The sequence below is a fragment of the Apium graveolens genome, chromosome 5, assembly GCF_009905375.1.
Source record: "Apium graveolens cultivar Ventura chromosome 5, ASM990537v1, whole genome shotgun sequence".
Classification (NCBI taxonomy): Eukaryota; Viridiplantae; Streptophyta; class Magnoliopsida; order Apiales; family Apiaceae; genus Apium; species Apium graveolens.
This window is the reverse complement of record NC_133651.1, coordinates 58,198,502-58,270,590: the sequence shown is the minus strand read 5'-3', so window position 1 is coordinate 58,270,590 and position 72,089 is coordinate 58,198,502. Positions and strand designations below refer to the sequence as shown.

At 38.8% G+C, this 72,089-nt stretch overlaps 1 protein-coding gene and 1 non-coding gene across 2 annotated transcripts; one reads left to right on the top strand and one right to left on the bottom strand.

Moving 5' to 3' along the window:
* Positions 1-37,853: 37,853 nt before the first annotated feature.
* On the top strand, positions 37,854-38,600 carry LOC141660101 (uncharacterized). The gene is made up of 2 exons (XM_074467063.1): positions 37,854-38,097; positions 38,200-38,600. The coding sequence occupies exons 1-2, from the start codon at positions 37,854-37,856 to the stop codon at positions 38,598-38,600; spliced, it is 645 nt and encodes a 214-aa protein (XP_074323164.1).
* A 3,369-nt stretch (positions 38,601-41,969) lies between these two features.
* On the bottom strand, positions 41,970-42,076 carry LOC141662519 (small nucleolar RNA R71). Its single transcript, XR_012550631.1, has one exon. It is a non-coding gene; the product is annotated as a small nucleolar RNA R71 (small nucleolar RNA).
* Positions 42,077-72,089: the final 30,013 nt, after the last annotated feature.

Sequence of the window (72,089 nt, the reverse complement as noted above, 5' to 3'; positions counted from 1 at the left end):
TAGGGAGCGGTTAGTGAAGAAACAAGGTTGATTTATAAAGGTGAGGACGCGCCCAGAGTCGTAGGACGCGTCCTGTATTTGGTCAATACACTTTTGATGGTGACTTCAGGGCAAAGCTTGCATGGAGAGGAGTATTGGAGGTTATTTTTACAAACGAATTTGTTGCAGATACTCTTCGAAGAATTCCCTCCTTGAGACGGTCAAGGAGGGGGATGTCCGTGAAAAGCTTGAAGGCCTCCAGGGGTATGCCTGATGATTGAAGGCCTCTTCCTGTATTCAACGAGTGTCCTCGTTGGGGATGCGGGGTTAACTTTGGTGTGTGCTTTAGGAACTCTGTTCTTGTATTCAACGGGTGTCCTCGTTGGAGAACTTTGGAGTCATCCTGCACTTTGCACCCAAGAGTTTGGGATCACCTGTCCTGTTATCTGGTGGGTTATCCTCATTCGGGGGACAGGGATGCGTCCGGCACTTGGGGTGAACCGTGGCTATACCTGCGTCCGTAAATCAAGGGAGATAGCGGTAGCAGAGTGTTATCCTTGCGCAGGGAGATGCATTATCCGTGAAGTCCTGCGATTACGGACGAGCCTTGGGCCTTCGCGGTTGGGCCTCATAGTTGGACATTTCTAAAGCTAGCGGAAGACGGACTTCAGATGGGCTTCTATTGTACCTAGGATTAAGAAGTCTAAGCCCATTAGATTTCTTGTTCCACAAGAACTACGTCAGGCTTGATCCTTATATAAAGGGTATGTAGGCACATTGAGAGGGTAAGAAGTTGAGAGCTGATAAGAGAACCACCACTTACTCTGATCAATCTCAGCCTAAAACAACCACAAACCACCACACACCGCTTAATTTTCCGGTGAAGAACCACCATCACAGATCTTAGTTCCGGCGAGAAACCTCAATCTTTGTTGTTACCAGATTCCTCCGTCAACAAATTGGCGCTAGAAGGAGTAGGGGTGCTAATTAAGGTTGTAATCTTAGGAGGAAAAGATGTCTTATAATCGTGATGGAAGTTCTTATGATGGAAGTGACAGCAGATCTGAAGGAGAAGGCGGGGGAGGCTACACTCTCCATGAACCCTACGTTTCCAGAAACATGGCGGATCCACCAAGAGCTCCGGATGTGGGGGGACACCTCCGGTTCTCATCAGTAACGCTGATATCTTGGAGCAGTTGTATCGCATGGGGGACACTCTTAATAGTTTTCACTCAAGACTGAATACGGTGGCGCGTCGGAGAACGAGGAAAGGTCGTCGTTTTCCCCGTCACGACCATGCCGTAGGGAAAATACCAGTAGTTGAAGGAGATACCCAGGGCAGCGGAGAAAACCCACGAATCACTCCGCGGCGCTTGGAATATTCTGATGATGTAGAGTCTATTGTGGAGCTTGTCGATGAGGACACTGATGGTAGGGAAAGGCCTCACCATGGTAACCAGGTGGTGCCACACCCACATAGGTTTGGGCGTACGATGGACGAACGTCGTTGTGCGGAGAACACTCAGAATCAAGATGAAGAAGGAAGGGATCTTTCAACCTTGAAAAGAAGGCTTGACATAAGGTTGGAAGATGACGATTTGAGGATGTTGCTGGTAGAATGGCAAAAGGAAGGAAACGCTGGAGAAGCGAGGCCCCGTGACACAACGCATGTGCCCCCTGCATTCCAAAGGGATGACAGGGCACGACACCGCGAGCACGAGCGTACCCCTCTACGAGGAAGCCCCGGGAATTACTACCGGGGATATCAGAGGAATGGACGAGGAAGGATGGGATACCAATATGGAAGAACACCCTATAATGGTAGGAGAGATGGAGCACCCTCCGCGGAAGAAGCCCCTACCGTCATCCTTGTAGTTTCCCACAGTGCTACGAGTAATGGCTCCAAGGCGCGTCCTCACAACCAGGACGGTGGTCGAATTCAAGTAAGAATGCAAAATAATGATGAAATCCCGCGACAAGGTCAAGAGGAACCTCGCGTAAGGGAAAACGTTCAAAACCAAGATGGTAACATGCCACAGCCGCAGCCTCAGGGCGAGGGGCGGCGAGATCCACCGCTACACCCGGGGGTGATCAAGGGGAACTACAACAAGTCGCAGAGCAACCCCAACATCGTAATGTTCAAACCATTCCTGGAGTAGGGACATTTAATGTGAACGATTTCAAGAGGTTGCTCAACCATCTTGAGGGAGGAAGAGTAACGACGACTGCGCAAGCTCCTTCTCCTTTTGCTGCTGTTGTGAGGGAGGCGCAATTGCCTACAGGCTACAGGAACACAACCAATGACTTGCGTTTACATGGGAACTCTGATCCTGTGGAATTCCTGGGGCACTTTAACATTGAAATGGATGTATATCAAGTGCCTGATTTGGCTCGATGCCGTCTCCTGGCGGCCACTTTTAGAGAAGGCGCTCAGTAGTGGTTCCAAAAACTTGGTCCAGGTGTAATCACATCCTGGGAACAGATGAAAACTTTGTTTTTGACTCAATTTTAAGCTGTCGTGAAGTACACACCACCAGTTACCACACTGGCTAATGTGAAACAGAAGGAAGGAGAAAGTTTAACCTCATACTTCAAAAGGTTCAATGTAGAATCCACGTTGGTAAGGGGTGCAACTGATGAAACGCTGAAAATACTTCTTATAGCTGGACTGCGTGCGGGGACAGATTTCTGGAAGCACCTGCAAGGGAAGGACCCGGTGTCGTTAGCAGATGTGCTTGTGCAGGCGGAATCATTTAAGGCGATTGAGCAGTCGCTTACGGAAACAAAAAAGAATGAAAACACCCATAACTTCAAGGGGCGATCCAAGAGAAGAGATAGATCCTTGAGCCCAGATTATCGGCGGAATGCCAGAAGCCCCATTAGGGTGAACACCGTGAGCACGCGGAGAGAATGGAGCCCGCCATCGAACTATGAGAGAAGGGTTAGGAATTATACACCACTGGCAGCATCCATTGATCATATCTTTGAGGTAAATAAGGATAGAGGAATCTTCAAGAAACCTGACCGTCTAACTTCATGGCAGAGCAGAGACAAAAAAAAGTATTGTGATTACCATGAGTCTACCGGCCATGACACCCACGAGTGTCATCACCTAAAGGATGAAATTGAGGAATTGATCAAGGCTGGGTACCTGGGAGAATGGATTGACAAAGTGAAATGACGTAGGGGAAACGATGACAAGGGTAAGGATGAAAGACAGCCCCCACGGGCGGAAGATGTTGAAAAAACCGCAGAAGTTAAGTTTCAGAGGGCCGGCAGTATCAGGGCGATTTTTGGAGGACACCCTTTTGTTGGTGATAGTAATCGAGCATTGGAAAGAAACACGAGGGAGGCGCAACATCCGCCGCTCACCAACATTCACAGCTTGGAAGACAGACCTCCGAAGATCTTTAAGGGAGAGTCCGCTAACATTACATTCAAGGAAAAAGAATCAAGGTGGGTGCATCATCCCCACAACGATGCGCTTGTGATTACCATGCTTATTGGGGCAATGAATGTACATCGAGTCTTCTTGAATAATGGGAGTTCTGCGAACATCTCATACTACAGCACGTACAAAAAATTGGGTTTCCCGGATAGTGACATGTATTTTGAAGATGCATACGTCTATGGCTTTACTGGAGAAGCAGTGAGAGTTATGGGTTCGGTTAGGCTTCCCGTCACACTCGGGGAAGGAGCTTTATCGGTCACTCAAATGATAGACTTCAAAGTGTTGGATCAAGGTTCCGCGTACAATGTTTTGGTCGGTAGACCTTGGTTACGAGCGTTCAGGGTGATAACCTCGATACATCACTTGATGATAAAGTTCCCAAAACCAAACGGGGTAGGCAGTCTGAGAGGGTCGCAATATGAGTCACGCGACTGCTATCACAAGGCTGTTAAAGAATTCTGCAGAAGAAGGTACGAGGGAAAGGGTCTACCGTTTGAGGGTACAGAGGACATTCATACAAAACCAAGTGGAGAGGTTCATGCCCACTATTTCGTAGAAGGCCCCGAAGAAGAAAAAACCTATATCACTGGGAACTCTGTTTGTACGCTGGGGAATGTTTCGAGGATCCGTAGCGTGGAAGAAGTAGTAGTGAACAATGTAGAGGAGATCATGCAGAAGGAGGTTAATGGGGAAAAATTGGAAGGAAAAAGTGAGATTTTGCAAGGTCTCGTAAATAACTTCAAGGTGGATGCTCCTCAAAAGGAGGACGCGCCCTTGAAGAATAAAAATGGAATTGAGGTTGATGCTCCTCCAAATGAGGACGCGCCCTATTCACCTGCGTTGCACAAAACTATGTCTTGTGTTGAGGTAGATGCTCCCACTCATGGGAACGCGCCCTCAGATACAAAAGTGGAAGTCGAGGACCCCCGAGACTTTGATTTCGATTTGGATCCCAGGATCCCTATGCTCGCCGAAAAGACGGGATTGGCCGAAGACACAATATCTGTTCCGGTTGATAAAGATGACCCGAACAAGGTTTTGAAAGTGAGATCCCAGTTAGATGATGAAACGAGGGGAAGTGTTACCCGCTTCTTAATTACAAATCTTGATGTCTGCGCATGGAGTCATTCAGACATGGTAGGAATCGACCCCAAGGTAATGTGTCACCGGTTGAATATCTTCCCGAATTGTACGGGTATACGTAAAAAACGCCGCCCGGTGAGTGGGGAAAGGGCGATAACATTAAAAGAAGAAGTAGACTGGTTGTTGGAGGTGGGACAAATTAAAGAATCGTTCTACCCCGAATGGCTTGCAAATCCAGTGCTTGTGAAAAAGCCGAACGGGAAGTGGAGGACATGTGTGGATTTCACAGATCTCAATAAGGCCTATCCAAAGGATAACTTCCCGCTCCCAAGAATTGATCAGTTGGTTGACGCGACAGCAGGGCATACATTGTTGAGTTTTATGGATGCATACTCCGGTTACAATCAAATTCCGATGTATGGCCCTAATCAAGAACATACATCATTCATCACTGATAGGGGTTATACTGTTATATAGGAATGTCGTTTGGTTTGATCAATGCTGGCACAACCTACCAGCGGTTGGTAAACATGATGTTCAAAAACCAAATTGGGAGAACCATGGAGGTGTACGTGGATGATATGCTGGTAAAGTCCAAGATATCGAATGATCATATCAAACACTTGATGGACATATTTAATATTCTAAGGAAGTTTCGCATGAAGCTGAATCCACAAAAGTGTGTGTTCGGCGTAGAGTCGGGCAAGTTTCTCGGGTTCATCGCCAACCATAGGGGAATTGAGGCCAACCCTGCAAAGATCAAGGCACTGTTAGATATGAAATCGCCCACCAATGTGAGGCAAGTGCAAAGTTTAACTGGAAGAATTACCGTGCTAAATCGGTTTGTTTCCAAATCTTCTGACAGATGCAAAGAGTTTCTCAAGGTGATTAAGTTAGCAGGGAAAGACTTTGTATGGACATCAGAATGCGAAGAGGCTTTCAAAAGAATCAAGGAGCAACTGGGAAACCCTCCCATGCTGTCAAAACCATTAGATGGAGAATCTCTAGTACTGTACCTCGCAGTGTCTGAATATTCAATCAGCGCAGTTCTGGTAAGATAGGAAGATGGGCAGCAGTCACCAGTGTACTACGTGAGCAAGCGGTTGCACGACGCTGAAACTCGCTATACAAGCATGGAGAAGTTGGTTTATGCCCTGATTCTTGAATCAAGAAAATTGCGGCCATATTTCCAAGCCCATAGAATTGAAGTCCATACGGCATACCCGCTACGACAGGTCCTTCAAAAACCAGAGTCATCAGGAAGAATGCTGAAGTGGGATGTGGAGTTGGGACTGTTTAATTTGGAATATGTGCCCCGGACAGCGATTAAAGGGCAAACCTTAGCTGATTTCTTGTTGGAATTTGATTCTGAAGTTGATGGCAAAGCTTTGGTGACGCTACATCCTCCTCATGTTGAGGAGTCTTTGGAGGAATTTCCACATCCCTGGTGGATCTTGCATGTGGATGGGGCAGTTAACAATGGAGGAGCATGTGCAGGTATAGTACTTGTGCCTCCAGAAGGCCACCATCTGATGAGCGCAATTCATTTCAAGTTTTATGCAACAAATAATGATGCGGAGTATGAAGCATTGATTAATGGCCTAAAGATCGCTTTGGAAATGGGGGTGCGAAACCTAATTGTAAGGAGTGACTCAGAGCTGGTGGTGAATCAGGTGAACGGGGGATTTCAAGCGCGATGCCCACGAACAGAATTATACTTGAGATGCACACAGCGCCTGATTGGAATGTTCAAAGAAGTTAGGTTGGAATGTGTTCCACGGGAGAAGAACAGTAACGCGGATGCTCTAGCAAAAATGGGGTCGCAACAAGAGGCTGTGTTGTTAGGATCCATCCCCCTTGAAATCCAGGAGATTCCTAGTATCCCAGAGATAGAAATTATTCAAGTGGATGAAGCTCCCAAGGAAACATGGATGACGCCTATTCTGGCCTACATTCACAAAGGAGCACTCCCTGAGGATAAGTTTAAGGCTCGTCGACTCCGCTATCAGGCTACAAGGTATGTGATATATGACGAACTTCTGTACAAGAGAGGGTTCAATCAGCCGCTGCTTAGATGTGTTGACGAAGAAGAAGGAAATTACATCTTAAGGGAAGTACATGAAGGAATCTGTGGCAATCACTCGGGGGGTAGCTCGTTGGCGATGAAAGTTTTGCGCCAAGGGTATTATTGACCTACAATGAAAGAGGATGCTACAAATTTTTTCAGGGCATGCGATCACTGCCAGCGCTTTGCAAACTACTCGTCTATGCCGGCGACGCTTTTGACGCCTATGGTAAGCCCATGGCCGTTCGCCATGTGGGGAATCGATCTTATCGGAGAATTACCTAAAGCTAAAGGGGACGTCAAGTATGCAGTGGTTGCGGTCGATTACTTTACTAAATGGGTGGAGGCTATGCCATTGGCTACTATCACTGCAAAGAAAATCAGAGATTTTGTTTTCAACTCCATCATGTGCAGGTTTGGAATCCCTTACAAGCTTGTCTCTGACAACGGAAAGCAATTTGATAGCAAGGAGTTGCGACAACTATGTGAGGAGTTGAAAATTAAGAAGGAGTTTGCAGCAGTCTATCATCCTCAAAGCAATGGGCAGACATAAGCTGTTAATAAAATAATAAACCATACCCTCAAAGCCAAACTGGAAGAACGCAAAGGGAATTGGCCTGAAGAACTCCCGAAGGTGATGTGGTCATACAACACTACACCATGATGTACTACGGGAGAAACTCCGTTCATGCTGACTTACAGTTATGAAGCTATGGTCCCCGTGGAGGTTGGGTCGGGATCGCTTCGCAGAGACCGTTACACAGAGGAAGATGCTGAGAGTAATCAAAGGCTTCATTTGGAACTCTTGGAGGAGACAAGGGAAAATTCTCAGCTAAGGCTCGCAGCGTATCAGCAACGTGCCGCAAGGTATTATAACAAGAAGGTAAAGGGACAATTGCTGAAGGTGGGAGATTTAGTACTTAGGAAAGTGATGCCCAACACGAAGAACCCCCAACATGGAGTGTTTGGAGCTAATTGGGAAGCACCATACAGAATAAAGGCCATCCTGTGGAAAGGGACTTTTCACCTTGAAGATATGGAAGGGAAGCTGGTTCCGCGAGCGTGGAACGCGGAACATCTCCGAAAGTATTACCAGTAAGGCGCGGCTTTGGCCCCTTACGTACCTCTTTTATTATATATTTAGGGCTATGCCCGGATTATAGGCTAGAATTAAATAAATTCCTCCTAGCCTAGGGAGGTAGTGCATGTACTACTTACCTTAGAACTAGTTGAAGGGTCATTCTTTCGAATAATTTCCCCACAGAGCATAGTAGCCGTGGGACTGGTACAGTTTTGACCCCAGAGCGCATTATTATGAAAACTTTGAAACTTTCCAAAAAATATATATATTTGCTTGATAATTTGCTTGGTTTCATGACGCGTCCAAGATACAGGGCGCGTCCTAGTTAATAGTTTTATGCAGATTTTAAAGGAACAAAAAAGTTCAAGTAAGATTGGAATTTAGACGCGTATTACTTCCAAGGACGCGCCCAAGTTGTTTTGGTTGATGCTCCGACAGTTTTATGTTCCTTTAAATTTTATAAAAATAACTAAAGGAAGACGCGTCTATACTCAGAACGCGCCCCACATGCTCTGTCTTATCTAAGTGCACAAGCACAGCATGATGTTATGCTGCTTAAAAATGCACTTTCCAAACAACCCTACACATACGCGTTCAAGTAAAAAGGACGCACCCAATAATAACACATGTTTAATATATGAGTAGAAAGTACAACAATGTTCCTATGGGGACGCGTCCTTGGTACAGGACGCGCCCATATTTGTGTCTGAGTAAAGTTTATAAAGAAAAAGATATGCAGAGGCAAATTAAGGCAAATGAAAGAAAGCATGCGAGTAAAAGGAGTTCAAAAGTAATCAGTACAACTTGCAAGGCTTCAAGGGGGCCCGCACCCTTAAATAGTTCAAGTAAAAATCCATAAAAAATAACATAGGACGCGTCCTAGGCAGGAGGCGCGTCCTAAGGTTTGTCTTGGTTGTCTACAGGAGGAGGTTGAGTCTGAAGCGGAGTAGGAGCAGGGGACGCGTCCTCTTCTTCCAAACCCAGAAAAATTCTTTTACTTTTTATGGAATCCGCGGCTCTGACTCTGAAATCATTGACCCATATCTGGGTGTCTGCATCGAACTTTGAAAAGGTATACTCTGGGTCATTCGCAATAAACCCAGAGCACCACTCTTTAAACCCAGCTGCGAAGCCATTTTGGTAATCCAGTTTTTTCTCCTCTGTCCATCCATGCAGCCTGTCATCGTTCAGGGTGTCAAGCTCCAGCTGCATAGTGGAATTCAGTGTGATAAAACTTTCCATCATTTTCTCCAAAGAGGAGACATTACCTTCTAACACAGCCTTTTCTGTCTCAAGACGCGCCCTCTCCCCCTCCAGGCGTTTGATCTCAGCATCCTTTTCTTGGACAAGCAAGTCGACGTATTTTTCCAGAGATTTTACCTTATCTTCAGCTTGGCTCTTTGCAGTGTTAGTGGAAACAAGACGCGCCTTGAGCCTTGCGGACATGTTAGCACTTTGCCTGGCATGTAAGTGAAGCTCAGCCGCAGCCCTAACCATAGCCTCCTCTGTTTGTTGCTCAGTCCTGAAAGTCCAACCCCTGAATTCATCCTCGGAAAAGTCACCAACCGAGGACGCGCCTAGATATCTGAGAACGAAAGACTGGTCGTCAGGAACAGTTTTTTGACGCTTTAGGGGCGCGTCCTCCTTCTCAGGGATGTCTAGTACTGCGGTGTCGATGATTTTTGGCAGAGGGGAAGGTGTCACAGCAGGAGTAGGATCCTTAGCTTTGGGATCAGGTTTCACATGAGTCTGCTTTTTGGCTCTTAATTTTTTGGAAGCTCCAATTGCGAAATATTTGGGAAGAGAGGCCATATCTGTGATATAAACATGGAAATGTGTCAGTTGAATAAAGAAGACGCGTCGAGATAAGAGGACGTGCCCATATTATAATATTATAATTTTATAGGCATACAGTTAAAGGCGTGAGTGCATGAAAAGATGTCAAGTAAAACATATGTAAAAACATGTAAATGCATGAAGATATGTCAGGGAAAGTATATGAGACATGAATAATGCGTGTATGTGTCGAGTAAGAAAAGGATGACGCATCCTAAATATATTACGCGCCCTACCTAAGGACATAATGGCTATAACGACTTATGGGAAAAGCATGAGTCATGGGAATATAGTGCAAGTCCCAAAACAAAGATGTGTGTGCAGGAAACACCCGTAAAACTTTTTAAGTCATGGGTACAAAAAGAAAGAAAAATGTTAATATGACGCGTCAAAGGGTCATGACACGCCCTATAAATTTAGGTAAATTGATATTTTTTGAATGAGGAGCTAATTTTGTAGCTTTGGACGCGTCCAAGACTTATGACGTGTCCTCTCTCATTTAAACTTACCTTGTTCTAAGTCGAATTGCTTACTAATGTCAATCTCTACCACCTCTGCGGCGCTGAGGCCCCTGGCTTTTTCTAAGGCTGTGAGAATAGGTTTGCCGTTATGAAATTCACGGAACTCGCAGATAGAGCCAACCCGGGCAGATAACGCGCCCACCAGCTTGAGGTTGTCTTCCGTGATCATATCCTTGAGGTTAAAGTGCTTCTCTGCATACTGAAGAACTTTATCTGCTCTCTTTTTTCTTTTCCCTGATAATTCCTTCTGAACTCTTTTTTCTAGAGATACAAGATAGTAATAATTTGTTAAAGGAAAAGGAAAAAGTTTGTTAAAAAAGAAGGACGCGCCCCCTCTAGAAAACGCGTCCAGTGTATGAGGGCATGTTTTGGGAATCACTTACTTGGTTCTAGGTTGAAACGAACTCGGGATCTCTTGACGGCATAGATATATAAGAAAGGTTCCTTCCAATCCCTCTCATGGCTGATCTTGCCTTCATTAAATCCTTTGTTATTCAACCACTTGTTGACTACAAAGAAATGATAACCAGGAATTGATTTTCTTATGCTGTAAAAAAAGCTGAATTCCTTCATGGAGGGCGCGCCCAGTCTGAGGTTGTGGTACATCATGTACAAAGCCCAAGCTAGTTTGTATGAGTTTGGAGACAATTGGATCGGGGCAACGTCATACCACTTCAAGATCTTTTTGATGTATGGGTGCAAGGGTGCGCCCACGCCTAGAGAAATCAATTTTGGTGTAAACACCATTCTAGGGATCCATTGGTTCCCAATGTTGAAGATGTGTGGCCTCATGGTCCGAAGAGGGCGCACCCAGATGCCCTCCATGTCATAATATTTCATGTGCCACTGGATCTCCAAGTTTGTTGCGGTGGAGTCGAGGGAAACACAGGATAGCTTGCCTTCTTTCTTCCTCCTGGCATTTTTCTTTGCCTCAGTTAAAGCATCAAGCTTAGTCCAGTCAAAATCCACTTCGACATCCGAGGGTTCCCAGTGTTCGAGGGGTGAGTCGGATTTTTGAGGTGACACAGGATACTTTTCAGGGTCGGGACTTCTCTTTTCAAATTCGCTTATGCTGAGAGGAGATGCGTCCTGAGAAGGAGCCGCATCTTGAGAAGCTGACGCGTCCTGAGATGGGGACGCGTCATCGCTCGAAACAGTCATGCGTTGGCTTTTGGTGGGTATAATTTCGTCATCCATCCAATCTTCGATGGCGGCCCTAGCATGTAGAATTGGAGTTCTTTGCCTTTTGATTCCTTTCTTTTTCATTCTTGAGCTTATGGGGACGTGATCCATGGAATCGGAGCTAGAGTCGGACATGATGGAAGTTTTTGAGTTGAGAGATTCAAAGACGCGTCTTTCTTTTTTAAGGAAGGAGCTCGTCCTATGGGATTCAGGAAAGTCGGGTTTGAAGGAGATCAGGTGCGAGGAATAAATCCCAAGGTGTTTGTTGAGAACTTTGAATGGGTGGAAAGGTGACGAAGAAGACGCGTCCTCCAGCTGCAAAAGAAGGAACACAAACTCGAGGACGTGTCCACAAAAAAAAAAGAGAAAAGAAAAGAGAGGAAAAAAAGAGGGAAGATACTGAAAACATGCGAGGACGCGTCCTAAGAATCTACCGTATGGGAGGTATTACGGTGACGCGTCCTAGTAAAGTATTGTCCTTATGTGACCTCTAGTTAAAATGACTTAAATATACGCCTTAAACAAAGGAAAATAAGACGCGCCTTGACGGGTAGACGCGTCCTACGTGGTTACAATGCGGTGGAATTTTAACCGACTGTTAGCAATTTGGGGAAAAATGTGATAAAACCCTAAAAACATGTAATTCAAGGATCAAAATAGCAGAATATGGAGATTTGGTTTATATACACATATATATACATGATGAAAATGAAGAACAGTGCATGAAAACATGAAGCATATGAACGGTTTTTTGCTCATTAAAATCGATTTACTCAATCAAATAAGGAAGTAAAAGAAGATCTGCGTACCTTGTGAGTTGACGGGTGGATTGAGCTAAAGAAATCAGGAAATGGCCGGCTGAATCGTCGGGGTTTTGAACTTGAAGTTTAGAGGCGACGGTGATGGTGTTTTTCTGAGAGGGAGAAAGATGAAAATTGTAACACCCCCAGATCCGGGGTCGGGGATCCGGGTCGTCACGGTCTTTCTTTCCACTATATCACTTTACTTAATTAATAATAATTAACCTTATGCTGTGACCCCACACTAACACACACCACAACCCGTTATAGTCTCAGAGATGAAATTGAAATAAGTACAAGTCTTTGAATCCACAATTTAAAAGTTATTACAACCCAAAATGATTACTTAATAAGTTTACAATTAATTTCCATTATCTGCCACAAGTTATAATTATACATAATTGATTCTCAAAAGTAGATGGTCTGATCTACAGATAGATCTACCTCTGCAACTATAGCAGCGATGATCTCAACGGGAAGGTGCGGGGCACTTCCCACACTCTTGCACTGGGTCTGCTTGAGTCTGGCCATCCTTCCTAACTGTTGTTGTGTGATGAAGAAATAAAGCAAGAGTGAGCATTACAGCTCGCAAGATAATATATAGTGTAAACAATAACGCAAGCATCTAAATGGATAACTTGCTGGAAACCTTTATCAGGTGAAAGATAATTACTTACTGGATATAAGCAAAAACAAGGGATGAAGTTACCAATTACTTCACTATACTTATATCATTTATAAAGCTACTTGAACTACCACTGTTCAAAGAATTATAGGTTTCAAAAGGGTCATCCCATAGATGAGACCACAAGTTAAGGCTTGAATAGATTCAATCTTTAAAATATTATTGAATGAAATAAAGTTACGAGATACTTTATTTAGTCCCGATATATATATGCACATATATATCTCTTAAACATTTCCTGGAACCTCTGTTATGTAAAGTATGAACAAAGTTTGAAACATCCAATGAATTTTGGAAAGGAAAAGAATTTTGGCATAAACTCGATATCTTGCTGATCAGGCAAAGATACCAATAAGTAACCTTTTCTACTAGTAGATGGATGAATCCCCCACCGGTCATCACCCTGGCCACATAAGGATCTTGTGCTGGACTGCCACCCGGCCTCTTACGCGTTGATGGACTGCCACCCAGCCACTTACACTGTGATAGACCGTACCCCGGCCTGTCGCTTATGCCGACTCAATTAGATGGGCTTACTTCCCGGACGTTGGGTAAGTAATCAATTCACTTGTTTTCTCAAAACAGCAACCACGTTGCGAATGTAAAATACACCACAGAGCTGGATCCCCCAGGTTTTGAGCGAGTATTTAAATCACCTTTGAAAGGAAGATCTTAAATATAAAAATGAGTTTTGGGGTCCACTCTAACTTTAAAAGTCATTTTGAAGACTCGAAGACATTTTTAAGAATATTTGGAGTACTGCTGATTTATTAAAATAAATCAGTCCCGATATATTAGAAATATCTGAATATTATTATTTAAATAATATTCTCATAAAGATAATCCTTATTAAAATATTAGAAGTAGAAGTTTTAAAACTCATACTTGAAAAAGATATACTTATACGAAAGTACTATCTTTATTTGAATAATCGAAAATAAGTTTGATTATCGAAACCTTATTCTTTAATAAAATAAAGAATATTATTAAATAATAAGCGAAGTCATAATACCTCAAATGAATATTATAAATAATATTCATTAAATAAAATAAAGTGAGTCATACATCCTCAAATGAATATTCAATTAATAATCATTAAATATAATAAACAGAGTCATAAGTCCTCGAATGAATATTCAAATAATATTTATTAATTAATATAAAGTTATCGAATAAACCTTATTCGATTAATAGTTTTTAAAACTATTCATATATATATATATATATATATATTATACTCGGGAGCCTCGCCTCCCGGTTTTAGAAAAAGTTCACCTTTTGATCCCCTATACTAAGGGTAAACTCAAATACCGCTTATCTCTAGCATAGGTATTTTGCAACTATAAGCATTGAACCAACAGATATATAAACCAAGAATATGAAACAGGCATGCATATATACCATATCACATGCTACAATATATCGCAAGAATTTGCTAATAACAAATATGCATTTATCGCAAGATCATGCATATACTAATATACATCACAACAACAGTTATACGGGTAGAAAACTTGCCTGAGCGACTGGGGGTTACAAATGGCTCGGGATGAGTCTGGTAACCTATAAACAACATGTGAGTTGGAATTAAACCAAAGTCACTTGTAAATCTATACTTTAACCAAATTAGACTCTAACGCTCGCTTTGCGCTTACTGATTCTCTTAAGTCACTCGAGTACCCTCGGCTCCACCATTTTTAATAATTTAACCATTACGAGTTTTAAGGCGATTTTTTCGCGAGAGTCTTACCAACTGCCTAACACACTCTACATAAATGTTTCATACTCCAATTAGCCCTTTTAGGTCATTAACATATGTTTCAAAGTAAGGCGAGGGGTAATGGTTCGTTCGCGAAACGTCGTTACTTAAAACGGCCGTTTCTCCTAAACCGTACATCGGAATCAAACGAAACACATATCAAAACAAAGCTTGTAACATGAACTATCTAAACATGGCAATGGTAAAAACCTAGCAGGGAGTTCTCGGGTCCTAATGTTATGAACAAAAGCAGTCTAAAGTAAATCGGACATTACGACGGCTATGTTTACGCGATTTCCCAATTTTATATCATTCCAATTCAATCACCAATCAATCCCAATTCATTCATACAACCAACATCCATCCACAATACATCATAACAGCCCCAATCAACTCAATATTAACAATTATACTTATTCTTAAACTTGAATTTAAACTATACTTAAGTCCTTTAACCAAACCATAAGATTTCAACATTCAATTCACCACCATTCCAACCCAAACTCTAAACCAACAAGCATTAAGCTACTCTATTACCATAACAACCAAAATCATCCTAATATACAAAGTAAATCTAGGGTTTTGAGATGATATACCTTCCTTGAAGTGATGTGAGTAGCTAGGAAGCCTGAAGAAGCCTTGAGATATCTTAGGGATGCTTGGATATTAAAGGAAAAACAAGAAAAATCAAGTTAAAAACCTTGAAATCACTATTCATTGTCTTCTTCATTGATTTCTTGGAGAAGATTGAGAATGAATTGGAGGCTTAAACTCATAGGATAGCCATATCTATGCATAAGGAGTACTAGATAATTAACTTACCAATTTAGGAAGCTTGGAACTTGAATTTTGAAAATTCCTCTTCTTGAAAATGGAAAAAGCCGAGAGCAAGCTTCTTGGTGAAGAGAAATAAAATTTTTGTTTTGATGAAATGATTTGTTTTGGCTTGGTGGATGTAGTTTTGTTTGGATTTTTGGTTAATTACCTTATTAACCTTGTCTTTGTGTGGTTATAAACCAACCACACCTCCTCCCTCCCTATGTCATGCTTACATCACCTTATTGTGTCATCATCTCTTACTTGCCCTCTCCTTATTGGTTGGATGACCTCATCATCCCTAACCTCCTTGATTAACTTCCTAATTGTTTGCCTAATGACCGCTGATCTGTTATACGGTTCACTTAACTTTCGTTTTTGTTTATCGTTTGAGAGATCATACCCGGGATCTTATTACTTGGGTTTCCTTAACCTTTCTCAATACATTATATTCCTTTTATGATCCTCTCTTATAATCCTTTAATTTAAATCCTTTTTATCCTGTTACCTTATACTCAATTCTTTCCGTATCTAGTGGATTTTCGGGAAAAATCAAAATGTTCGGAATTGGATTCTGAAGATCTTTACATACACTTATATACCATATAGAGTACTAATAAAATCTCAGAATATCCATAACAGAACCCCTACATAGTGTGGCATGAACAGTTTTCTTATTCAGCAATATCAGCAAAAACACTATTCATAAGGGTTACAAAGAGTTCAAAATTTTGGGGTTATTACAAAAATGACGGTGGGAGTTCCCTCTTTGGGTATTTATAGAGGAAGGTATAGCTGACGTGGAGGATAGTTGTATGCCGCAAGTACAGAGTGCAGGCAAGGCGCGTCCTCTGCAATTGACGCGTCCTGTGAGCCAAATTTCGTCGCTTGGATTTAAGGATAAAAATTCTAATTTTGTTTTCAACTGAAAATAGAATTTGGGGGGTAGTTGTTATACCCAAAATTTGGCATTGAATTGACTCAGGTCAAATGCGGATTACATACGGTCAAACCCGGTATTGCGTTGTGGAAGGATAGGACGCGTCCAGACACAGAGGACGCGCCTAAAGTTGAGTTGATGCTCTATGGTCTGGTGATGGCGAAGCTTGGGAGTGCATGATTGGGAAATGACGCGCCCAATTGTTGTAGACACGTCAATATTGGGAAAATAACTTGGCAAATGTGATCTTGTGGTAATGGAAGTTGGAGGACGCGCCTGTCCCCATTAGAATGCGTCCTATGGTTGTGGCATGCTGTAGGGAGCGGTTAGTGAAGAAACAAGGTTGATTTATAAAGGTGAGGACGCGCCCAGAGTCGTAGGACACGTCCTGTGTTTGGTCAATACACTTTTGATGGTGACTTCAGGGCAAAGCTTGTATAGAGAGGAGTAATGGAGGTTATTTTTACTAACGAATTTGTTGCAGGTACTCTTTGAAGAATTCCCTCCTTGAGACGGTCAAGGAGGGGGATGTCCGTGAAAAGCTTGAAGGCCTCCATAGGTATACCTGATGATTGAAGGCCTCCTCCTGTATTTAACCGGTGTCCTCGTTGGGGATGCGGGGTTAACTTTGGTGTGTGCTTTGGGAACTCTGTTCTTGTATTCAACGGGTGTCCTCGTTGGAGAACTTTGGAGTCATCCTGCACTTTGCACCCAAGAGCTTGGGATCACCTGTCCTGTTATCTAGTAGGTTATCCTCATTCGGGGGACAGGGATGCGTCCGATACTTAGGGTGAACCGTGTCTATACCTGCGTCCATAAATCAAGGGAGATAGCGGTAGCGGAGTGTTACCCTTACGCAGGGAGATGCATTATCCGTGAAGTCCTGCGATTACGGACGAGCCTTGAGCCTTCGCGGTTGGGCCTCATAGTTGGACATTCCTAAAGCTAGCGGAAGACGGACTTCAGATGGGCTTCTATTGGACCTAGGAATAAGAAGTCTAAGCCCATTAGATTTCTTGTTCCAGAAGAACTACGTCAGGCTTGATCTCTATATAAAGGGTACGTAGGCACATTGGGAGGGTAAGAAGTTGAGAGCTGATAAGATAGCCACCACTTACTCTGATCAATCTCAGCCTAAAACAACCACAAACCACCACACACCGCTTAATTTTCCGGCGAAGAACCACCGTCACGGATCTTAGTTCCGGCGAGAAACCTCAATCTTTGTTGTTACCAGATTCCTCCGTCAAAAGTTACTCTACTTATAACCAAACAATTTCATTATCTTTGAGAATCTTCGAAACCACGTTCGTGGTGACAATTTTAAACCATACAAGGACTTATTTAGTTTTCACACCATTCCGGAGTTTGAAAATCTTATTCTATGAGGCAAATCTATGTATACTTCCTCTTCTAACTGTCCATTCAAAAAAATATTTTTAACATCAAACTGATGTAACGGCTATTCTCGGTTGGCTGCAATAGACAAGAGAATACGAATTGTATTAATTTTTTCCACTGGTGCAAAAGTTTCTTGATAGTAGATCCCGTATTTTTGTGTGTATCCTTTCACAACGAGCCTTGCTTTATATCTATCTATGCTGCTACCATCTTCTTTTAGTTTTACTGTAAACACCCATCTACATCCGACTATATTTTCCTTTTGGTAAAGGCACAACTTCTCATGAATCGTTCTTCTGTAAAGCCTCAATTTCCTCATTTACTATCTTTTACAATAGAGGATAATTGATTAACAGTTAATGCATATGTTAGAATTCAAACCCTCTTTAAAATAATAGTTCTATTATAATACATGAATGCACTGGTGTACTAAGAAAGAAGAACAAAGGTGACAAGTAGGTGATAATATGGTGATGCAGCAACTTGGTTTGAATTGTGGATTGTTACCATGCAAATTCAGATGTGTATTAATTAATAGCGCGTAATCTATGCATAATAACAGCTTGAATCCTGAATATATGGTAGGCTACACTCATGAAGAAGAAACAGGAATAATGCTCTCAAGATTACAAGAAATGTAAGCTACTCAAAGTCTTCCTGGATAGCTGGCCATAATAAATATGCAGTGATGTAAGCCATGATGTCAAGTGCTCCTGTTCAAGCCTGTAAATAAGACTCCCCAGGTTATAGTAATATAATATAAATTGAAGTGTTGAAACAAAGAGCTGCAACTCTGTATTGTGAGGAAAAGAAAATGGTCGTAGCCTGCCTATGTGTGTAAACATCAATATATATATAAATAAAGTTTAATTTTATTAGTCAACAAAAATAAATAGTGTTGTTGTGTTGCTAGTGTAATACTTTAAATCAAAGTTTTCATTTTTTTGAGTTCATCACGTTTCCAATAAGTGGCATCAGAGCTAAGGTTCCGTTCATGAAAAATGGCGACGATGGTGCAACCAAATATTCCAAAATTGACGAGTACAAATTATGGGAACTGGAGTATTCAAATGAAGGTATTACTCGGTTCCTACGATAACTGGGATATTGTCGAAAGCGGGTATGACGAGCCCACAGATGCAGCCGTTGAAGCAGCCCTGTCAAATGCTGAGAAGATGATGTTGAAAGAGACCCGGAAAAAAGATAAAAAGGCGTTATATACAATTATTCAAGGAGTTGACGAATCAACCTTTGAAAAAATTTCAAATGCAAAAACGGCGAAAGACGCGTGAGAGATTCTACAGAAATCATTCCAGGGTGTCGAGAAAGTCAAAAAGGTTCGGCTCCAAGTACTACGTGGGGAGTTCGAAAATTTGAAGATGAAGAGTTCCGAAAATATTGGTAAATTTGTTACGCGTTTAAAAACGGTGACAAATGAGATGAAAAGAAATGGGGAAAGTCTCGATGATGTTCGGTCATGGAAAAGTTGCTCTGTTCATTAACTAGAAAATTTGATTATGTTGTTACTTCTATCGAAGAGTCAAAAGACTTGTCCACAATTTCTATTGATGAACTCGTAGGTTCTCTTCAAGCCCATGAGCAGCGAATGAACCAGTATGATGATGTAAGCCATTTGGAAAAGGCATTGCAAAGTAAGGTGTCCATTGGTGATAATTCTAGAAGTAGTAGAGGTGGCTTTAGAGGTGGCTACCGTGGTGGACGAGGACGAGGAAGGCAATCCTTTAATAGAGGCCATAATTCTAAAGGGTATCAACCATCTGGTCGTGGTCAAAATTTCAGAGGCCGAGGACGACACGAATATCAACAACGAGGTGATAAGTCTCAATATCAGTGCTATAACTGTAATACATATGGTCATTTCAGTTATGAGTGTAGAGCACCAAAGGTGGAAGAAAAAAATCATTTTACAGCAGCAAAAGAAGACAAAGGTGTTGGCACTGCTATGTTCCTCACTTACAAAGGAGACGAGGAAAAGAAGAAGAATGTTTGGTATCTTGACTCAGGGGCCCGTAATCACATGACTAGTCACAAGGAATTATTCACGGAGATAGTCGACGCCATCAGCGGAGAAGTTACTTTTGGTGACTCGTCAAAGATTCCGGTGAAAGGAAAAGGTACTGTCACGATCATGTCAAAGAAAGGTGAAAAGAAATATATAAATGATGTTTATTATATTCCTGCATTGAAAAATAATATTATCAGTCTTGGCCAACTTGTGGAGAAAGGATATAATATACAGATGCAGGATAATTCCCTCATTATCAGAAATCAAGCTCGGGAATTGATTGCAAATGTCAAGAGGTCAAAGAATTGTTTGTTTACGCTTGATATGCAAACAAAAGTGGAGAAGTGCTTGAAATCAGTCATTAAAAATGACTCATAGTTATGGCATTTAAGATTTGGTCATCTTGGATTTTCTGGCTTGAAATTATTGTCAAATACAAAAATGGTGGACGGTTTGCCAGAAATCAACGAACCAGAAAATTTGTGTGAAGCATGTGTCAAAGGGAAGCAAGATCGACAAAGTTTTCCTGTTGGAAAATCATGGAGAGCCAGGAGGCCATTGGAGATTGTTCACACAGATATTGCTGGTCCATTTGATATATCATCACTTGGAGGTAATAGGTATTACCTAACTTTTATTGATGTTTTTAGCAGGAAAAGTTGGGTGTATATCATCAAAGAAAAGTCGGAGGCTCTTGATAAATTCAAGGAGTTCAAAGCACTAGCAGAAAATCAAAGTGGTCATTATTTGAAGGTACTCAGATCAGAAAGAGGAGGTGAGTATACTTCTAATCTGTTCAGAAGCTTTTGTAGAGCATATGGAATCAATCATCAGTTGACAACGGCCTATACTCCTCAACAAAATGGCGTTGCAGAAAGAAAGAATCGCACTATTCTTGACATGGCAAGGAGCATGGTGAAAACAAAGCACTTGCCGAGAACTTTTTGGGTCGAAGCCGTTCTATCAGTTTATTTGTTCAATCGTTGTCCAACAAAAAGTGTCAGAAACAAAACTCCAAATGAAGCATGGAGCGGGAGCAAACCATAAGTTGGACATCTCAGAAGTTTTGGGTGTATTGCTTATGCCCACGTTCCCGATCAGAAAAGGAAGAAGCTCGATGATAAAGGCGAGAAATGCATCTTTACCGGATATGACAAGAGAAGCAAGGCGTACAGACTCTACAATCCCCTAACGAAGAAATTAATCTTTTCTCGAGATGTTGAGTTCGATGAATCTGATTACTGGAGATGGAGCGAGGATAAAAAAAAAGTTGCTGGTTTATTTTTCAATGGTGATGACGATGATGGTGATAACCAGAACATTGAAGATGAAGATGATCAAACTCCTCCACCAAGGCCAAATCAACAAACTCCTGGATCTACACCATCCACGGGAGAAAGCAGCAGTTCAGGGGGAGCACCACGAAAGATGCGGAGTCTGGATAATATTTATGAAGCAACAAGTCCGGTACAAACATCTTTTGATTATTCTCAATTTTGTTTAATGGATGAATGTGATCTAGTTACTTTTGAAGAAGCTTCTGAAAAAAGCAAATGGAATAAAGCCATGGATGAAGAAATTGGCGCATTTAAGAAGAATGATACTTGGGAGCTCACAGATCTTCCAGAAGGACACAAAGCAATTGGTGTCAAGTGGGTCTATAAAACTAAGATGAATCAAGATGGAGAAGTGGAGAAATACAAGGCGAGGTTGGTAGCTAAAGGCTACAAGCAGAGATATGGCATTGACTATGACGAGGTATTTGCTCCAGTTGCACGAGTTGACACCATCAGACTTCATTCAACAATTACCGCTCAAAATCAATGGATTTTTTTTCAAATGGACGTGAAGTCGGCATTTCTAAATGGTTATCTCGAAGAAGAAGTCTACATCAAACAACCTCCCGGATATGTTCAGAAAGGCAGGGAAAACAAAGTCTATAGACTAAAAAAAACCTTATATGGTTTGAAACAAGCTCCGCGAGCATGGAATACAAGGGTTGATGAATATTTTCAGAGAAATAGTTTTGTAAAGAGTCCATACGAGTATGCCCTCTATACGAAGACAAATTCAGGGGGAGATATTATGATCGTGTGCTTGTACGTGGATGACATGATCTTTACAGGAAACAACCCTGGTATATTTTATGGTTTTAAGAAATTTATGACTAACGAATTTGAGATGATATATATTGGTCAAATGTCATACTTTCTTGGAGTCGAGGTGAAGCAAAACAAAGATGGGATTTTTATGTCTCAGAAAAAATATGCGGAGCAGATTTTAAAGAAGTTCAGAATGGAGGAATGCAAACCAGTGAGCACGCCAGCAGAATCGAGCATAAAGCTCAGAGTTGATTCAACGAGGGAGTCGGTAAATCCGACATTGTTCAAAAGTTTGGTTGGAAGTCTGAGGTACCTAACTTTTACTCGTCTAGATATAATGTATGCAGTTGGATTGATTAGTAGGGACATGGAGAAGCCGAAGCAAGATCACTTCATGGCAGCTAAAAGAATTTTGAAATACACAAAAGGTACGCTTGATCACGACTTATTTTACACAAATTCTCAAGATTCAAAATTAGTTGGCTACTCAGACAGTGATTATGGCGGTGATTTAGATGACGGGAAAAGCACTTCGGGATATGCTTTTCATATCGGTTCATGGAAATTCTCGTGGTCATCAAAGAAGTAGCCAACAGTGGCACTATCAACATGTGAAGCAGAATACATCGCAGTAATAACGTGTGCATGTCAAGCTATGTGGCTAGGCTACATATTGGGAGAGTTACATCTTGCAAAAGAAGATCCAGTTATAATTTACGTGGATAATAAATCTATAACACCCTCCAAATCCGGGGTATAGATTTGGGGCATTATTAACAACAATTACCAACTATATCTGCACAAGCGGAATATAAATATAATAATTACCCCGAACTATCACTACTCAGGATCTTTTAAGGTTTGAGTTTGGAAAAAAGAATCATGCACTACACTTTATTACAACCCAACTAAATAAAACCTGTCTCAAGAACTCTCTTTATTACAAAACTTTATTCTATCTACAGTTTCACTACACAATCTTTTATTCAAACTACACAAAACTTTTATTCAACCCAACATTACTACTTATCCTGCTACACCTGATCTGGCACTTCAAAACTCTCTTCGGGAATAGGAAGGAACACTCTTGGTATAAGAGGGTCCCGCTGCTTGACTCGCTTCTTGACTATGCGGGTCCTGATGGGTTTCATTCTCTACCTTAACTGTAAAACAATAGGAGTGACAATAAAAGAAATGAGCCAAAATTGCTCAACAAGCCTGCAACAATATATATATTATAAAGAGAGAGAAATAAATGAACCAATAAGCTGCTGGTTTGAACAACCATCTGTATCTGTATATGATAATAATTTGCCAACACTGGCGAGTGCCAAATGAACAAGACTGGAACAAGAACCAACATATGCACTATAACCTGCTGATCAGTCAGAATATAGTGCGGATCTATACCCAACTGCATAGACCCAACCAACATTAGGAGTACTCAGGCAACTATGGCCTATTAATTAATGGCCTGGGTAAAACCCAGCCCGTAAAGTAACCATCCAGTCCAAGGCTTAGCATCCGGAATATTCGGAATGCTATTGATATATCCCAACACCAGGATATACCAGACTATATGTAACAAGGGTAAAGGAATTGAAATATGAACAAGGAATTCAATAAATTGGGTAAATCAAGAATTGAAATGAAATGGAATAAGTGATAATAAATGGGTAACAGTGTATATGAACAATGATTATCAAAGAGAATTGATACGATAGAAAGGAATTATAAATCACTATTCTGAATTTAGAATAGGGGAAAAAAAACTTGCCTTGCGCGTACTTAACCTGGTTTAACTCACTGCCTTCTGATCTTAGCTTGCTTTGTCTTGCTAACACTGAACAAATCATGGAAAGATAGGTGTTTAGATAATTTACTATATACGTGTATCTTGAATTGATATCACGCAACTTTATCAGTCTACCCATGCGTTTCTATCTGATTCGCATATATATATATACATACATTTATACATCACATCTATTCACATAATCACATAAAGCACGTAGCACGTAAAGCACATAATTAATTTCTAGATTTATAATTATTTTTAGAATCAATTCTGGACTTATACCTGCATTACTAGTCGTATCTGATTTTATTATAATTTTTCGGGATTTATTCAGCTCAATTATACCCCTACTAGGACCTACGAACTACCAATTATCACCAAACCACTTTCTTTCAGAAGAAATTATAACTTACAACTATTTTTATTGGATTCGTCTCATTTTTCTGAGTCTAGGGGTCTTCGTTTTGCTCAAATCGGACTAACGGTTGAATTATTATGAATTAAACAAGATTTAATTAATTAATAATCAATTATAAATAATTAATCATTGCTTATTTAATAATTTAAAATAATAAATCCCTAATTATTAGGATTAATCACAATTTATTATAATATTTATAACTTATCGATATTTATTCGAGTAGATCGATTATTTACAAATAATCAACCAACTTATTTAACCGATACGCTATTTATCGAATAACTACGAATTACTCGAATTATAAATCACTTAACGATTAATCATTCGTATAACTACGAGCTACTCGCAATTCTCGAATAACTATCGATCTATTAGATTATTATTGAAACTCGTACAATTCGTTAATTAATTAATTACTGATATTTAATTATACGATACAAATAGTTATTACGATATCCCTTGAATAAATTATCGCTCGAATAATATCTCTAACTTAATGAATCACGACTCGAATAGGTACGAGTTACTCGGAAGATTTAACTAATTAACGAATTATTATTCGTATTATTTAATCCTTATTTATTAATCAATTACCTAATTATTAATTAATTACCCAATTATTAATTAATTAGATAACTAATAAATAATTAGATAAATAATTAAATAATTAACTAAATAATTAAATTCTAAATTCTAGATTAATAAAATAATTTAGAAATTAATTATACTATTTTTCAGAATTTAAAACTGATTTTTTTTTAATTATTTATTAGAATTATTAAAACTGATTTTCTGATTTTAGAAAATAGAATAAATATTAAAATATCATAAACACAAAACAGGTTTCAGGGTTAGGGTTTTCAGGATCAAACCCGGGTCGTTTCCCGGGTCGAAACCGGGTCGACCTCGGGTTGACGAAGAACAGTCGTCGGTCGCCCAGAATCCGGCGAATACTCCGACACCGGCGGCTGTTTCCGGCGATTCGATGGCGAGTCCTTTCCAAGGCCATCTCGATCGATTTCGACGGGGATCAGCTCGTAATACTCATGGGAATTCATCTACACCATCCACAACTCCTGCTCAGTCCTCCTTCGATTCCACCGGCCAAAAACCGAAGCTTTCCGGCGACGTCACCAGAAAACGACACCTCCTCCAAAACTTGATCAACCTCGACGATTAATACGTAAAATCGAAGCTCCTGAGTTCTACAGTCAATCTCAATACTCAACAACAATCAAAACATCTTCAAAATCACAGAAAAACGAATTCAAAATTGCTAAAACTCAAGAACTCGGGAACTACTTTCCCGGGGTTATACGAACTAATTTATTACACCAAATCATTCCTAAGGTTATGAATAAGCTATATAGATCATCAAAATCATCAAACGATTCCAGAATCCTAAACCCCTAATTCTAGCATAAACCCTAGAAAAACGAATTGAAAATCACAAGACTGAAACATGAAATTGATTATACAAATAGAAAGTAGAGATCAAGAGCTTTGTTTTGGTTACTCACATGATCGATTTGGATAACAGAATCACTATGAAATCTGCAGTTGAATTCTCTGAATGTTCTTCACCCCCAAAATAAATTTCTTAATATTCTGATTTTTAATTATAATTAACTTAATAATTAACAATAAATCAGGTATTTATATTTATGAAAATAATACCCCTAAATAAAATTAAGGGGCTAATTACACTCCTAATAAAAATATTTGGCCCCAATTTTTATAATTTTTGGGTATTAATATTAAATTTTTAAATATCCAATAAATATAAAATAAATACTAAAAATTCCCAAAAATTGTGAAAAATACAAAAATACAAAGAAAAATGATATATGATAATTTCATGATCATATAAAAATAAAAATGTGATTTTTGTGGGGCTTTTGGTACCCGAAGGGGTCCGAAAAAAGTCGTTTTTCGCGAAAAAGGTCAATTGGTAAAACGTCTAGGGGTTCAGAATAGCGATACAGTATAGGGCATTTTTGGAAAAATAGGGCCAATGATTTTGTTTGAAATACGGGCTTTTAAAACATAGTTTTGAGCTGTACAGGTTTTGATATAATATATATATAACTGACGATAAAACGTTCAATAAATATCCAAAACACGTTTGGATCAAAACAACCAACACATAACACATAGCAGTTAGGGTTTAACGACTTAACACATTTAATCACATAATAATACACATAATTTATTATTATTATAATATAATACAAGCGTAATTCCTCGGTCGTTACATTCTCCCCCCCTTAACAAGATTCTGTCCTCAGAATCTAATTATGCAAATAACTGAGGATACTTTTCTAGCATTTCACTTTCAAGCTCCCAGGTTGATTCTTCAACCACTGGGTTTCTCCATAAAACTCTCACTAATGACACAGACTTATTTCTTAATACCCTCTCTTGCCTATCTAGAATTCTTATTGGCTGTTCTACATATGACAAATCTGCCTGAAGTTCTACTGGTTCATACTCTATTACATGCCTTGTATCAGGATTATACCTCTTAAGCATAGATACATGAAATACGTTGTGAATGTGCTGCATATGGGGTGGTAGAGCTAACTCGTACGCAACCTTCCCAATTTTCTTCAAAATCTCAAATGGTCCAACGTATCGTGGCTTCAATTTCCCTTTATTGCCAAATCTGGTCAATCCTTTCCATGGCGATATTTTGAGCAATACGTGTTCTCCTTCCTGATAGTCCATATCCTTCCTGGCTTGGTTTGCATATCTGCTTTGTCTGTTTTGTGCTGCCTCGATTCGTTTTCGAATAAGATCAATCTTTTCTTTTGTCTGCTGAATTAATTCTGGACCCAAAATCTTGCGTTCTCCAACTTCATCCCAGTGCACGGGTGATCTGCATTTCCTCCCATATAATGCTTCATACGGTGGCATTCCAATACTGGCGTGATAGCTATTATTATAAGAAAATTCCACTAGGGGTAAATGTTCATCCCAACTGCCTTCAAAATCGATCGCACAAACTCGTAGCATGTCTTCAATCGTTTGAATTGTCCTTTCACTTTGGCCGTCAGTTTGCGGATGATAAGCTGTACTCATATTCAACTTCGTTCCTAGACATTCTTGGAATTGTCTCCAAAATCTTGAATTAAAACGAGGATCTCGATCCGATACAATTGATACTGGTACTCCATGACGCATCACAATTTCTTTGAGATACATGTGCACTAATTTGTCGAGCAAAAATCTTTCATTAATTGGTAGAAAATGTGCTGACTTCGTAAGTCTGTCAATGATTACCCATATCGCATCATGATTTGCCCTAGTCCTCGGTAGTCCTACCACAAAATCCATCGCTAGATGTTCCCATTTCCATTCTGGAATGTCTAATGGTTGCAATAACCCACTCGGACGTTGGTGTTCTGCTTTAACTCGCTGGCATGTGTAGCATTTACTCACCCATTCTACTATCTCCTTCTTCATATTCGGCCACCAAAATTTTTCCTTCAAATCGCGATACATTTTCGTGCTTCCTGGATGAATGGAATACTTCGAATTGTGCGCATCTCACATAATTTCTTCTTTTAATTCTGCCACGTTAGGGATCCAGATTCTTGACGCAAAACGTAAAATTCCTTCATTATCTTTCTGAGTTGTAATCTCTTCTCCTGTTAAGTTGTCGTCTTGACTCATCACTTCTTCTTGACAACGGCGAATCTTTTCCAGCAATTCTGGTTGGAAAGTCATAGCGTAAATAGTTTCTGCAGATTCATTAGGAATACGAATTTCGATTTCCAATTTGTCGAATTCCCTGGCCAATTCTTCGCATAAAGTCAACCGATTCAATCTTTCTTTTCTGCTTAGCGCATCTGCTACAACATTTGCTTTTCCTGGATGATAACTGATTGTAACATCGTAATCTTTAATCAATTCTAGCCATCGACGTTGTCGCATGTTTAGTTCCTTTTGTGTGAAGATATACTTCAGACTTTTATGATCCGTGTAGATTTCACATTTCTCACCGTACAGATAATGTCTCCACAGCTTCAATGCAAATACAATTGCTGCCAATTCCAGATCATGCGTAGGATATTTCTGTTCATGAGGTTTAAGTTGTCTCGACGCATATGCAATGACGTTACCATGTTGCATCAACACACATCCTAAACCACGATATGAAGCGTCACTGTAAATAACAAAATTTCCTTGCTCGTCTGGCAGTACTAATACTGGTGCCGTCACCAACCGATTCTTCAACTCTTGAAAACTTTCTTCACACTTACTATTCCATTCGAACTTTTCACTTTGTCGAGTTAACTTGGTCAACGGTGTAGCTATCTTCGCAAAATCTTTGACAAATCTTCGATAATATCCTGCCAAACCTAAGAAACTTCGAACCTCTGTCGGCGTCTTTGGTCTTTCCCAATTCAACACAGCTTCAATCTTTGTTGGATCAACTTGAATGCCTTCTCTGCTGATGATGTGCCCTAGAAACTGCACTTCTTTCAACCAAAATTCGCATTTGGAAAATTTTGCATAAAGCTGCTCCTTCTGTAATATCTCCAATGTCGTTTTTAAATGTGCTGTATGCTCTTCTTCCGTCTTTGAATAGATCAAGATGTCATCAATAAATATAATGATAAACTTATCCAAATACTTCTTGAATATTCGATTCATCAAATCCATAAATGCTGCAGGTGCATTCGTCAATCCAAAAGCCATCACAAGAAATTCATAGTGTCCGTACCTTGTTCTAAACGCTGTCTTTGGAATATCTCCGGCCTTGATCTTTAACTGATGATAGCCTGATCGTAAGTCGATTTTCGAAAACCATGCTGCTCCTTTTAGTTGATCAAATAAATCATCAATGCGAGGTAAAGGATATTTATTCTTGATAGTTAACTTGTTCAGCTCACGATAATCAATACACAGTCGCATACTACCATCCTTCTTTTTCACGAACAATACTGGCGCACCCCATGGGGATACACTTGGCCTTATAATTCCTTTGTCAAGAAGTTCTTGCAACTGCTTTGCTAATTCCCTCATTTCAACAGGTGCCATTCGATATGGAGTTTTCGAAATTGGTTCAGTCCCTGGCGTCAAGTCAATAGTGAATTCGATTTCTCTATCTGGTGGAAGTCCTGGTAATTCGTCCGGAAAAACATCAAGAAATTCACAAACTACAGGAATAACTTCAATCTTCAAATTTCCCTTATCAACATCTCATACATAGGCTAAATAAGCTTGACATCCTTGACGTAGCAATCTTCTCGTCTGCATTATTGATAGGAATTTCTGCTTTTGCTTCTCACCTTTAAATATTACCGTTTCATTTTCTTCAGTTTGCAATTTCACTCTCTTATTCGCACAATCAATTTGAGCATTATTACTAGACAGCCAATCCATTCCTAAAATAATATCAAACTCCCCTAACCTAAAAGGTATCAAATCAATTGAAAAATGACATCTCCCTATCTCAATATCACAGCTCGGACATACTCGATCTACTGCAACCTGATCATTATTTGCTAATTTTATGACTAACTCTTCATCCAACCACTGAATCTCACAATCTATCTTAGAGATAAAAGCTTCAGAAATAAAAGATCTAGTAGCTCCTGAATCAATCAATACTAAAGCATTTACGGAATTTACAGGAAGTGTACCTGCAACCACATTCAGACTCTGTACCGCTTCCTTCATTGACATGTTGAAAGTCCTTGCTCTGGGCTGATTTTGCTGTGGTAATGGAGGTGGAGGTAATGCTAAAATTCTTGGAATACTGGCAGCCATTGCAATTCCTCTGCAGTCTTTGGCGATATGTCCTTTTCTCCCACATTGGAAACAAGTAACTTCTGCCTTTCCCATTGGACATTCTCCAGAATAGTGTCCCCTTTGCTTGCACTTGAAACACGTAACATTTAGCTTGTTGCAAACTCCTGTATGCTTTCTACCACACGTTCTGCAATCAGGTATAAGCGGTCGGATAAGTCTCTGCTGAATTGGGGCTGGAAGTCGATTTCCCATCCTCTGATTGTTCTGCTCTGGCCTTTTGAAATTTACTTTTCCCCGAGCTTGAAATCCCGGCCTTTTGTTGAAACGATTCTGAAAATTCCCTGGTCCTTTCTCTTTCTGAGCTGCTTCGCTTTCTCCTTCAATAATCATAGCCTTCTGAACAACAGCCATATAAGTTGTCAATTCAAACACAGCTACCCTACTACGAATCCATGGTTTCAGTCCTTGCTGAAATCTTTTGGCCCGCTTCTCGTCCGTATCCACCTGCTCTGGAACAAACCTTGCCAATTCAGTAAACTTGGTCTCATAATCCGCAACCGATAAGTTGTCTTGTTTCAGCTCCAGGAACTTGATCTCCATCTGATTCTTCATAAAACGAGGAAAATATTTCTCCAAGAAAAGATCAGTGAATCTGTTCCAGGTCACCACACCTTCTTCCAAAGCTTTCTTTGATTCCCACCAGTAATTAGCTTCACCTTTTAGAAAATAGCTAGCGAAATCTGTCTTCTGCTCTTCCTCGACCTTTACCAACGAAAAAGCCTTTTCCATCTCTTTCAGCCAAGCTCTCGCTTTTGTAGGATCTGTGGAACCCATAAATTCCGGTGGCTTCACCGACTGAAATTGCTTGAAAGTAGTCATAGGTGCTGCTGGAGGTATTTGATGTCCTGGATGAGCGGCTTGCTGTAACATCTGTTGCTGGAACTGCTGTTGCTGCTGCTGCATTTGTTGTTGCATCATCAACATCTGCTGTTGCATGAGATTAAACATCTGATCCATCTGTTTATTATTGTTTTGGCCATCGGTGTTTCCATTCGATGAGTCGGGCTGCGCTTTTCTCTTAGGTGCCATTTTTCTGGTAAATAAATAATGGATCTTATTTAATAACAGTATATTAAACATATATTAAAACAGTCGATTCGAGAAAATAAAATAACTTATTAAATAACTGAATAGATAAAACAGTATGATATGTTTTAAATTTACATTTGTATTTGTAAAGTTACAACATGATCGTGAATAAAACTACATTTGTAAATATGCAATGGTACTGAAATAAATGTAAATGCTTAAATGACTGGAAATAAAATAAAGAAAACGTGCAAAAGATTATCTCATATATATATATATAGGTAGAACACCAGCTACAGGTGTCAGTGCTTGATACAAAAAACCTATGATATAATAGTCGTACTGCTACTACTATCAGTCAGAGTCAGTAGCTACACTCATACAAACTAGTCATACAATACTATGCTGCCTCTATCTACAAAATATACATAATACAACACTCATTGATCTACTGGTCTCAAAATCCTGGTGATACGTGGCTCAACTCCTCCTGCACTGCCTCTAGCACTGCCTCGGTAAGTCCCAATGCTCTGCGATATGCTGTCTCCGCACTAAGATCCTGCTGTCTCAAATCAGTAAGCTGCTGTGAACTAACCCGGTGAATATGATGTAGTCTCTCTCTCAGTATATAATCCGGTCGTAATGCTCTGACAGGACCATCCGTCTGTGTCTCATACAATCCAAGGATCTCTCTACACTGGTTCTGCCATCTAATCCTCTCCTCCCTCTCTGCCTGAAAGCGCTGGTAAGTCACGGTATGATGCTCCTGAAGATCAGTGCTGGAACCTCGAGAAGGTAATGGTCCATCCACCACGATCTCATCCATAAACTCTGGCTGAGGAAACTGATAAACTCCTGGAACAGGTGCATAAATGGCTAATGGGGCAGGAAATAAGACAGGCTGCTCCATAGGCGCATACGCGGGCGGCTCTGCCTCTGGCTCCATCGGTGGCATCTCTGGAATCTCGACTGGTGGCATATGAATCTGAGGCTCTACATCCTCCCACTGCGGAAGATCAACCATATCAGGAATATCAAACATCGGAAACTCTAATGGTGGAATATCTGGTATTTCTGGCTCAACGTATGGAAAATAATCTGCAAAACCTGGTACCTCCGGGAAAAGTGGTATCTCTGGTGCTGGCTCAGGTGGCAATGGAGGTAAAACCTGCTCTGACACTGGGGCTACTACCGGTACATCCACTGGATCTGTCTCGGTCCTCTCCGTAGACGATGATAAAGAAGCCATCTAATATACATGAAAATAATAACACAAAAACAATCAAATCACAATCCTATAACTCATAACTTCTAATCACATAGATAAACAGTCCTAACACTCTCACTCTCATCCTATCTTATTTTCCTATCTTATCTTAACCCTAACATTCTTGTTTTCCAAGGTCAATCCTAAGCTCTGATGCCAACTATAACACCCTCCAAATCCGGGGTATAGATTTGGGGAATTATTAACAACAATTACCAACTATATCTGCACAAGCGGAATATAAATATAATAATTACCCCGAACTATCACTACTCAGGATCTTTTAAGGTTTGAGTTTGGAAACAAGAATCATGCACTACACTTTATTACAACCCAACTAAATAAAACCTGTCTCAAGAACTCTCTTTATTACAAAACTTTATTCTATCTACAGTTTCACTACACAATCTTTTATTCAAACTACACAAAACTTTTATTCAACCCAACATTACTACTTATCCTGCTACACCTGATCTGGCACTTCAAAACTCTCTTCGGGAATAGGAAGGAACACTCTTGGTATAAGAGGGTCCCGCTGCTTGACTCGCTTCTTGACTATGCGGGTCCTGATGGGTTTCATTCTCTACTTTAACTGTAAAACAATAGGAGTGACAATAAAAGAAATGAGCCAAAATTGCTCAACAAGCCTGCAACAATATATATATTATAAAGAGAGAGAAATAAATGAACCAATAAGCTGCTGGTTTGAACAACCATCTGTATCTGTATATGATAATAATTTGCCAACACTGGCGAGTGCCAAATGAACAAGACTGGAACAAGAACCAACATATGCGCTATAACCTGCTGATCAGTCAGAATATAGTGCGGATCTATACCCAACTGCATAGACCCAACCAACATTAGGAGTACTCAGGCAACTATGGCCTATTAATTAATGGCCTGGGTAAAACCCAGCCCGTAAAGTAACCATCCAGTCCAAGGCTTAGCATCCAGAATATTCGGAATGCTATTGATATATCCCAACACCAGGATATACCAGACTATATGTAACAAGGGTAAAGGAATTGAAATATGAACAAGGAATTCAATAAATTGGGTAAATCAAGAATTGAAATGAAATGGAATAAGTGATAATAAATGGGTAACAGTGTATATGAACAATGATTATCAAAGAGAATTGATACGATAGAAAGGAATTATAAATCACTATTCTGAATTTAGAATAGGGGAAAAAAAAACTTGCCTTGCGCGTACTTAACCTGGTTTAACTCACTGCCTTCTGATCTTAGCTTGCTTTGTCTTGCTAACACTGAACAAATCATGGAAAGATAGGTGTTTAGATAATTTACTATATACGTGTATCTTGAATTGATATCACGCAACTTTATCAGTCTACCCATGCGTTTCTATCTGATTCGCATATATATATATATACATACATTTATACATCACATCTATTCACATAATCACATAAAGCACGTAGCACGTAAAGCACATAATTAATTTCTAGATTTATAATTATTTTTAGAATCAATTCTGGACTTATACCTGCATTACTAGTCGTATCTGATTTTATTATAATTTTTCGGGATTTATTCAGCTCAATTATACCCCTACTAGGACCTACGAACTACCAATTATCACCAAACCACTTTCTTTCAGAAGAAATTATAACTTACAACTATTTTTATTGGATTCGTCTCATTTTTCTGAGTCTAGGGGTCTTCGTTTTGCTCAAATCGGACTAACGGTTGAATTATTATGAATTAAACAAGATTTAATTAATTAATAATCAATTATAAATAATTAATCATTGCTTATTTAATAATTTAAAATAATAAATCCCTAATTATTAGGATTAATCACAATTTATTATAATATTTATAACTTATCGATATTTATTCGAGTAGATCGATTATTTACAAATAATCAACCAACTTATTTAACCGATACGCTATTTATCGAATAACTACGAATTACTCGAATTATAAATCACTTAACGATTAATCATTCGTATAACTACGAGCTACTCGCAATTCTCGAATAACTATCGATCTATTAGATTATTATTGAAACTCGTACGATTCGTTAATTAATTAATTACTGATATTTAATTATACGATACAAATAGTTATTACGATATCCCTTGAATAAATTATCGCTCGAATAATATCTCTAACTTAACGAATCACGACTCGAATAGGTACGAGTTTCTCGGAAGATTTAACTAATTAACGAATTATTATTCGTATTATTTAATCCTTATTTATTAATCAATTACCTAATTATTAATTAATTACCCAATTATTAATTAATTAGATAACTAATAAATAATTAGATAAATAATTAAATAATTAACTAAATAATTAAATTCTAAATTCTAGATTAATAAAATAATTTAGAAATTAATTATACTATTTTTCAGAATTTAAAACTGATTTTTTTTTAATTATTTATTAGAATTATTAAAACTGATTTTCTGATTTTAGAAAATAGAATAAATATTAAAATATCATAAACACAAAACAGGTTTCAGGGTTAGGGTTTTCAGGATCAAACCCGGGTCGTTTCCCGGGTCGAAACCGGGTCGACCTCGGGTTGACGAAGAACAGTCGTCGGTCGCCCAGAATCCGGCGAATACTCCGACACCGGCGGCTGTTTCCGGCGATTCGATGGCGAGTCCTTTCCAAGGCCATCTCGATCGATTTCGACGGGGATCATCTCGTAATACTCATGGGAATTCATCTGCACCATCCACAACTCCTGCTCAGTCCTCCTTCGATTCCACCGGCCAAAAACCGAAGCTTTCCGGCGACGTCACCGGAAAACGACACCTCCTCCAAAACTTGATCAACCTCGACGATTAATACGTAAAATCGAAGCTCCTGAGTTCTACAGTCAATCTCAATACTCAACAACAATCAAAACATCTTCAAAATCACAGAAAAACGAATTCAAAATTGCTAAAACTCAAGAACTCGGGAACTACTTTCCCGGGGTTATACAAACTAATTTATTACACCAAATCATTCCTAAGGTTATGAATAAGCTATATAGATCATCAAAATCATCAAACGATTCCAGAATCCTAAACCCCTAATTCTAGCATAAACCCTAGAAAAACGAATTGAAAATCACAAGACTGAAACATGAAATTGATTATACGAATAGAAAGTAGAGATCAAGAGCTTTGTTTTGGTTACTCACATGATCGATTTGGATAACAGAATCACTATGAAATCTGCAGTTGAATTCTCTGAATGTTCTTCACCCCCAAAATAAATTTCTTAATATTCTGATTTTTAATTATAATTAACTTAATAATTAACAATAAATCAGGTATTTATATTTATGAAAATAATACCCCTAAATAAAATTAAGGGGCTAATTACACTCCTAATAAAAATATTTGACCCCAATTTTTATAATTTTTGGGTATTAATATTAAATTTTTAAATATCCAATAAATATAAAATAAATACTAAAAATTCCCAAAAATTGTGAAAAATACAAAAATACAAAGAAAAATGATATATGATAATTTCATGATCATATAAAAATAAAAATGTGATTTTTGTGGGGCTTTTGGTACCCGAAGGGGTCCGGAAAAAGTCGTTTTTCGCGAAAAAGGTCAATTGGTAAAACGTCTAGGGGTTCAGAATAGCGATACGGTATAGGGCATTTTTGGAAAAATAGGGCCAATGATTTTGTTTGAAATACGGGCTTTTAAAACATAGTTTTGAGCTGTACAGGTTTTGATATAATATATATATAACTGACGATAAAACGTTCAATAAATATCCAAAACACGTTTGGATCAAAACAACCAACACATAACACATAGCAGTTAGGGTTTAACGACTTAACACATTTAATCACATAATAATACACATAATTTATTATTATTATAATATAATACAAGCGTAATTCCTCGGTCGTTACAAAATCTGCCATTTCTCTAGCGAAAAATCCGGTGACAGTCGTAGCAAATACATCAACATAAAATATCATTTTCTTCGCGAACAAGTAAATGATAAAATTGTGGAACTGGTGCACTGCAAGACCGAAGAAAATTTAGCAGATGTATTTACGAAGCCATTGAAGCCAGAAGTGTTTAAGAAAATGAAGAACAAGCTCGGAATGCTAAGTCGGGTTTGAGGGGGAGTGTTAGAATTCAAACCCTCTTTAAAATAATAGTTCTATTATAATACATAAATGCACTGGTGTACTAAGAAAGAAGAACAAAGGTGACAAGTAGGTGATAAGATGGTGATGCAGCAGCTTGGTTTGAATTGTGGATTGTCACCATGCAAAGTCAGATGTGTATTAATTAATAGCGTGTAATCTATGCATAATAACAGCTTGAATCCTGAATATATGGTAGGCTACACTCATGAAGAAGCAACATGAATAATGCTCTCAAGATTACAAGAAATGTAAGCTGCTCAAAGTCTTCCTGGATAGCTGGCCATAATAAATATGCAGTGATGTAAGCCATAATGTCAAGTGCTCCTGTTCAAGCCTATATATAACACTCCCCAGGTTGTAGTAATATACTCCCTCCATCCCTTTCAATTGTTTACATTTTTTAGAGAGTGTCCGACACGCATTTTAAGGTGCATATAAAGTATAGTTCTGTAATTTTTTTTACAATTTTGTTTTTCTGAATAAAAATTAAAACTTTTAACTTTTATTCAGAAAAAGAAAATTGTAAAAATAAGTTACATAACTATACTTTTTATGCACCTTAAAATGCGTGCCGGACACTTTCTCAAAAATGTAAACAATTGGAAGAGACTGAGGGAGTAATATATATTGAAGTGTTGAAACAAAGAGCTGCAGCTCTGTATTGTGAGGAAAAGAAAAAGGCTGTAGCATGCCTATGTTTGTAAACATCAATATATATATAGTTTACTTTTATTAGTCAACAAAAATAAATAGTGTTGTTGTGTTGCTAGTGTAATAATTTAAATCAAAGTTTTCATTTTTTTGAGTTCATCACGTTTCCAACAGCATATGACCTCGATAACCTATGGTGAGATACATAATTATTAATGGGATACTTTGTGGTAGCCTTAAGATCGGGTTCATACTGTTTATTTGGGACTCATTTATTTATTCTTTGTGAATACCTAGGGGTTAAGTTTTCTACGGTAACGGTGGGAACTAAACCTGGCTCGTTAATTATTATATGAGGAATGGTAGGGTTAGAAGTTACCTGTGGAGTGGATTCTTTGAGCTCGGTTGATTCTTGAGATGGCGGTGTTAAGAGAGGCAAACATGGAGTCTCTACAACTTTATCAAAAACTTCTGAATTTATTTCACTATTCAGACTAGAACTTTGTCTTTGATAACAGCATCAGGAAATTCTTTATATTCCAGAGACTCATCAATTTGGTTTTCGTTCTTCCCAACCATCCTCCCCCAAAGAGAAGTTTGAAGATCTCCCCCTGAGTAGTATGGTTCCGTCTCATGAAAGGAAACATCAAGAGTTATATGCATTTTTTTGAATAAGGGTCATAACATCAATATCCCATCTTCAAATTTGCATAGCTTACAAAGACACAATTCTTCCCACAAGGATCAAGTTTGCTTCGTTGAACTTTAGGGAACAAATTCTTATTCTTATTTTAAAGGTCTTTAATCTTGATTCTTAGTGTTCATAGTTGGTTTTAGGATAAAAACAATTAATTTTTAATGTAAAATACATAAAACTTGTTGCCTGAATATAATCAAAAGTTAGTTTACTAGATTAGTTTATTTGCAAATTAAAATTGTATCACAATTATTGCAACAAAAAGATCAAAACATAATCCAAGCTATGAGTATGGTTTCAAATGTGAAAAAACAATTACAAAATTTGAGAGAGAGTGGCTGGGATGAGCTGTTGGAGGAGGTCTCTACATTTTGTTTTGAACAAAAAATTAACATTCCAAATATGGAAGACAATGTTCTTGGTCGGATTCGAGGTAAACAAGCTACCACTTATTTTCATCATTTTCGGGTTGTCATATTTTGTCAAGTTGTTGATCATATTAGTCAAGAAATGGAGAATCGTTTCTCGGAGTCAAGTACATAATTATTGTTATGTGTTGCTTGCCTGGACCCAAAAAATTCTTTCGCAAACTTTGATCTTGCAAAGGTAATTCGACTTGCGGAGTTATACCCACAAGAATTCTCACCATCTGATCTTATGGAGCTTAAAGAAGAACTGAAAATGTGGTTATCTGAAATGAAGATAAATGCAGCATTTCTGAAATTGCAAAATACAGGGGATCTTGCTAAAAAGATGGTTGATGTAGGTTTTGACAGGAGCTTTCCACTAGTATATCTTCTGCTGGAGCTTATTCTTATTTTACCGGTTGCTACAGCAAGTGTGGAGCGTGCATTTTCAGCTATGAACATTATCAAGACTAATTTGCGGAACAAAATGGGGGATGAATTTCTTACTGATTGTTTGGTGTGTTATATTGAGAAAGAACTTTTCATAAATATTGAAAATGAGGTAATCATCCAGCATTTCCAGAATATGAAGTCACGAAGGGCAGATTTACCGCGTTTATGCAAAGATTGAATAGTGCCTCTGTTAGCCTCTATTTTATGTAAGTACAAAGCATTTTAATTATAGTTTTGAAGCTGAATTGAAATCTGAATTTTAGTTTTGATATAGTAGTATAAATTAGGACCCCCCTGAAAAAAGTTTTTGCGTCCGCCACTGTAAGCAGCACAACCAAGCACTCGTGGTTCAAGATCTGGTGTTGGAGGGATGGATAGTAAAGATTGTAACTTCTGTAGCGGAGTTTAAAAATCTATGACTCTTGATGGTGTTCGATTTATTAGATAACATGCTGACTTCACTGCCTCTCCCCAATAAAAACATGGCATGTTCATGCCAAATAGTGAAGCACGCACAACTTTCAACAGTTGTCGATATTTTTTATTCTGCTAAATCATTTTGTTCTTGAGCATAGGTATAAAATGTGTGTCGAATTCCATGATCAGTCAAAAATTTTCCTAGGGTTGGTATGATGGTATACTCCGTACCATTTTCAGTTTGGAAAACTCGAATACATTTTTGATATTGCTTGGACACCATTTTATAGAATTCTTGAAAAATTTCACATACATTGTTAAAGTTCAAACTCTCCGGTCAACAAATACTACAAGCATGAAAATCTAGAAGGCTGCATGTATGTGAAATGAAGAAGTCAGCAACAGCTATTAGGTTGTAAAATCAAGTTTGAATCCAGGAAATAAGGTGGCTGTGCTAATTTCAATACATGGCTGGAATATGAACGGAAGAAAAGTGGTAAACACCTACAACACCTACATGTACAGCTTGCATGAATTGAAGACACCATAACTTACTCATCTCCTGGTTCAACAATTGTAGGCTGGTAAAAAGTCTATGTTAGTAATAAATACCTGATGTAAGGAATGATGTCAGCTATAGTTTAAGGCCTATAAATAGGTCTGATCATTTGTAGTACTAATATATTACACCAAGTGAAGAAGTACACCAAGAGTGAAATTCACAGATTGAAAGAAAAGAGCTGAAGCTCTTGTGAGAGAAAAATAAACTGCAGTGTGTGTAAACACTTATATGTATAAGTTGTATTTCTTTTATTAAGAAATAAAAGTAATCTCCTATTATCGTTGGTGTATTAATATTATTGAAATATTTTGGTATAAAGTCCATCTACGTTTCCAATAAGTGGTATCCGAGCCAAGGTCACGTTTCTGAAAAATGGCGAGCATGATACAACCGTAAATTCCAAAGTTGACGGCGATAAATTGATAAGTGGCATTTTATACCACTTAGAACGTCTTAAAATGGCTTAAATTGGTGTCTTGAAATCAAGTATTTTGCGTATTTAATGCGTTTTTCTAGTGTTTATGCATTTCAGGGTATTAGTTGCATTTCGGGGGAGGAATCATCAAGAATAAGCCTTGGCATGTGTTCACCATTGCGAGGGGAAAGGAATGGGCAGATTACGGCGAAGAAACGGAGCAAGCTTGGAATTTTTCCAGTAGGGTCCTACGCGCCCGCGCAGCAATGCTGAGCGGCCGTGCAGTAGCCTGCGCGCCCGCGCAGAAATGCTGAGCGGCCGCGCAGGGTCGGGGAAAAAGCTGAATTATTTTAGACTTCTACTTCTGTGTGGCTTCCAACTTCTATGTAATCTGAGTTTTATGGGACTATTATATAGGTAGATTTGAGACGTTTTCAAAGAGAGTATTAAGGAGATTATGTCTTAGATTGTGTTTTACGCAAGGAGCGAAGGAGATAAGGAAGAAGACCGATTTAGCACACCGCAACGAAGAGGAAGCATATATTCTTGTGATTCTTGTTTCGTTGTAACGTTGGATGCTAGTTTTCTTGCTTTGACTTATTTACTCTTGTGACGTACTCTGTTTTAATATAATTAGTTTAGCTATTATTTTCTTGTGTTTGTTTATCATGATTTCATATGAACCCATGATGGCGATGAGTTCTATTATGGGTGAATCGTGATCATGGGGTTACAATGGATTTATTATGGAATTCTTTAGTTAATTATTTAAATACTTTAGTGTGTGATGATTGCATGATATCTAGTATTGGTTGCGCGTATTCGTCTTATGTGCGTCGCGAACATATAAGATAGGGTGTTAATCTCTTGTGAAGCGACGGTGGATCTTGAGATTTAGAACTTGCCATGCTAGCATAGGTTCATGTACGTTGTGCATGATTAGTGGGTAACTCTAACAGTTTTATTTGCCCTATGTAATCAAAAGGAATAACTTGTGCTTAAATCGTTGTGTTGTCAATTTCTGTAGACATATAGCAACTCAACATAATTGATGACTATTCAACTTCTATCTTAATTGTGGCTTCTATCTTAATTGTGGATGCTTGGTAGAATGGTATTAATATAATGAAAGTTGGCTTTTATCAGTTTCGTGTTATTCGATTAATGTCATCACTGTCACATGCTAAAGGTAATAACAATGGCTGTAGAAGGAAGTAATAATGAAGTTGTGAACTCATGAGTGTTTTATTATTGATAATTTGAAGTGATAGTTAAGTGGTTAATTAAGTAGGTAATTATAGTTAATATTTGATCAACAATTTTAAGTGTTATTATCTTAACATTGAGAAGTAATCATACATTGGTGAGTGAGTTTAATTAGACAATAATTTAGTCTGAGTCTCTGAGGGAACGAACTAGAAAGTATTCTATATTACTTGCGAATGCGTATACTTGCGTGAATATTAGTGCGTGTTTTCGCCCTAACAAGTTTTTGGCGCCGCTGCCGGGGACTCGACGTATTTGTTTAGTTTATGTACTTACCATCATTGGTCATTAGGACTCAGTGATTAGGACGTAGTAGTTACTTACTCTTTTCGGTTATGTTTCAGGTACTTTAGCAAGCGTTTATGCAAACTCGTTCTCGTGCTCGCAAGAGGACTTTAGATACAACTGAGGAGACAGACGAAGTTCTTGATATTCCGGAGAAGTTAGATTTTGAGGATTCGGATTCAGGACTTGAGCAGAAAGAACCAGTAAACATGGGAGATCGTATTGTTCAAGCTGATCCAGCTCTTATGGATTTTTCTCGGCCTAAAATTGATGATATTCAGTCAAGCATCCTTCATCCAGCTATTCAAGCTAACACCTTTGAAATCAAGCCGGGCACTATTCAGATGGTGCAGAATTCTGTTTCTTTTGGAGGAGCGGCAACTGAAGACCCCAACATGCACATAAGAAATTTTGTCGAGATCTGCAGCACTTTTAAGTATAATGGCGTGACTGATGAGGCTATCAAGTTGAGGCTTTTCCCATTCTCACTGAGGGATAAGGCTAAAGACTGGTTACATTCTGAACCAGCTGGGTCCATCACTACGTGGAAAGATCTTGCGCAAAAGTTTCTGGTGAAGTTTTATCCAATGGCAAAGACTGCTGCTATGAGGAGTGCTCTTACTCAGTTTGCGCAGCAACCTACAGAATCTATGTGCGAGGCTTGGGAACGCTACAAGGAAATGTTGAGAAAATGTCCACATCATGGAATGCCGGATTGGATGGTAATCACTGGTTTTTATAATGGTTTGGGGGCCCAATCTCGGCCCATGCTCGATGCAGCAGCTGGAGGAGCCTTATGGGCTAAAAGCTATGCTGAGGCGTATAATCTTATAGAGACGATGGCTGCAAATGAGCATCAAAACCCAACTCAGAGGATGATGTCAGGCAAGATAGCAGGTATTCTGGAAGTTGATGCAGCCACCGCTATTGCAGCCCAGCTCCAAGCGCTATCAATAAAGGTTGATTCTCTGGCTACGTATGGAGTTAATCAAATAGCTATGGTTTGTGAGCTTTGTGCAGGTTCTCATGCTACGGATCAGTGTTCTCTTTTCAACGAATCTGTTCAGTATGTGAATAATTATCAGCGACAACAGCAGCCTGTGCCAGCGACCTATCATACTAATAACAGAAATCATCCAAATTTCAGCTGGGGGAATAATCAGAATGCTATTCAGCCACCATATCAGCAAGGGGTGAGTAAACAGTTTAACCCACCTGGATTCCAGCAACCACAGCAGTATGCTACAAGGCAATCATATCCTCAACAGGGAAGTGCAGCTGCACCTACTAGTGCTGATTTTGAGGAACTTAAGCTGTTGTGCAAGAGTCAGGCGGTTTCTATCAAGACCTTGGAAAATCAAATCGGTCAATTAGCCAATGCAGTGCTCAATCGTCAACCTGGCACTCTTCCCAGTGACACGGAAGTACCAGGCAGGAAGGAAGCTAAAGAGCAAGTCAAGGCTATTACCTTAAGGTCTGGAAAAGTAGCTGATGCTGAAAAGGCAAAAGAAGTCGAAGCTGAAGTTAGAGATGAAGAATCTAAGCAAAAGAAGAAAGCGGCGGAACCAAGGAAGACTACTGTTGAATACACTCTTCCTGAGGCTAATACAGGGGAGAAACAGCTCTATCCTCCACCACCTTTTCCTAAGAGATTGCAGCAACAAAAGCTGGATAGACAGTTCGGGAAGTTTCTGGAGGTGTTCAAGAAACTTCACATCAATATACCTTTCGCTGAGGCTCTGGAACAAATGCCTAGTTATGCGAAGTTTATGAAGACTATTCTTTCAAGGAAGGTGAAACTGGATGACCTTGAAACCGTTGCTCTCACGGAAGAATGCATCGCGGTTCTGCAACAAAAGTTACCACCAAAACTGAAAGATCCAGGAAGCTTCACCATTCCTTGCACCATTGGCAATCTAACTTTTGACAAGTGCCTTTGTGATTTGGGAGCAAGCATTAATCTGATGCCCTTGTCGATCTTTAAAAAGCTGGATCTGCCTGATCCAAAACCCACATACATGTCGCTACAATTGGCGGACCGTTCCATTACTTACCCAAGGGGCATAGTTGAGGATGTGCTCGTCAAGGTGGATAAGCTCTTCTTTCCAGCAGATTTTGTTATTCTGGATTTTGAGGAAGATAAGAAGATTCCCATAATCTTGGGGAGGCCTTTCTTGGCTACTGGCCGTACCTTGATAGATGTACAAAAAGGGGAACTTACTATGCGGGTCCAAGATCAGGATGTGACCTTCAACGTATTCAAGGCAATGAAATTCCCTACAGAAGATGAGGAGTGCTTAAAAGTGGATGTGATTGATTCCGCAGTTACTTCGGAACTCGAGCACATGCTAATGTCTGATGCATTGGACAAGGCCTTAGTGGGGGAATTTGACAGTGATGATGAAGATAGCAATGAGCAATTACAATATCTGAACGCTTCTCCCTGGAAGTGAAAGCTGGACATACCATTTGAATCTCTTGGTACTTCTGACCTTAAGAATGCTGAAGGGAAGCTCAAACCATCAATAGAGGAAGCACCTACCTTGGAGCTCAAACCACTACCTGTACACTTGAGGTATGCTTTTTTAGGTGATTCATCTACGTTACCTGTTATTATTTCAGCTGACCTTTCAGGTAGTGAGGAAGACAAGCTCTTAAGGATTTTGAGAGAATTCAAATCGGCTATAGGATGGACCATAGCAGACATTAAGGGGATAAGTCCTTCATATTGTATGCATAAAATTCTGCTAGAGGAAGGTAGTAAGCCAACTGTGGAACAGCAACGACGACTGAATCCCATCATGAAGGAGGTGGTGAAGAAAGAAATTCTGAAATGGCTAGATGCAGGCATCATTTATCCTATTTCTGACAGCTCGTGGGTGAGCCCTGTACAATGTGTACCTAAGAAAGGAGGTATCACTGTGGTCGCAAATGAAAAGAATGAGCTCATCCCTACTCGAACAGTTACAAGATGGAGAGTATGCATGGATTATAGGAAATTGAACAAAGCCACAAGGAAGGATCACTTTCCTCTTCCATTTATTGATCAAATGCTTGACAGATTGGCGGGACATGAGTATTTTTGTCTTCTGGATGGTTATTCCGGGTATAATCAGATTTGTATTGCGCCAGAGGATCAGGAAAAGACTACCTTCACTTGTCCATTTGGCACATTTGCTTTTCGTAGAGTTTCGTTTGGGTTATGTGGCGCCCCGGCCACCTTTCAGAGATGTATGATGGCTATATTCTCTGACATGATTGGAAATAACGTCGAAGTGTTCATGGATGACTTCTCCATCTTTGGACACTCATATGATGAATGTTTGAATAATCTGCGCGCCGTACTCAAAAGATGCGTGGAAACTAATTTGGTGCTTAATTGGGAGAAATGTCATTTTATGGTGCGTGAAGGCATTATCCTTGGGCATAAGGTCTCTAGAAAGGGTCTGGAGGTGGACAAGGCAAATGTGGGAGTCATTGAAAATCTTCCCCCACCCAATTCTGTGAAAGGAATCCGTAGTTTTCTTGGTCATGCGGGTTTTTATCGGCGATTCATCAAGGACTTTTCAAAGATATCTAAGCCATTGTGCAATTTGCTTGAGAAAGATGTGCCTTTCAAATTTGATGATGAATGTTTGGCAGCATTCGAGACTCTCAAGAAGAGTTTGATCACTGCACCAGTTATTACAGCACCAGATTGGACAGAACCGTTTGAGATGATGTGTGATGCGAGTGATTATGCGGTAGGTGCAGTTCTGGGACAGCGCAAGAAAAATCTCTTCCATGTGGTCTACTATGCGAGTAAGACTTTAAATGGTGCCCAATTGAACTACACCACTACTGAGAAGGAGCTTTTGGCTATAGTCTTTGGCTTTGAGAAATTTCGATCTTATCTGCTTGGTACGAAAGTAACAGTATTCACTGATCATGCAGCTATTCGCTATCTGGTTTCTAAGAAGGATTCAAAGCCGAGACTCATTCGTTGGGTGCTTTTACTTCAGGAATTTGAGTTAGAGATCAAAGATAGAAAAGGTACCGAGAATCAAGTAGCTGACCATTTCTCTAGGTTGGAGAATCCCGATTCTACTTCACAAGATAGGACGTTAATCAATGAATCTTTTCCGGATGAGCAGTTGTTTGCAATTCAGGAGGAAGAACCATGGTTTGCAGATATTGTAAACTATCTTGTCAGCAATATAATGCCTCTTAATTTGACATCCGCGCAAAAGAAGAAGTTTCTGCATGAGGTGAAGTGGTATATGTGGGATGAACCATATTTGTTTAGACAGGGAGCTGACCATATCATCAGGAGATGTATCCCGTTCTGTGAGACGGAGGGGATATTACGAGACTGCCATTCCACGGTTTATGGTGGACACTATGGAGGTGAGAAGACGGCAGCTCGTATTCTGCAAGCAGGTTTTCTCTGGCCTACTTTGTTCAAGGATGCTCATCAGTTTGTTTTAAGGTGTGATCGTTGCCAAAGAGTGGGAAATTTGTAAAGGAAGGATGAGATGCCATTAAATGTGATGCTTGAAGTCGAGGTCTTTGATGTGTGGGGAATCGATTTCATGGGGCCTTTTATCTCGTCTTGCAATAATCAGTACATCTTGCTGGCAGTCGATTATGTCTCAAAATGGGTCGAAGTTAAAGCTTTACCGACAAATGATGCAAAGGTAGTACTAAATTTTCTTCATAAGCAAATTTTCACAAGGTTTGGAACGCCTCGGGTAATCATAAGTGATGAAGGATCGCATTTTTGCAACCATAAGTTCACTTCTATGATGCAGCATATAATGTGAATCATCGAGTAGCTACTGCCTATCATCCGCAAACAAATGGTCAAGCGGAAGTGTCTAACAGAGAGATAAAGCGCATTCTAGAGAAGGTTGTTTGTCCGTCAAGGAAGGATTGGTCTTTAAAGCTCGATGAAGCTGTTTGGGCTTACAGAACAGCATACAAAACTCCACTTGGGATGTCACCGTTTCAGTTGGTGTACGGTAAGGGATGTCATCTACCGGCGGAGCTTGAGCATAAGGCCTACTGGGCATTGAAGAAATTGAACCTGGATTTAGATGCAGCTAGTAAGAAAAGAATGCTTCAGCTTAATGAACTTGATGAATTTCGACTTCAAGCGTACGAGAATAACAAAATGTATAAGGAAAAGGTGAAGAGGTGGCACGATAGGAAGCTACATCCTAAGTTATTTGTGCCAGGGCAACAAGTTCTTTTATTCAACTCTCGGCTCCGACTTTTTCCTGGGAAGTTGAAATCAAGGTGGTCTGGACCTTTTATTGTCAAAACTGTGTTTCCACATGGAGCGGTGGAAATTTTTGAGAATGATTTGGACCAAGCATTCAAGGTTAACGGTCAGCGGTTGAAGCACTACTATGGGGACATGGCAAGCCGAGAGGTGGTTAGTGCCATTTTGTTGACTACTTGAGAAAGGTACGGAACGTCAAGCTAATGACGAAAAAGAAGCGCTGCGTGGGAGGCAACCCATGAATTGTTGTTACAGGAACCCTTAGAAGTTAATAACCTATCCAAAAACACAAAAAAAATCAGAAAACAGGGGCTGAAAATTTTTTTTTCCAGAGACCCTCTGCGCGCCCGCGCAGCTAGGCTGAGCGGCCGCGCAGCTTGCTACGCGCCCGCGCAGAAATGCTGAGCGGCCGCGCAGGGGTCGAGTTCCAGAAAATTTTTTGCAGTTCAGAAAAAAAAATAAAAATAAAAATAAAAACACAAAAACAGTTTTAGCCCATAAACCCACGAATTGTTCCCACTACCCCATGAGTTTATCCCTTAATTCCCAAACCCTAATCTAATTCATACCCTATATATACATACACCTATCCTACATATCTCCCATAAAACTTCCTACACTTAAACCCTCTCACAAACATCAAAAATCAGTTCTTACACACTTCTATTCACGAATCAATGGCACCCAAGAGAGCACGCACTATTGACAGCAGCGGCACAGTTCCTACTGCTGATTCTTCGAGGGGCACTGTTGCAAGGCCTCGGTTAACTGACAGAGCTGCGGAGGAGGAGTACACTAGGCTGTTGGGGAAGCCGATTCTGAAGGAGAGGGGGTTTTTACCATCAGGGAGGGATGGTGAGTTGTTGCCCATGATTGCAGAGAAGGGGTGGATAGCTTTTTGTGAGTCACCCGAAGCAGTACCGATGAGCGTTGTTCGCGAGTTCTACGCGAACGTGAAGGCTGAAAAGAATGGGTTTTCTGTAGTCCGTGGGCTGACGGTTGATTATCATCCTGCGGCGATTCGCCGTGTGATTGGACAGCGAGAGAGGAAGCCCGAGGAGGAGAACTGGAATGAAAAGACTGCTGAGAATTTTGACTTGGATTTGATTTGTGCGACTCTCTATCGACCGGGCACAGTTTGGAACCGCAGTCCAGCCAATAATGAGTATCGTCACTTTCCGGCGATCGCCATGAACAAGTATGCCCGTGCATGGAATGCATTTATATGTGCTAATATTTTGCCTTCTTCACATGCACACGAGGTCACAGTTGAGAGAGCACAGCTGTTGTGGGGAATTCTGAATGAGGAATACTATGTGGACCTTGGTGAGTTTATCTACCAAGGGATTCTGAAGTTTTTGAGGGGAGCAAAGCATATGAACATCCCTTATGCATCCACGGTTACGAAGCTATGCCGAGCAGTGGGAGTGAACTGGCCGGCTCATGAGCAGTTGCAGTTGCCAGCAGCTCCGATAGATTCTGGCACTCTGAATGGGATACAGGAGTGGACCGGTGGTGAGCCTGAGGAGCATGGGCTGGGTTATCATCTTTCAGGAGGGCGTCCAGCACGAGGTGCTACTATGGCTAGGCCAGGGCGTGGTGAGGCTGGTTCGTCGAGAGCTCAGGATGGTGCTGGGATGGGTGATGCCCAGTATAGGAGGCTTTCACAGCGGATGGATGCCATGTATGAGACGCAGAGTAGGTTTGCTCAGGAGCTCACCCTTGCGTTAGGGACTGCTTTTCGAGGCCTTGGAGCTGATATCCAGTGGCCAGTTTTTGGTGAGGACTCTGCATACCCGCCGCCTGATACTCCACCCGCTGAGGGTGATGATGATGATGACTCCGAGTAGGTATACCCTGTGTTCCTTTCTACTACTTTCACTGAGGACAGTGAAGATTTTTAGTTTGGGGGTGGTAGTTAAAGGAATATTGTGTGTGTGTCATTTAGTTGCATATTCATGATAGTTAGTTCATATAGTTGCATAATTTATGCCATATAGTTTTTTTTATGAATGTCATGTAGCTCATGCATTTACTATGATCCCTTTTGCAATGATTTATCGACTGAATTGTGATATTGATGCGAGTGTAGTGATAGCATTAAAGTGATATTAAGTTGTGTAGGTTGATATGCATGCTAGAAACAAATGTAAATCCACTAAGTCTTAAAGAATGCGTAAGGGCTAGATTGTTGTTATGATTTGGTTGTTTTCAAGGTCAATCTATTTATTATGCTTAGAATTCGATTATAGGTTCTTAGTGATAAAAACATGAAAAAGAAAAATTGTTTTGGAGAAAAAAAATATGGAAGTTGTTGCTAGTTGTGGCTAGGCGTCAATTGGCTAGTAGCCGGCTCGCTTATGTTGCGAGTAGTCTAGGGTTGAGTAAGATGGAGCGAAACGCACTTGCTCAGAAGTTATGAAAAAAAAAACAAAAAAAAAAATAATAATAGTAATAAATTTTCTGCATAATTGATCAAGAGTGGGCTCTTTGGTATTCGAGTTATTAAGTTCTTAGGGGACTTTATGCCTAGTGACCTAAGGCTTTTAGAGTCTGGGATCCGCTAACCTAACGCTCGTTACATGGATACCATTGTATAAGTCTTTTGTGGACCTCACTCATTGCACGGTCAAATAAGCATTTGAGTTGTAAATAAAAAGCACAATTCCGTAGTAAGCTCTAGAGTTCTTGTAGTGTTGTATATCACTTTGTGCCTAGAATTTTTATTCTTTGTATAATCGTAGGATTGCCTTGAGGATAATCTAGTCATAGTAATTGGTCTAGTTCCGAAGCATATCTGTTAAGCATTTGCACACACCACGTTTCTGGCTGTTTGTCCGGTTGCATGAGTTTATTGATCTTTAGATGTCTAACTGCATTCGTTGAGATGTGACAATTTGGTTGGTTAATTGTAGTAAGGGGGATCGTTGCATTTTCATATAGATTGCATTCATGCACATTTTTATTTGTTTTGAGTCTGTGACGCTTGAGGACAAGCATCGATTTAAGTTTGGGGGTGTGATAAGTGGCATTTTATACCACTTAGAACGTCTTAAAATGGCTTAAATTGGTATCTTGAAATCAAGTATTTTGTGTATTTAATGCGTTTTTCTAGTGTTTATGCATTTCAGGGTATTAGTTGCATTTCGGGGGAGGAATCATCAAGAATAAGCCTTGGCATGTGTTCACCATTGCGAGGGGAAAGGAATGGGCAGATTACGGCGAAGAAACGGAGCAAGCTTGGAATTTTTCCAGTAGGGTCCTGCGCGCCCGCGCAGCAATGCTGAGCGGCCGCGCAGGGTCGGGGAAAAAGCTGAATTATTTTAGACTTCTACTTCTGTGTGACTTCCAACTTCTATGTAATCTGAGTTTTATGGGACTATTATATAGGTAGATTTGAGACGTTTTCATAGAGAGTATTAAGGAGATTATGTCTTAGATTGTGTTTTACGCAAGGAGCGAAGGAGATAAGGAAGAAGACCGATTTAGCACACCGCAACGAAGAGGAAGCATATATTCTTGTGATTCTTGTTTCGTTGTAACGTTGGATGCTAGTTTTCTTACTTTGACTTATTTACTCTTGTGACGTACTCTGTTTTAATATAATTAGTTTAGCTATTATTTTCTTGTGTTTGTTTATCATGATTTCATATGAACCCATGATGGCGATGAGTTCTATTATGGGCTAATCGTGATCATGGGGTTACAACGGATTTATTATGGAATTCTTTAGTTAATTGTTTAAATACTTTAGTGTGTGATGATTGCATGATATCTAGTATTGGTTGCACGTATTCGTCTTATGTGCGTCGCGAACATATAAGATAGGGTGTTAATCTCTTGTGAAGCGACGGTGGATCTTGAGATTTAGAACTTGCCATGCTAGCATAGGTTCATGTACGTTGTGCATGATTAGTGGGTAACTCTAACAGTTTTATTTGCCCTATGTAATCAAAAGGAATAACTTGTGCTTAAATCATTGTGTTGTCAATTTCTGTAGACATATAGGAACTCAACATAATTGATGACTATTCAACTTCTATCTTAATTGTGGATGCTTGGTAGAATGGTATTAGTACAATGAAAGTTGGCTTTTATCAGTTTCATGTTATTCGATTAATGTCATCACTGTCACATGCTAAAGGTAATAACAATGGCTATAGAAGGAAGTAATAATGAAGTTGTGAACTCATGAGTGTTTTATTATTGATAATTTGAAGTGATAGTTAAGTGGTTAATTAAGTAGTTAATTATAGTTAATATTTGATCAACAATTTTAAGTGTTATTATCTTAACATTGAGAAGTAATCATACATTGGTGAGTGAGTTTAATTAGACAATAATTTAGTCTGAGTCTCTGAGGGAACGAACTAGAAAGTATTCTATATTACTTGCGAACGCGTATACTTGCGTGAATATTAGTGCGTGTTTTCGCCCTAACATAAATTACGGGAATTGGAGTATCCAAATGAAGATGTTACTCGATTCTTACGATAATTGGGAAATTGTCGAAAATGGGTTCAACGAGCCCGCTGATGCAGCCGCTGAAGCAGCACTTCCAAATGCCGAGAAGACGGCGTTAAAGGAGATCCGAAAAAAAGATAAAAAGGCATTGTACACAATTATTCAAGGTGTTGATGAATCAACCTTTGAAAAAATTTCAGATGCAAAAACAGCAAAAGAAGCGTGGGAGATTTTGCAAAAATCATTCCAAGGAGTTGAAAAAGTTAAAAAGGTGCGGCTCTAGGTGCTAAGCGGGGAATTTGAAAATTTAAAGATGAAGAATTTAGAAAATATTGGTGAATTTGTTATGCGCTTAAAAGCCGTGACAAACGAGATGAAAATAAATGGTGAAATTTTCAATGATGTTCGGGTGATGGAAAAATTACTCTGTTCGTTGACGAGGAAATTTGATTACGTTGTTACTTCTATCGAGGAGTCAAAGGACTTTTCCACAATTTCCATTGATGCGCTCGTAGGTTCACTTCAAGCTCACGAGCAGTGAATGAACCAGTATAATGATACAAGCCATTTGGAAAAGGCGTTGCAAAGTAAGGTATCAATTGGCGAAAATTATGGCAGTAGCAGTTCTGTACGTGAAAGAGGTAGCTTTAGAGGTGGCTACCGAGGTGGACGCGGTCGTGGAATGCAGTCTTTCAACAGAGGTCAGAATTCTGAAGGTTATCAACCATCTGGTCGTAGTCAAAATTTCAGAGGTCGTGGAAGAGGCGGATTTCAACGAGGTGACAAGTCTCAATTTCAATGTTATAATTGTAATAAATTTGGTCACTTCAGTTATGAGTGTAGAGCACCAAAGGTGGAAGAAAGAAGTCATTTTACGGCAGCAAAAGAAGAAAAAGATGTTGGCACTGCTATGTTCCTCACTTACAAAGGAGACGAGGAAAGCAAGAAGAATGTTTGGTATCTTGACTCAGGGGCCAGTAATCACATGACTGGTCACAAGGAATTATTCACGGAGATAGACGACACCATCAGCGGAGAAGTTACTTTTGGTGACTCGTCAAAGATTCCGGTGAAAGGAAAAGGTATCGTCACAATCATGTCAAAGAAAGGTGAAAAGAAATATATAAATGATGTTTATTATATTCCTGCATTGAAAAATAATATTATCAGTCTTGGCCAGCTTGTGGAGAAAGGATATAATATACAGATGCAGGACAATTCCCTCATTATCATAAATCAAGCTCGGGAATTGATTGCAAATGTGGAGATGTCAAAGAATCGTTTGTTTACGCTTGATATGCAAACAAATATGCAGAAGTACTTAAAGTCGGTCATTAAAAATGACTCGTGCTTGTGGCATTTGAGATATGGTCATCTTGCATTTTCTGGCCTGAAATTATTGTCAAAGATAAAAATGGTGGACGGTTTGCCAGAAATCAACGTACCAGAAAATTTGTGTGAAGCATGTGTAAAGGGGAAGCAACATCGACAAAGTTTTCCGGTTGGAAAATCGTGGAGAGCCAGGAGGCCATTGGAGATAGTTCATACAGATATAGCTGGTCCATTTAATATCCCATCACTTGGAGGTAATAGGTATTACATAACATTTATTGATGATTTTAGCAGGAAAAGTTGGGTGTATATCATCAAAGAAAAATCGGAGGCTCTTGATAAATTCAAGGAGTTCAAAGCATTGGCGGAAAAATAAAGTGGATATTATTTGAAGACACTCAGATCAGACAGAGGAGGCGAGTATACTTCAAACTTGTTCAAAAGTTTTTGCAGAGCACATGGCATCAATCATCAGTTGACAACAGCATATACTCCTCAACAAAATGGCGTTGCATAAAGGAAGAACCGCACAATTCTTGACATGGCAAGGAGTATGGTGAAAGTAAAGCACTTGCCAAGAACTTTCTGGGCGGAAGCCGTTCAATGTGCAGTTTATTTGTTGAATCGCTGTCCAATAAAAAGTGTCAGAAACAAAACTCCGAATGAAGCATGGAGCGGAAACAAACCATCAGTTGGACATCTCAGAATTTTTGGGTGTATTGCTTATGCCCATATTCCTGATCAGAAAAGAAAGAAGCTGGATGACAAAGGCAAAAAGTGTATTTTTACCGGATATGACAAAAGGAGCAAGGCGTACAGACTTTACAATCCCCTGACGAAGAAATTAATTATTTATCGAGATGTTGAGTTCGATGAATCAGATTACTGGAGATGGAGCGAGGATGAAAGAAAAGTTGCTAGTTTATTTTTCAATGGCGATGACGGTGATAACCAGAACATTGAAGATGATGGAGATGATGATCAAACTCCTCCACCAAGTCCAAATCAACAAACTCCTGGATCGACACCATCCACGGGAGGAAGCAGCAGCTCAGGGGGAGCACCACGAAAGATGCGGAGTCTGGATAATATCTACGAAGCTACAAGTCCAGTACAAACAACCTCTGATTATTCTCTATTTTGTTTAATGGCTGAATGCGATCCAGTTACATTTGAAGAGGCTTCTGAAGAAAGCAAATGGAATAAAGCCATGGATGAGGAAATTGGTGCAATAAAGAAAAATGATACTTGGGAGCTCACAGATCTTCCAGAAGGACACAAAATAATTGGTGTCAAGTGGGTCTACAAGACAAAGACAAATCAGGATGGTGAAGTGGAAAAGTACAAGGCAAGGTTGGTGGCTAAAGGTTACAAGCAAAGATATGGCATTGACTATGATAAGGTATTCGCTCCAGTTGCAAGAGTTGATACCATACGACTTCTGACAGCAATTGTAGCTCAGAACCAGTGGAAAATATTTCTGATGGATGTCAAGTCAGCATTTATGAATGGTTATCTTGAAGAAGAAGTCTATATTGAGCAGCCTCCCGTATATGTTCAGAAAGGTCGGGAAAATAAAGTATACAGACTGAAGAAAGCCTTATATGGTTTAAAGCAAGCTCCGCGAGCATGGAACGTGAGTTGATGAATATTTTCAGAAAAAAGGTTTCGTGAAGAGTCCATACGAGCATGCCCTCTATAAGAAGACAAATTCAGGGGGAGATATTATGATCGTGTGCTTATATGTGGACGACATGATATTTACTGGAAATAACCCTGGTATGTTCAATGATTTTAAGAAGGTTATGACTAATGAATTTGAGATGACAGATATTGGTCAAATGTCGTACTTTCTTGGAGTCAAGGTGAAGCAAAACAAAGACGGCATTTTTATGTCTCAGAAAAAATATGCGGAGCAGATTTTAAAGAAGTTCAGAATGGAGGAATGCAAGCCAGTAAGCACGCCAGCAGAACCGAGCATAAAGCTCAGAGTTGATTCAACAAGGGAGTCGGTAAATCCGACATTGTTCAAAAGTTTGGTTGGAAGTCTGAGATACCTAACTTTTACTCGTCCAGATATTATGTATTCAGTTGGATTGGTTAGTAGGTACATGGAGAAACCGAAGCAAGATCACTTCATGGCAGCTAAAAGAATCTTGAGGTACATAAAATGTACACTTGATCATGGTCTGCTTTACATGCATTCTCAAAATTCAAAATTAGTTGGCTACTCATACAGTGATTATGGTGGTGACTTGGATGACGGGAAAAGCACATCGGGATATGCTTTTCATATCGGTTCAGCGATATTTTCATGGTCATCAAAGAAGCAGCAGACAGTTGCCCTATCAACATGTGAGGCGGAATACATCACAGCAGCAGCATCTGCATGTCAGGCTATGTGGCTTGGCTACATTTTGGGCGAATTAAATCTTGTAGAGGAAGGCCCGGTTAAAATTTACGTGGATAATAAATCCGCTATCTCACTCATGAAAAATCCAGTGTCATACAGTCGAAGCAAGCACATCAACATTAAATATCATTTTATTCGAGAAAAGGTGAATGATAAAATCGTGGAACTGGTGCACTGCAAGACTGAAGAAAATTTAGCGGATATATTTACGAAGCAATTGAAGCCAGAAGTGTTTAAGAAAATGAAAGAGAAGCTCGGAATGTAAAGTCGAGTTTGAGGGGTAGTGTTAAAGTTCAAACTCTCCAGTCAACAAATACTGCAAGCATGAATATCTAGAAGGCTGCATGTATGTGAAATGAAGAAGTCAGCAACATCTATTAGGTTGTAAAATCAAGTTTGAATCCAGGAAATAAGGTGGCTGTGCTAATTTCAATACATGGCTGGAATATGAACGGAAGAAAAGTGGTAAACACCTACAACACCTACATGTACAACTTGCATGAATTGAAGACAACGTAACTTACTCATCTCCTGGTTCAACAATTGTAGGCTAGTAAAAAGTATATGTTAGTAATAAATACCTAATGTAAGGAATGATGTCAGCTATAGTTTAAGGCCTATAAATAGGTCTGATCATTTGTAGTACTAATATATTACACCAAGTGAAGAAGTACACCAAGAGTGAAATTCACATATTGAAAGAAAAGAGCTGAAGCTCTTGTGAGAGAAAAATAAAATGCAGTGTGTGTAAACACTTATATGTATAAGTTGTATTTCTATTATTAAGAAATAAAAGTAATCTCCTATTATTGTTGGTGTATTAAAATTATTGAAATATTTTGGTGTAAAGTCCATCTACATTTCCAACATACATCACTTTTATTGTTAAGAAGAAATATCCCTGTCATACGAGTACATTCATCAATAATTGTAGTAAAATAACGAGCTTTAGAAATGGAGGGAATACGTACAGGTCCCCAAGCATCTGAATGTATAACCATGAAAGGTTCTGAACTTTTATTAAGACATGGTAAATACGGTACATGATGGCTTTTATCCAACTTAGAAACTTCACATTTAAATTAACAATCACTAATATTTGAAAACAATTGCGGTTTCAATTTTTTTAGATGACCAAAAAAATGTGACCTAATCTCCGATACCACAACTAGATAGATGTTCTGGACTTTTCTGCTCCACTTGAATTTATTGTATCATTTGTCTTCGGATTGTCACTGTCTGTCATATTCAAATAGTAGACTTTGCCCCGTTTAACACTATAACCAATAATCTTCCGATTTCGAATGTGTTGAAATACACAATACGATGATCAAAAAATCACAGCACATGATAGTTTAGAAGTGATTTGACTAACAGATAACAAATTACATTCTAAAGAGAGAACAACCAAGACAGGATCGAGAGTAAGCGAGTTAGACAAAATAAATGATGATGTACTACCATTGGCTGTAGATATGATTGTTTGAGGTGAAGGTAAAATTGACTGTAAATGATCAGAATCATTTGTCATATGATCAGATGCACACATATCAATAATCCAAGTACTATTCTTAGTGTGTGTAGAAAATACAGATGCATTATGAATAATACCTGGAAAAGTAACATTTACCGAAGACTTGTGTCCAAGGTTTTCTTCCGTATTTACAATAGTAGCTTTTCCTGGAATTTGCTTTCTAGGCTTTTTCGTGAATCCCACCACTCTGGATAGCCAATGATTTCATAGAATCGTTGTTTTGAGTGGCCTGTTTCACCACAAAGTGTACATACCAAACTAACAGATTTTCCTTGTTGGTTGCTGCGAGTTTTAAATGGTCCTGGTGATGGTCCTACTCGAGGATGCTGAGCCACCATAGCAGAATTATCTGAAGTCAAACGGCAGCCTCCCATTGTCTATTTTTGTTGAGACTCTCGCCGAACATATGCATAGCTGCTCTCTAAAACAAGTTTAGGCCCCTTCTTTAGAATTTCTCCACGTACCTGATCAAATTCAGCCTCAAGTCCACTTAGAAAAATGTGGACACGGAGCCCAGCCATTGCAGAATGCAAGTGCACAATTCCTTCAATGGTATTTTCCTGTGAAAGAGAACTGTGATCAATTTCCCGAAAAATAGCACAGAGTTCGTTATAGTATATCGATAAAGGTCGAATTTGAGAGAGAATGATTTTTGGTTTAGTTCAAAGAGACGTGTTTAATAAGATCCATAGTAGAATGTTTTCGATAAAGCAATCTAAATTTCACTTGATGTAGGGAGTCGTATAAATCTTTTCATTAAGGGAGGAGACATGGAATCGATAAGCCAACTTTTCACTTTATTATTTTCGGTAATCCAAGTGCCAAGAGAAGGATCTCCATGTGCTGGTTTTTTACGTTTCTCCGGTGAGATATTATACTTTGTTTCGAGCACTGATACGCATTTCTATCAATTGTGACCAAAGTGAGTAATTCGTTTCGGTTAGAGTGATTCCAGTAGGGAAAATGGTGTTGTCTTGATGACTAATTATTTGTGGTGGGTAAGGATGCGGGTACAATGGTTTCATTTGATACATGGTCTGACGTTTCTCCGTCAATAATAGCCATGAAGGGTTGGTAAGGTAAGATGGATAAAAGAGGTTTTTTGTTAGGAAATGAATAATACACGTAGGGGTGAATGTGTTTTACTGTTTTTGAGTTTTTCTTGAATGTTTTTTGTAGAACAAAGTAAATTTAATCTTGTAGGAAAGATGTGTTAATGCGGTAAATAAGCTAAACAAGAACACAATATTTTCAAAACTCACTTAATTTTTATATTAAAAATCAAGAATGTTTTGCTACAAAATTTTTAGGCTCTTTGTTGATAAAAAACTTAGCTTCTTTTTAAGAGAATTATAATATTTCTATCTAAATTGTTACAACTGACTGAAGGACATTATAATTCAGTTAACTGTTGTTTTACATAGTGTACAATAAGACATGCTATTAGTTTTTCTAAACGGTCACTTGTCATTTCTATTTATAGAAAAGTAACTCTTCCATTTCTGGCTTAACATATCTTTAGCATCCTGTGATTGTCTTGATCTTCCTCTGTCAGTTAATCTTCACCATTGATCTTGCACATTCCTCAAGCTGTTTTTTGTATATTTGTCAATCCAGCTGGTTGGATTGTTTGTTGATTGTTTATCTTGAATTGAACTGGTCTGTGATTTTGTACTTTGAGAATTTCACTCGAGATCTCCAATTAGGCATATAGAGATCTTGACATCTCGATAAGTATAATAACTTATCGAGATCTCTAATGCTCTAGTGAATTTGACTTATAGAGGTCTCTGAGTTCTCGACTGAAACTTTGGCTTGTCGAGATCTCTCAGCATCATGTCTTCACTTTGACTTGTCGACAACTTAGAGTTCTCTAGTGAATTTTAACTTATCGATATATGTGAGTTCTCTAGTGAACTTTGAGTTATCAATAACTCAGAGTTCTCTAATGAATGTAAACTTATCGATAACTCTGAGTTCTCTAGTGAAAAAATGACCTGTCGATATCTCCAACCTTGATAGGGGATAAATAAATCCTGATTACGTAATTAAATATTACATTAATTACACATGATTTGGGCTACTAGGCCCAATAAGAAGATGTATGACATTCAGACCAAAAAGGTTAACACATTGATCAGACCCGATGGACCAGATCAGGCCTGATGGAACAAAGAAGGCCCAAAACCCTTAATCTTAATTAATTTCGTAATTAATTAATAATGGAAAAATCAGCTATTAAGAAGAGCCCTATTATCGATATCTCTGAGTTCTCTAGTGAATTTTGACTTATCGATAAGTCAGAGTTCTCTAATGAATGTAAACTTATCGATAACTCTGAGTTCTCTAGTGAAAAAATGACTTGTCGATATCTCCAATCTTGATAGGGGATAAATAAATCCTGATTACGTAATTAAATATTACATTAATTACACATGATTTGGGCTACTAGGCCCAATAAGAAGATGTATGACATTCAGACCAAAAAGGTTAACACATTGATCAGACCCGATGGACCAGATCAGGCCTGATGGAACAAAGAAGGCCCAAAACCCTGAATCTTAATTAATTTCATAATTAATTAATAATGGAAAAATCAGCTATTAAGAAGAGTCCCAATAAGGACATTAATCCTTGCAGATTAGCCTCCAAGGGACCTAGAAGGATAAGGAATCAGTTTTCTACCACTTAGGACTCCAAAGTCCATTCTAATTCTAAGACTTGACTAGCAAGTTGTTAGTCCCTTAATAATATAGCAAGAATTACAGAAGGGGGGTTGAATGGAATTCTTGAACCTTTTCCTTGAAATAAAAATGTTCAACTCGATTATAGATATATTTGTTTTGATTAGCACAATGCGGAATGTAAACTTGAATGAATCAAAATATAAGCAATTAAAAACAAGAGTCTTTAAAAACTTTCTGGTGGATTTAAACAATTCCACCAGATATATATATATATATATAATATATCGAGAGGACTCCGTGTGCAGAAATACTCACAACTGCTTACAAATGAAACTACTGAGAATACAGGAAATGCTAAAGATTATGCTTACAAAGATTTCTCTGTTTTTATGTTTCTCAGCTGTCTCAGTCATTTTTCTATTTGCTACTCTCTTGATTTATATATTACCAAGATTACAAAGTCAAAAAGACTGAATAAATATAAAATCTAACAGTCTTGATCTTTGCTGTTTTTCGTCCTCTATTACCCAGTTAATGGGCTTCCACAGTGTGTTTGTATCCAACTCGACGGCTGTGTGTCAGCTTTCACTGTTCAACTCATGTTTGAATTCTTGATATGATCATCCGTCGACTTTCAGATCATCCGTCGATGACATGATTGATCATCCGTCGACTGCTATGTTAAACATCCGTTGAAAGTTATTTGATCATCCGTTGAAGGCTTTGTTAATCATCCGTCGGTAGCTATTTTGGCACTTGACTTCATTTCACTTATACAGAATTACAAGACATTGCTTATGTACAATTAATCAACCTATTCTGCATATCTAGTTAAAGTCAAAATGACTTATATGCTACTACAGATTCTATACAAAGGTGCATACATCACTGTGCTACAAACTTATTATTACATAAGCTACTCAACTCGATGGATAATAAGTTAATCATCCGTTGGGACTATAATTCTTATCCGTCGAGAGCTACATAATTTCACTAAGTAAAATCTACTTAGACATTTTGTTTAAGTGATCATCAAGTACACAACAAATTCACAACAATCTCCCCCAATTTATGTCTACTAGAATTGTAGCCATAAATTAAGAGACACTTGATGATTACAAAACATCCTAAACATATATTGTAATAACCCCAATTTTTGGAAATTTTTTGAAACCCTTATGAATAGTGTTTTTGCTGAATGAGAAAAATTTTCATGCCACACTAGGTAGGGGTTCTTTTATGGATATTCTGAGATTTTATTAGAACTCTATATGGTATATAAGTGTATGTAAAGATCGTCAGAATCCAATTCCGAACACTTTGATTTTTCCCGGAAATCCACTAGATACGGAAAGAATTGAGTATAAGGTAACATGATAAAAATGATTTAAATTAAAGAATTATAAGAGAGGATCATAAAAGGAATACAATATATTGAGAAAGGTTAAGAGAACCTAAGTAATAAGATCCCGGGTATGATCCCTCAAACGATAAACGAAAATGAAAGTTAAGCAAACCGTATAACAGATCAGCGGTCATTAGGCAAACAATTAGAAGCTAATCAAAGAGATTAGAAGGGATGATGACATAGCAATGTGACATAAGCATGACATAAGGGGAAGGAGATGTGGTTGATTTAAAACCACACAAAGTCAAGGCTAGAAAGGTAATTAACCAAAAAACAAGACAAAAAGCAACCAACCAAGCCAAAATATTTCATTTTCATCAAAAAAAACACAAACCCCCCATTTTCTTCATGAAACTCTCGGCTTCTTTTCTTAAAAAATGAAGATCCAAGCTCCACCACTTACTATTTAGCAAGGTAATTATCTAAGCTTCCCCATGGATAGTTACATACTTCCTATAAGTTTAAGCTTCTAATTCCAAGCCAATCTTTTTCTATAAAACATGGAAGAAGATGGTGAATAGTACTTTCTTGAAATTAATTTTTGTGTTCTTGATTTCTTTGAAAGAACAAGCTTGTAGGAGGTTAGATTAAGGCTTCCATGGGCATTTCAAGGATCTTTCATGGATTAAAAGCTCCAAGGAAGGTATAAACTCCAAACCCTAGCTTTGGTTTTGAGTAATTAGGAATGAATATGATTGATATAGTATATGTGAATCATGAGGCTTGTTTGTTTAAAGTTTGGTTGAGTTTGTAGAGATTAGTTGGTTTTGTGGTGTTTTTGGAGTTGTAAATCTTGTTAATTAGTTAATGAACTTAAGTATAGCTTTTAGTTCATGTTTGAGGGTAGTATAAAGTTGATAATATTGAGTTGTTGGGGCTGTTGGAGTGTGTTTTGGATGGATGTTGGTTGTATGATTGATTTGGGGTTGATTGGTGGTTGTTTTGGAATGGTTTAAATTTGGGAAATCGCGTAAACATAGCCGCCATAATGCCCGATTTACCGTAGACTTTTTTGTTCTTAACATCAGAACCCTTGAACTCATTGCTAGGTTTTGACCATTGCCATGTTTAGATAGTTCATGTTACGAGCTTCGTTTTGATATGTGGTTCGTTTGATTCCGATGAACGGTTTAGGAGAAACGGCCGTTTTAAGTAACGACGTTTCGCGAATGAACCCTTACCCCTCGCCTTACTTTGAAACATAGGTTAAAGACCTTAATGGACTAATTGAAGTATGAAACATTTATGTAAGGTGTAATAGGCAGTTGGTAAGACACTCGCGAAGGAATCGCCTTAAAACTCGTAATGGTTAAATTATTAAAAATGGTGGAGCCGAGGGTACTCGAGTGACTTAAGAGAATCAGTAAGCGCAAAACAAGCGTTAGAGTCTAAGTTAGTTAAAGTATAGATTTACAAGTGACTTTGGTTTAATTCCAACTTACTTGTTGCTTATAGGTTACCAGACTCGTCCCGAGCCATTCATAACCCCCAGTCGCTCAGGCAAGTTTTCTACCCGTTATACTGTTGTTGTGATGTATATATGTATATGCATTATCTTGCGGTAGATGCATGTTGGTTAATTAGCAAATGTTGCGATATATTGTAGCATGTTATATGGTACATATGCATGCCTGTTTCGTATTCTTGCCATATATATCTGATTTATTTAGTTGATAATACCTATGCTAGAGGATAGCGGTAATTTGCATATACCCTTATTATAGGGACCCAAAAGGTGAAAACATTTTCTAAAACCGGGAATCGAGGATCCCGAGTAGATTTTATACATATATATTTATATATATATATATGGTTATAGTTTTCAAAACTATTAATCGAATAAGGGTTATTCAATAACTTTATATTATTTATTGAATATTATTTCGAATATTATTCAAGGGCTTATGACTCCTTTATATTATTATTAAATATTGCTTGGATATTCATTCAAAGATGTATGACTCCTTTATTTTATGAATATTATTTATAATATTCATTCGAGGTGTTATGACTCCGCTTATTATTTAATAATATTCTTTATTTTATTAAAGAATAATGTTTCGATAATCAAACTTATTTTCGATTATTCAAATAAAGATAGTACTTTCGTATAAGTATATCTTTGGTCATTTAATACTCATTTCAAGTATAAGTCTTACAACTTCTACTTCAAGTATTTGTATAAAGATTATTCTTTATGGGAATATTATTTAAATAATAATATTCAGACATTTTCTAAATATATGGGGACTGATTTACTTCATTAAATCAGCATTACTCCAAACACTCTTTAAAGTGTTTTCGAGTCTTCAAAATGATTTTTAAAAGTTAGAGCGGATCCCAAAACTTATTTTTATATTTAAGATCTTCCTTTTAAAAAGGGGATTTAAATACTCGCTCAAAACCTGAGGGATCCGGCTCTATGGTGTATTTAATATTCGCAACAAGGTTGCAGTTTTGGTAAATGAATTGATTACTTACCCAACGTTCGAAAGTAAGTCCATCTATCGAGTCGGCATAAGCAACATGGGCTCAGTGGGCGTCCATGATAGTGTAAGTGGCTCAGTGGGAGTCCATCAAATGCATAAGTGGCTGAGTGGCAGTCCAGCATAAGGTCCTATTGCGACCAGGGTGATGACCAGTGGGGAATTCGTCCATCTACTAGTAGAAAAGGTTACTTATTGGTATCTTTGCCTGATCAGCAAGATATCAGGTTTATGCCAAAATTCTTTCCTTTCCAAAAATATTGGATATTGCAATTCTGTTTATACTTTACATGACAGAGGTTTTCAGGAAACGTATGTATATATATAGGTGTATATATATATCGGGACTTAATGAAGTATATCATAACTTCATTTCCTTCAAAATATTTCAAAGATTGAATCTATTCAAGTCTTATCTTGTAGTCTCATCAGTGTGATGAACTTTTGAAACTAATTATAACTTGAACGGTGGTAGTTCAAGTAGTATTTGGAAAAGATATAAGTATATTGGAGTATCTTGTAACTTCATCTTTTAAACTTATATCTAGTAAATGATTATTTTATGCATGACAAAGATTTTCAGAAAAACGTTGAGACAAGGTTAGATATATGAGATCACCTTGCAACGATATTTTTATACAGTTATACACTGGAACTCTGTGTGTATTATGCATGGAAGAGGACTTCCCATATTTTGAAAAGTATATATGTATATATATATACTGAATATTTTGCGACTTCATCGCATTAAGATATCAAACTTGGTTCATTTCTTTTGACCAAGACTTTTATGAGTACTATGAGAAGGCTCATATATTGTTAATCATTATACATATTATTTTGGTGGGCTTGCTGCTCACCCTTGCTTTCTTCTTTCATCACACAACAACAGATAGAAAAGATGAATAGGACCAAGCTCCCGATTCGCAAGCGATTAGGAAACGTTCCGCAGTTTCCTATAGGCGTTGATGTCGCTGTAGCTGAGGTAGGAACTACCAATAGGCTAGGCTTTCAACTTTTGATGTACCAGACTTATGTATCTTTATCAATTGTAATAATGGCAAAGAAATGTAAATCTATTCAGAAACCTTTTTAAGGTGTATTGACATATAATTATGGAATAAAATGACTTGTGATTATTTTTGGATATTCATCTCTGAGACTATAACTTGTGGTGTGTGTGTTTATTGTGGGATCACAGTACAAAGTAGTTGATTGTGTATTAAGATTGAGTGTTATTAAGGGAAATGGAACTCGTGACAACCCGGATCCCCGACCCAGGATTTTGGGGTGTTACATATATCTTTAAAGATAAGTAGATAAAACTGAAAGTGCTTTAATTTAAACAAAATGTACAAGGTTTGGCTCACAGTCAGTTCAAGATGCTCCTCTAGCCTGAGCAGATTTTTCTAGTTTCTTGAAGGTCTGGATCTTCTTCCAAGCTTTCTATTGTTTTCTTCAATTTGATTCTGGAGCTGCCTGTGGAATTCTAATTCATCAGATTCTGAGAGATCTAGCATTTCTTGCATCTCCAAGAGAGTCTCATTGCTAGAGATACTCAATTGGTCTTCTAGTCTGAAGAATCTTCTCACACCCTTGTCATCCATGAATTCTATCAACCAGGAGGGCCTTAGATGCACTCTTCTCTCTGTGTATGGGATGATAAGAGTCTTGGGAAGTGCATCTTTGGCTCTAACACTCCTTAGCTCTTCAATCTTCTTCAATACTAATCTTCTTGCAGTTACATTGAACCCAAAGTTTTTCTTAAAGGATGAATAGACTTTGATCAACACATCTTGGCTTTCTTGAAGTATCCTGTGAAGAGGCCACTGAATCTCCCTTCCTTCTTTGTACTTGAACACCAACCTTTCAGGTAGGTTTCTGTATGCATCAATTGCCCTTACTTCATCCAGATCCTCCAGATAAAGGTTTAGATCTGAGAATTCTTTGATGTCACACAAGTACAAGTAGTCTCCCCTGTTGACCTTGGGTTGAGCTTTGACTACTAACTTGGATTTGAGAGGTGACAGCTTCACTTTCTTGACTGCCCTTGATTTTGTCCTTTTTGGCTTAGTAAGGATTGGCAAGTTGAAATCAGGAATTGGTAATTTATCCCACTCTATTGGCTCATCCTTTGGCACAATAGGCTCTCCATGTATATTCCTATAGGGGTCCACCACCCTTATGTCTTCAAATACCACAGTGGGCTTTGATGCTTGAGTTTTATCTTGAGTGGATTCCTTAGGAAATTGATCTTCCAATTCCTTGTCAGCAACATCCAGTTTCCTTTTTGTTCTTCTAGCCAATTCTTTCTTTCTTGGGGATTTCTTCTGTTCTTCAATCTTCTTCTTTGACTCAGCAGCTTGAGATGGTTGAGAGGGAATTTGTTGAGAAGAATTCACAGCCTGTAGCTTGGCCAAGATAGCAAACTGTTCTTTCTTTTGTTTAGACTTCTTTGCATCTAGAGCAGCTTGCCTCTTTTCCTGCTTCAATCTGGCTTTTTCTTCTTTCTTTGCTTGAGCAAATTGTGGATGTCTAGCTACCACACAAATTTCCTTTCCATTTCTGAATATCTTTGCAATTCTCTTTCTTGAGGCTGAATCAGCTGGATCTTTGTTAAAGACAATAGATCTAGATAGAAGCTTCTTTTCATCAGGCTTGGGTGTCTCATACACAGTATCCATAGGGTTCTTCAAAGATGACTTTGGATAGTTTGTACTTGGTTTAAGAATTATCTCAGCCTTTGTAGTCTTGATGCATGAAGATTGTCCTTTCTCCAGATAGTTCATGCTCATCTCATTCACACTGATTGGCTTAACATGAGAGTGATGGATGGCTGACTGAACTGGTTCATTGACTAATTCAAACTTTTTCTGTATTTCCTCATCAATCTTTTTCCAGTTGATCAGAGTCAACTTTCCTTTATCAGCATCTTTCAAATTTTATGCTGCTGCATTGATAAGATCTATACCATCTGCAACTGGTGGCTTGGAGATAGTAATTGAAGGTACAATTACTTTACTGATTTGAACTAGAAGTGTCTCCCCCTCAGTTGGTCCTTTCTCCCCCTTACTTGATTCTCTCTCCCCATTTTTGTTATCATCAAATGGAGGAGTTAGGCCTTGTGCTTTAGCCAGTTGCATAAGAAGATTTGTCTGAGTCTGTTGATTTTGAAGAAGTAGAGCCACTGAATTCTCAATAACTTGAACTCTGTTCTCCAGCTTGGCTATCTTCTTGTCAGAATCTGATTCTCTCCTTAATCTCAGTAGTAGATCTTGCATGGTACCATATGGCATTACTGAATCCAGCTTCTCAGAGTTATAGGTCTTCAAGTCAGCTATATTCCTTTTCAATTCATCCACAATGAGATTCTGTCTTAAGTGCTGGATCTTCATTAGATGTAGAGAGTCAAGGTGAGCTTGAAGAACAGCCTTGGTACCAGCATCTGAAGTTTCTTGAAGAGCCTGTTGAATAGCTATTACTTGCTTGACCAAGGACACCTCAAATTGTCCTGGTGTAGATTCCTTTGCCCATGCCCATTCAGGTAAACTTAAAGTAGAACATGGGCCTTCAGCTCCCCCTAAGTTCATGCTTCCATCCAAAGAACCAGAGTCATCATCATCAGAATTTACTCCAAATTCTTCAGATGGCTCTCCAGCTTGAGAAGGCATCCTGTTAACAGCAACTTTATCTCTTTGAAGAGATTCTGTGGTGTGCACTAAATTCAAAGTCTGCTCTGCCTCCACATTGCCCTGAGCAGCCAACAATTGATAGGCTGAAACAGGGTGAGTAAAAGTGTCAGCATCCAAGGAAATGTTATCAATTACAGCTTTGTAATGTTGCCAAAATTGTCTTTCTTTTTCAGCATCATCCACAATCATTGACTCACTAGCAATGGCTGGTTCCATCCTTATTTCTCCTGTACCTGCCTTTCTCTCATATTCTCTCTTTTGTTACATCAGGGTCTCACCCTGGCTCCCCACCCTCACACCCTCACCTTCACCTACTAAGGTGGGACTCCTCTCACTCACTTTTGCCAATCCTGAATGACTGGATTGCTGAGATTCACTCTTTTCCTCTCTTTTTGCCTGGGAGCAACCCAGCCTCTCACTCAATGCACTCTTCTCTCCCAGTCCTAAGAGTGATTGTATTACCAGTAAGTCTTCTGCACTTGAAATTATTGAAGTTTGAAGTTGTGCAGAGACAATCGACGGATAAGTGATATCCGTCGGGTGAGTGGTAAAGCTAACCGACGGATAACTGTTATTAAGCTTATCCGTCGGGATACAATCACTACTCGACGGATGAGCAATATTCATCGAGAGAGTAGAAGTGAATGAGGTGGAAAGAGAAATTATTGTAGACTCTGTGTTGATTGAAGTTATTTGAGGCACATATGTCACAATAGAATCTGAAAGAATTGGCAAGTGAGCCAACAAATCATCTAAAAGATGATGCTCACTTGCATTAGATTTTGGCTTCCCCAACAGAGTTAAAGAAGGGGAATCAGGAATTGAAGTATTTATCATGTCCACTTCCAGTGAGTTAGTTGGTGAGTATGGTGTTTCAGTGGCTTCTATAATGAGAGATTTTGGTTGTGACTCCACATTTATTGGAGCCACATCAATCTGAATTTAAGAAGGTGCAGGGACTGTGTCGTTAGCACCAGTTTACACCAAGTGTGTGCCCTGTGCATCCCCAGTTGTTTTGGATTTTTTCTTTCTAGTGTAGGTTTGGGGTGAGCTTGTGTCTCTAACCCTCTTGGCCTGTGCTCTTGGATGAGAGCTTTGTTCAATAACTACATCCTTTTGGGGTGATGCCGCTAGAAGAGAGCTTTTGTCCTTTTTAAGCATTGCAGTTTGTTGGGAAACTGCAGTGTGGCTAGGCTGGGATTCACTCAACTCTCCAACCTTATCCTTGGGGTTTCTTTGATGTTCACCCCTTCCCTCACCTATCTTACTCTCCTTCACACTCCCCTCTTTGGCTTTGGTAAATTTTTCAACTGGTACCTTTTGAGAGATACCAGAGGGGGTTTTCTTTGATTTGGATTTGGAAATTGCAGTTGTTTTGGCAGCTTTGGTAGGCAACTGTTTGGTCATTGTCACAGTTGTCATAGCTATGCCCAAAGTCAAAGAAATAAAGGAGATTGGAATAGTTGAGGGTATGGATGAACTTACCTCACTTACCTGAGGTGTCAACATTACAGGAAATTAGAACATTGGCACATCCCTGTGATGGTTGGCTCTGTTCAAGTCTGCAATGATTCTTCTCTCTTGAACCCAACAAGCCAATTTGTTGTCTGGGTTCTCAAGTACAATCTCTTGACAAAGATGGTTAGCCAAAAGCATAAAAAATCTAGCATAGTAAACATTCTTTCCTCTTTTGGCTAAGTCACCTAGTTTAAAACCTAACTCATACACCACAAGGTCACTGAAATTGTAAAATTTGTCTGTAACTAGCATGTATAGCATGTTAAGCATGGAAATGTTCACAAAATCAAAATTACTGATTTTTCCAGAAAAGACTTTAGTTACAACATCACACAAATAACTCCATTCCTTCCTAAGACCTAGTCTTCTAATCTCACTTAGCTTATTAGTAGGAAGTGCATAATGCATGGAATTAAGCATATTGATCAAATCAGTGTCAGTGTGTGGTGAAGTTACATTATCATCAGGAATCTTGAAACATGCTTTTATCACATCACTATTGATACAGAATTCATTACCTTTGATGGTCAGAGTGATGGTTTTGTCAGTAGAGTTGTAGATTGCTGTTGTCCACATCTCTTCAACAACTTCACAATAAATTGTTATCTCTCCAACCTTATCCTTGGGGTTTCTTTGATGTTCACCCCTTCCCTCACCTATCTTACTCTCCTTCACACTCCCCTCTTTGGCTTTGGTAAATTTTTCAACTGGTACCTTTTGAGAGATACCAGAGGGGGTTTTCTTTGATTTGGATTTGGAAATTGCAGTTGTTTTGGCAGCTTTGGTAGGCAACTGTTTGGTCATTGTCACAGTTGTCATAGCTATGCCCAAAGTCAAAGAAATAAAGGAGATTGGAATAGTTGAGGGTATGGATGAACTTACCTCACTTACCTGAGGTGTCAACATTACAGGAAATTAGAACATTGGCACATCCCTGTGATGGTTGGCTCTGTTCAAGTCTGCAATGATTCTTCTCTCTTGAACCCAACAAGCCAATTTGTTGTCTGGGTTCTCAAGTACAATCTCTTGACAAAGATGGTTAGCCAAAAGCATAAAAAATCTAGCATAGTAAACATTCTTTCCTCTTTTGGCTAAGTCACCTAGTTTAAAACCTAACTCATACACCACAAGGTCACTGAAATTGTAAAATTTGTCTGTAACTAGCATGTATAGCATGTTAAGCATGGAAATGTTCACAAAATCAAAATTACTGATTTTTCCAGAAAAGACTTTAGTTACAACATCACACAAATAACTCCATTCCTTCCTAAGACCTAGTCTTCTAATCTCACTTAGCTTATTAGTAGGAAGTGCATAATGCATGGAATTAAGCATATTGATCAAATCAGTGTCAGTGTGTGGTGAAGTTACATTATCATCAGGAATCTTGAAACATGCTTTTATCACATCACTATTGATACAGAATTCATTACCTTTGATGGTCAGAGTGATGGTTTTGTCAGTAGAGTTGTAGATTGCTGTTGTCCACATCTCTTCAACAACTTCACAATAAATTGTGGGTGATTCTAGCATGGCAAAACTTAACTTGCAGTTCTTCATGAAGTCCATCATCTTGTGATAGTCCTCTGATTGCTGAATACCCTTATTGACCAAAGCAGTGAAGTTGTTCTTCTCATAGATGAACCCAGTCTGTGACATGATATTTACTACGGGTGCCATTGTTAGAGAAGAAAAACTTGAAGAGAAAGAGGATTTGTGCTTGAGAAAGAATGAAATAAACACAGTTGAATTTGAGAATGATAAAAGAAAATGATTAGAATGAAATAAGCTTTTATACTTTGCACAAAAACAACGGATAAAAATAATAAAGAGAAGTAAATTACCCAATAGAAATTGCCTAAATTAGCCGTTTTAAAATAAACTGTAAAAATTCCACCCATTATCCGTCGTGTAATGCTTATAAACTGTAAGTATACTCGATGGATAATGTTCAGGGAATTAACGGTTAAGATTTAGACACTTCGATGGATGAGGATAAACTGTTATCCGTCGAGTTTTAAAAGATTCCAGAAAAATAATTGATTTTATTATTTACAATTTGTATATCGACGGATGACTCAACCCGATGGATAATGGTCATCCGTCGAGATGCAAATTTCGACTTAGCCAAAATTTCATTCAAGACTAAAAATCAGCTATATTTCTGGCTACTTTTCAACTTGCAAAATAATTCAGATAAATTCAAGAGTAATTAAGCATACCTAACTCACTTACCAACCAGGAAAAGGTGGATTCATCCAGTGGCTTGGTAAAAATATCTGCAAGTTGCTTCTCACTTGGAACAAAATGTAACTCTACAGTACCATTCATTACATGTTCCCTTATGAAATGGTACTTGATGTCTATGTGCTTTATCCTTGAATGTTGCACTGGATTTTCAGTGATGGCAATTGCACTTGTGTTGTCACAGAAAATAGGAATCCTTTCAACTTGCAAACCATAGTCTAGCAATTGATTTTTCATCCATAAAATCTGTGCACAGCAACTGCCAGCAACAATATATTCAGCTTCAGCTGTAGAAGTAGAAACTGAATTTTGCTTTTTACTGAACCAGGACACAAGCTTGTCTCCTAAAAATTGACAGGTTCCTATTGTGCTCTTCCTATCAATTCTGCAACCTGCATAATCTGCATCTGAATAACCAGTTAGATCAAAACCAGAATCTCTAGGATACCAAATGCCAAGTTTTGGTGTTCCTTTGAGATATCTGAAAATTCTCTTAATATCTATCAAGTGAGACTCTCTAGGATCAGCCTGAAATCTAGTACACAAACATGTAGCAAACATTATATCTGGCCTACTAGCTGTTAAGTATAGAAGTGAGCCAACCATGCCTCTATAGCTTGAAATATCCACAGACTTTTCAGTAGTGTTTAGTTCAAGCTTAGTTGCAGTAGCCATGGGAGTTTTTGCAGATGTGCAATCCATTAGATCAAACTTCTTTAAAAGATCAAAACTATATTTAGTTTGACTAATGAATATTCCATCACTAACTTGCTTAACTTGTAAACCAAGAAAGTAAGTTAGTTCTCCCATCATACTCATTTCATACTTATTTTGCATCAGTTTGGCAAACTTTTTACAAAGTTTCTCATCTGTAGATCCAAAAATAATATCATCTACATAAATTTGAACAAGTATGCTAGAGCCATTAACATTTCTAAAAAATAAAGTTTTATCTACGATACCTCTTGTGAAGTGATTTTCCAAAAGGAACTTTGATAAAGTGTCATATCAGGCTCTAGGTGCTTGCTTCAGTCCATAAAGTGCTTTCAGTAGATAATAGACATACTCTGGAAAATTTGGATCTTCAAAGCCAGGAGGTTGACTAACATACACTTCTTCCTCCAAATCTCCATTCAGAAAGGCACTTTTGACATCCATTTGATAGACCTTGAAATTGGCATGGGCTGCATAGGCTAAGAAGATTCTGATGGCTTCAAGTCTTGCAACAGGAGCAAATGTTTTATCAAAATCTATTCCTTCTTGCTGGCAATAGCCTTTAGCAACCAATCTTGCTTTGTTCCTTACTACTATGCCATTTTCATCCATCTTGTTTCTGAATACCCATTTGGTGTCTATTGGATTCTTTCCTTTAGGCTTGGGGACCAGCTTCCATACTTTATTCCTTTCAAATTGGTTTAGCTCCTCCTGCATAGCTAAAATCCAATCAGGATCTAACAAGGCTTCTTTTACCTTCTTTGGTTCTTCCTTTGACAGAAAGCTGCTGTATAGACATTCTTCTTGAGTTGCTCTCCTGGTTTGAACTGTGGAAGAAACATCACCAATAATCAGTTCAAAGGGGTGATCTTTTGTCCATTTCCTTGGTTGAGATAGATTAGCCCTAGGTGAAGAGACCTCAATGTTGTCTTGATGTGTGATTGAGTTTTGATTGCTAGAAACT

Excerpts from the sequence above, each read along its gene's own strand:
- LOC141660101 (XM_074467063.1), top strand. The coding sequence starts at position 37,854 with ATGGTTTCAAATGTGAAAAAACAATTACAAAATTTGAGAGAGAGTGGC. Across the intron at positions 38,098-38,199 it reads GAATCGTTTCTCGGAGTCAA|AATTCTCACCATCTGATCTT; the intron begins GTACATAATTAT and ends TATACCCACAAG.